This window comes from Argopecten irradians, chromosome 3 (assembly GCF_041381155.1).
Source record: "Argopecten irradians isolate NY chromosome 3, Ai_NY, whole genome shotgun sequence".
Lineage (NCBI taxonomy): Eukaryota > Metazoa > Mollusca > Bivalvia > Pectinida > Pectinidae > Argopecten > Argopecten irradians.
In genome coordinates, this window is record NC_091136.1 from 56,338,553 (window position 1) to 56,396,185 (window position 57,633).

Genomic DNA, 57,633 nt, shown 5'->3' on the forward strand with positions numbered 1-57,633 from the left:
AGATAAACTCTGTTTCCGTCTTTATTTGGTAAATCTGTGGATCTCCTAGTATTGGCTGATTCTATGAGATACGACTCTGTTTCCGTCTTTATTCGGTAAGTCTGGTGGATCTCCTAGTTAGGCTGATTCTATGAGATACGACTCTGTTTCCGTCTTTTATTTGGTAAGTCTGGTGGATCTCCTTGTTAGGCTGATTCTATGAGATACGACACTGTTTCCGTCTTTATTTGGTAAGTCTGGTGGATCTCCTAGTGTTAGGCTGATTCTATGAGATACGACTTTGTTTCCGTCTTTATTTGGTAAGTCTGGTGGATCTCCTAGTTGTGGCTGATTCTATGAGATACGACTTTGTTTCCGTCTTTATTTGGTAAGTCTGGTGGATCTCCTAGTATGGCTGATTCTATGAGATACGACACTGTTTCCGTCTTTAATTGGTAAGTCTTGTGGATCTCCTAGTGTGGCTGATTCTATGAGATACGACACTGTTTCCGTCTTTATATGGTAAGTCTTGGTGGATCTCCTTGTAGTATGGCTGATTCTATGAGATACGACTCTGTTTCCGTCTTTAATTGGTAATTTTCTTGTGATCTCCTAGTGTGGCTGATTCTATGAGATAACGACACTGTTTCCGTCTTTATTTGGTAAGTCTGGTGGATCTCCTAGTGTGGGCTGATTCTATGAGATACGACACTGTTTCCGTCTTATTTGGAAGTCGTCTTATTGGCTGATCTATGAGATACGAGTCTGTTTCCGTCTTTATTTGGTAATTGGTGGATCTCTGTGTTAGGGCTGATTCTATGAGATACGACACTGTTTCCGTCTTTATTTGGTAAGTCTGGTAGATCTCCTAGTGTGGCTGATTCTATGAGATACGACACTGTTTCCGTCTTTATTTGGTAACGTCTGGTGGATCTCCTAGTGTGGCTGATTCTATGAGATATCGACTCTGTTTTCCGTCTTCTCTTTATTGGTAATTCTTGTGGATCTCCTAGTATTGCTGATTCTATGAGCTACGACACTGTTTTCGTCTTATTTGGTAAGTCTGGTAGATCTTCTTGTTAGGCTGATTCTATGAGATACGACACTGTTTCCGTCTTTATTTGGTAAGTCTTGTGGATCTCCTAGTGTGGCTGATTCTATGAGATACGACACTGTTTCCGTCTTTATTTGGTAAGTCTGGTGGATCTCCTAGTGTGGCTGATTCTATGAGATACGACACTGTTTCCGTCTTTATTTGGTAAGTCTGGCGGATCTCCTTGTTAGGCTGATTCTATGAGATACGACACTGTTTCCGTCTTTATTTGGTAAGTCTGGTGGATCTCCTAGTGTGGCTGATTCTATGAGATACGACACTGTTTCCGTCTTTATTTGGTAAGTCTGGTGGATCTCCTAGTGTGGCTGATTCTATGAGATACGACTCTGTTTCCGTCTTTATTTGGTAAGTCTGGTGGATCTCCTTGTTAGGCTGATTCTATGAGATACGACTCTGTTTCCGTCTTTATTTGGTAAGTCTGGTGGATCTCCTAGTATGGCTGATTCTATGAGATACGACTCTGTTTCCGTCTTTATTTGGTAAGTCTGGTGGATCTCCTAGTATGGCTGATTCTATGAGATACGACACTGTTTTCCGTCTTTATTTGGTAAGTCTGGTGGAATTATCCTAGTATGGCTGATTCTATATAGATACGACACTGTTTCCGTCTTTATTTGGTAAGTCTGGTGGATCTCCTAGTGTGGCTGATTCTATGAGATACGACACTGTTTCCGTCTTTATTTGGTAAGTCTGGTGGATCTCCTAGTATGGCTGATTCTATGAGATACGACACTGTTTCCGTCTTTATTTGGTAAGTCTTGTGGATCTCCTAGTGTGGCTGATTCTATGAGATACGACTCTGTTTCCGTCTTTATTTGGTAAGTCTGGTGGATCTCCTTGTTAGGCTGATTCTATGAGATACGACACTGTTTCCGTCTTTATGTGGTACGTCTGGTGGATCTCCTAGTATGGCTGATTCTATGAGATACGACACTGTTTCCGTCTTTATTTGGTAAGTCTGGTGGATCTCCTAGTGTAGGCTGATTATATGAGATACGACACTGTTTCCGTCTTTAATTTGGTAAGTCTGGTGGATCTCCTAGTGTGGCTGATTCTATGAGATACGACACTGTTTCCGTCTTTATTTGGTAAGTCTGGTGGATCTCCTTGTTAGGCTGATTATATGAGATACGACACTGTTTTCCGTCTTTATTTGGTAAGTCTTGTGGATCTCCTAGTGTGGCTGATTCTATGAGATACGACACTGTTTCCGTCTTTATTTGGTAAGTCTGGTGGATCTCCTAGTGTGGCTGATTCTATGAGATACGACACTGTTTCCGTCTTTATTTGGTAAGTCTGGTGGATCTCCTAGTTAGGCTGATTCTATGAGATACGACTCTGTTTCCGTCTTTATTTGGTAAGTCTGGTGGATCTCCTTGTTAGGCTGATTCTATGAGATACGACACTGTTTCCGTCTTTATTTGGTAAGTCTGGTAGATCTCCTAGTGTGGCTGATTCTATGAGATACGACACTGTTTCCGTCTTTATTTGGTAAGTCTGGTGGATCTCCTAGTGTGGCTGATTCTATGAGATACGACTCTGTTTCCGTCTTTATTTGGTAAGTCTGGTGGATCTCCTTGTTAGGCTGATTCTATGAGATACGACACTGTTTCCGTCTTTATTTGGTAAGTCTTGTGGATCTCCTAGTGAGGCTGATTCTATGAGATAAGACACTGTTTCCGTCTTTATTTGGTAAGTCTGGTGGATCTCCTAGTGTGGCTGATGAGATACGACACTGTTTTCCGTCTTTATTTGGTAAGTCTGGTGGATCTCCTAGTGTGGCTGATTCTATGAGATACGACACTGTTTCCGTCTTTATTTGGTAAGTCTGGTGGATCTCCTAGTGTGGCTGATTCTATGAGATACGACTCTGTTTCCGTCTTTATTTGGTAAGTCTGGTGGATCTCCTAGTGTGGCTGATTCTATGAGATACGACACTGTTTTCGTCTTTATTTGGTAAGTCTTGTAGATCTCCTAGTGTGGCTGATTCTATGAGATAAGACACTGTTTCCGTCTTTATTTGGTAAGTCTGGTGGATCTCCTAGTGTGGCTGATACTATGAGATTGGACACTGTTTCCGTCTTTATTTGGTAAGTCTTGTCTGGTGGATCTCCTAGTGTGGCTGATTCTATGAGATACGACACTGTTTTTCCGTCTTTATTTGGTAAGTCTGGTGGATCTCCTAGTATTGCTGATTCTATGAGATACGACACTGTTTCCGCCTTTATTTGGTAAGTCTGGTGGATCTCCTTGTTAGGCTGATTCTATGAGATACGACACTGTTTCCGTCTTTATTTGGTAAGTCTGGTGGATCTCCTTGTGTAGGCTGATTCTATGAGATACGACACTGTTTCCGTCTTTATTTGTAAGTCTGGTGGATCTCCTAGTGTGGCTGATTCTATGAGATACGACACTGTTTTTCCGTCTTTATTTGGTAAGTCTGGTGGATCTCCTAGTGTGGCTGATTCTATGAGATACGACACTGTTTCCGTCTTTATTTGGTAAGTCTGGTGGATCTCCTAGTATGGCTGATTCTATGAGATACGACTCTGTTTCCGTCTTTATTTGGTAAGTCTGGTGTTTCTCCTTGTTAGGCTGATTCTATGAGATACGACACTGTTTCCGTCTTTATGTGTTACGTCTGGTGGATCTCCTAGTTTTGGCTGATTCTATGAGATACGACACTGTTTCCGTCTTTATTTGGTAAGTCTGGTGGATCTCCTAGTGTGGCTGATTCTATGAGATACGACACTGTTTCCGTCTTTATTTTGGTAAGTCTGGTGGATCTCCTAGTGTGGCTGATTCTATGAGATACGACACTGTTTCCGTCTTTATTTGGTAAGTCTGGTGGATCTCCTAGTTAGGCTGATTCTATGAGATACGACTCTGTTTCCGTCTTTATTTGGTAAGTCTGGTGGATCTCCTAGTGTGGCTGATTCTATGAGATACGACACTGTTTCCGTCTTTATTTGTAAGTCTGGTAGATCTCCTAGTTAGGCTGATTCTATGAGATGACACTGTTTCCGTCTTTATTTGGTAAGTCTGGTGGATCTCCTAGTGTGGCTGATTCTATGAGATACGACACTGTTTCCGTCTTTATTTGGTAAGTCTGGTGGATCTCCTAGTGTGGCTGATTCTATGAGATACGACACTGTTTCCGTGTCTTTATTTGGTAAGTCTGGTGGATCTCCTAGTGTGGCTGATTCTATGAGATACGACACTGTTTTCCGTCTTTATTTGGTAAGTCTGGTAGATCTCCTAGTGTGGCTGATTCTATGAGATACGACACTGTTTCCGTCTTTATTTGGTAAGTCTGGTGGATCTCCTAGTGTGGCTGATTCTATGAGATACGACACTCTGTTTCCGTCTTTATTTGGTAAGTCTGGTGGATCTCCTAGTGTGGCTGATTCTATGAGATACGACACTGTTTCCGTCTTTATTTGGTAAGTCTGGTGGATCTCCTTGTGTGGCTGATTCTATGAGATACGACACTGTTTCCGTCTTTATTTGGTAAGTCTGGTGGATCTCCTTGTGTGGCTGATTCTATGAGATACGACTCTGTTTCCGTCTTTATTCTGTAAGTCTGGTAGATCTCCTTGTTAGGCTGATTCTATGAGATACGACACTGTTTCCGTCTTTATTTGGTAAGTCTGGTGGATCTCCTAGTATGGCTGATTCTATGAGATACGACACTGTTTCCGTTTATATTTGGTTTGTCTGATTGATCTCCTAGTGTGGCTGATTCTATGAGATACGACACTGTTTCCGTCTTTATTTGGTAAGTCTGGTGGATCTCCTAGTATGGCTGATTCTATGAGATACGACACTGTTTCCGTCTTTATTTGGTAAGTCTGGTGGATCTCCTAGTGTGGCTGATTCTATGAGATACGACTCTGTTTCCGTCTTTATTTGGTAAGTCTGGTGGATCTCCTAGTGTGGCTGATTCTATGAGATACGACACTGTTTCCGTCTTTATTTGGTAAGTCTGGTGGATCTCCTTGTTAGGCTGATTCTATGAGATACGACTCTGTTTCCGTCTTTATTTGGTAAGTCTGGTGGATCTCCTAGTGTGGCTGATTCTATGAGATACGACACTGTTTCCGTCTTTATTTGGTAAGTCTGGTGGATCTCCTTGTTAGGCTGATTCTATGAGATACGACACTGTTTCCGTCTTTATTTGGTAAGTCTGGTGGATCTCCTAGTATGGCTGATTCTATGAGATACGACTCTGTTTCCGTCTTTATTTGGTAAGTCTGGTGGATCTCCTAGTATGGCTGATTCTATGAGATACGACTCTGTTTCCGTCTTTATTTGGTAAGTCTGGTGGATCTCCTAGTAGGCTGATTCTATGAGATACGACACTGTTTCCGTCTTTATTTGGTAAGTCTGGTGGATCTCCTAGTGTGGCTGATTCTATGAGATACGACACTGTTTCCGTCTTTATTTGGTAAGTCTGGTGGATCTCCTAGTGTGGCTGATTCTATGAGATACGACACTGTTTCCGTCTTTATTTGGTAAGTCTGGTGGATCTCCTAAAGAATTCTATGAGATACGACTCTGTAGTCCTGTCTTATTTGGTAAGTCTCTGTGGATCTCCTAGTATGGCTGATTCTATGAGATACGACACTGTTTCCGTCTTTATTTGGTAAGTCTGGTGGATCTCCTTGTGTGGCTGATTCTATGAGATACGACACTGTTTCCGTCTTTATTTGGTAAGTCTGGTGGATCTCCTTGTGTGGCTGATTCTATGAGATACGACACTGTTTCCGTCTTTATTTGGTAAGTCTGGTGGATCTCCTTGTTAGGCTGATTCTATGAGATACGACACTGTTTCCGTCTTTATTTGGTAAGTCTGGTGGATCTCCTAGTGTGGCTGATTCTATGAGATACGACACTGTTTCCGTCTTTATTTGGTAAGTCTGGTGGATCTCCTAGTGTGGCTGATTCTATGAGATACGACACTGTTTCCGTCTTTATTTGGTAAGTCTGGTGGATCTCCTAGTGTGGCTGATTCTATGAGATACGACTCTGTTTCCGTCTTTATTTGGTAAGTCTGGTGGATCTCCTAGTGTGGCTGATTCTATGAGATACGACACTGTTTCCGTCTTTATTTGGTAAGTCTGGTGGATCTCCTAGTGTGGCTGATTCTATGAGATACGACACTGTTTCCGTCTTTATTTGGTAAGTCTGGTGGATCTCCTAGTGTGGCTGATTCTATGAGATACGACACTGTTTCCGTCTTTATTTGGTAAGTCTGGTAGATCTCCTAGTGTGGCTGATTCTATGAGATACGACACTGTTTCCGTCTTTATTTGGTAAGTCTGGTGGATCTCCTAGTGTGGCTGATTCTATGAGATACGACACTGTTTCCGTCTTTATTTGGTAAGTCTTGCGGATCTCCTAGTTAGGCTGATTCTATGAGATACGACACTGTTTCCGTCTTTATTTGGTAAGTCTGGTGGATCTCCTAGTGTGGCTGATTCTATGAGATACGACTCTGTTTCCGTCTTTATTTGGTAAGTCTTGTGGATCTCCTAGTGTGGCTGATTCTATGAGATACGACACTGTTTCCGTCTTTATTTGGTAAGTCTGGTGGATCTCCTAGTATGGCTGATTCTATGAGATACGACTCTGTTTCCGTCTTTATTTGGTAAGTCTGGTGGATCTCCTTGTGTGGCTGATTCTATGAGATACGACTCTGTTTCCGTCTTTATTTGGTAAGTCTGGTGGATCTCCTAGTGTGGCTGATTCTATGAGATACGACACTGTTTCCGTCTTTATTTGGTAAGTCTGGTGGATCTCCTAGTGTGGCTGATTCTATGAGATACGACTCTGTTTCCGTCTTTATTTGGTAAGTCTGGTAGATCTCCTAGTATGGCTGATTCTATGAGATACGACACTGTTTCCGTCTTTATTTGGTAAGTCTGGTGGATCTCCTAGTGTGGCTGATTCTATGAGATACGACACTGTTTCCGTCTTTATTTGGTAAGTCTGGTGGATCTCCTAGTGTGGCTGATTCTATGAGATACGACACTGTTTCCGTCTTTATTTGGTAAGTCTGGTGGATCTCCTTGTTGGCTGATTCTATGAGATACGACACTGTTTCCGTCTTTATTTGGTAAGTCTGGTGGATCTCCTAGTGTGGCTGATTCTATGAGATACGACACTGTTTCCGTCTTTATTTGGTAAGTCTGGTGGATCTCCTAGTGTGGCTGATTCTATGAGATACGACACTGTTTCCGTCTTTATTTGGTAAGTCTGGTGGATCTCCTAGTGTGGCTGATTCTATGAGATACGACTCTGTTTCCGTCTTTATTTGGTAAGTCTGGTGAATCTCCTTGTATGGCTGATTCCATGAGATACGACTCTGTTTCCGTCTTTATTTGGTAAGTTTTGTGGATCTCCTAGTATGGCTGATTCTATGAGATACGACTCTGTTTCCGTCTTTATTTGGTAAGTCTGGTGGATCTCCTAGTGTGGCTGATTCTATGAGATACGACACTGTTTCCGTCTTTATTTGGTAAGTCTGGTGGATCTCCTAGTGTGGCTGATTCTATGAGATACGACTCTGTTTCCGTCTTTTATTTGGTAAGTCTGGTGGATCTCCTAGTATTGGCTGATTCTATGAGATACGACACTGTTTCCGTCTTTATTTGGTAAGTCTGGTGGATCTCCTAGTGTGGCTGATTCTACGAGATATACACTGTTTCCGTCTTTATTTTGTAAGTCTGGTGGATCTCCTTGTGTGGCTGATTCTATGAGATACGACACTGTTTCCGTCTTTATTTGGTAAGTCTGGTGGATCTCCTAGTGTGGCTGATTCTATGAGATACGACTCTGTTTCCGTCTTTATTTGGTAAGTCTGGTAGATCCTATGTATTGGCTGATTCTATGAGATACGACACTGTTTCCGTCTTTATTTGGTAAGTCTGGTATGATCTCCTAGTGTGGCTGATTCTATGAGATACGACACTGTTTCCGTCTTTATTTGGTAAGTCTGGTAGATCTCCTTGTTAGGCTGATTCTATGAGATACGACACTGTTTCCGTCTTTATTTGGTAAGTCTGGTGGATCTCCTAGTGTGGCTGATTCTATGAGATACGACTCTGTTTCCGTCTAGCGTCTTTATTTGGTAAGTCTGGTTGATCTCTAGTGTGGCTGATTCTATGAGATACGACACTGTTTCCGTCTTTATTTGGTAAGTCTGGTGGATCTCCTAGTGTGGCTGATTCTATGAGATACGACACTGTTTCCGTCTTTATTTGGTAAGTCTGGTGGATCTCCTCGTATAGGCTGATTCTATGAGATACGACACTGTTTCCGTCTTTATTTGGTAAGTCTGGTGGATCTCCTAGTATGGCTGATTCTATGAGATACGACACTGTTCCCGTTTTTATTTGGTTAGTCTGGTAGATCTCCTAGTGTGGCTGATTATAAAAGATACGACATTGTTAGCGTCTTTATTTGGTAAGTCAGGTGGATCTCCTAGTGTGGCTGATTCTATGAGATACGACACTGTTTCCGTCTTTATTTGGTAAGTCTGGTAGATTTTCTTGTTAGGCTGATTCTATGAGATACGACACTGTTTCCGTCTTTATTTGGTAAGTCTGGTAGATCTCCTAGTGTGGCTGATTCTATGAGATACGACTCTGTTTCCGTCTTTATTTGGTAAGTCTGGTGGATCTCCTAGTGTGGCTGATTCTATGAGATACGACACTGTTTCCGTCTTTATTTGGTAAGTCTGGTGGATCTCCTTGTGTGGCTGATTCTATGAGATACGACACTGTTTCCGTCTTTATTTGGTAAGTCTGGTGGATCTCCTAGTGTGGCTGATTCTATGAGAGTACGACACTGTTTCCGTCTTTATTTGGTAAGTCTGGGGATCTCCTAGTAGGCTGATTCTATGAGATACGACACTGTTTCCGTCTTTATTTGGTAAGTCTGGTGGATCTCCTTGTATGGCTGATTCTATGAGATACGACTCTGTTTCCGTCTTTATTTGGTAAGTCTGGTGTTTCTCCTTGTTAGGCTGATTCTATGAGATACGACTCTGTTTCCGTCTTTATTTGGTAAGTCTGGTGGATCTCCTTGTTAGGCTGATTCTATGAGATACGACTCTGTTTCCGTCTTTATTTTGTAAGTCTGGTGGATCTCCTTGTTAGGCTGATTCTATGAGATACGACACTGTTTCCGTCTTTAATTGGTAAGTCTGGTGGGTCTCCTTGTGTGGCTGTTTCTATGAGATTCGACACTGTTTCCGTCTTTATATGGTAAGTCTGGTGGATCTCCTTGTTAGGCTCATTCTATGAGATACGACTCTGTTTCCGTCTTTATTCTGTAAGTATGGTAGATTTTCTTGTTTGGCTGATTCTATGAGATACGACACTGTTTCCGTCTTTATTTGGTAAGTCTGGTGGATCTCCTAGTGTGGCTGATTCTATGAGATACGACACTGTTTCCGTCTTTATTTGGTAAGTCTGGTGGATCTCCTAGTGTGGCTGATTCTATGAGATACGACACTGTTTCCGTCTTTATTTGGTAAGTCTGGTGGATCTCCTAGTTGGCTGATTCTATGAGATACGACACTGTTTCCGTCTTTATTTGGTAAGTCTGGTGGATCTCCTAGTGTGGCTGATTCTATGAGATACGACACTGTTTCCGTCTTTATTTGGTACGTCTGGTAGATCTCCTAGTGTGGCTGATTCTATGAGATACGACTCTGTTTCCGTCTTTATTTGGTAAGTCTGGTGGATCTCCTAGTGTGGCTGATTCTATGAGATACGACACTGTTTCCGTCTTTATTTGGTAAGTCTGGTGGATCTCCTAGTGTGGCTGATTCTATGAGATACGACACTGTTTCCGTCTTTATTTGGTAAGTCTGGTGGATCTCCTAGTGTGGCTGATTCTATGAGATACGACTCTGTTTCCGTCTTTATTTGGTAAGTCTGGTAGATCTCCTAGTGTGGCTGATTCTATGAGATACGACACTGTTTCCGTCTTTATTTGGTAAGTCTGGTGGATCTCCTAGTGTGGCTGATTCTATGAGATACGACTCTGTTTCCGTCTTTATTTGGTAAGTCTGGTAGATCTCCTAGTATGGCTGATTCTATGAGATACGACACTGTTTCCGTCTTTATTTGGTAAGTCTGGTGGATCTCCTAGTGTGGCTGATTCTATGAGATACGACACTGTTTCCGTCTTTATTTGGTAAGTCTGGTGGATCTCCTAGTATGGCTGATTCTATGAGATACGACACTGTTTCCGTCTTTATTTGGTAAGTCTGGTGGATCTCCTTGTATGGCTGATTCTATGAGATACGACTCTGTTTCCGTCTTTATTCTGTAAGTCTGGTAGATATCCCTGTTAGGGCTGATTCTATGAGATACGACTCTGTTTCCGTCTTTATTTGGTAAGTCTGGTAGATAATCTTGTGTGGGCTGATTCTATGAGATACGACTCTGTTTCCGTCTTTATTTGGTAAGTCTGGTGGATCTCCTAGTGTGGCTGATTCTATATGAGATACGACACTGTTTCCGTCTTTATTTGGTAAGTCTGGTGGATCTCCTTGTTAGGCTGATTCTATGAGATACGACTCTGTTTCTGTCTATATTTGGTAAGTCTGGTGGATCTCCTAGTATGGCTGATTCTATGAGATACGACTCTGTTTCCGTCTTTATTCTGTAAGTCTGGTAGATATCCTTGTTAGGCTGATTCTATGAGATACGACACTGTTTCCGTCTTTATTTGGTAAGTCTGGTGGATATCCTTGTGTGGCTGATTCTATGAGATACGACTCTGTTTCCGTCTTTATTTTGTAAGTCTGGTGGATCTCCTAGTATGGCTGATTCTATGAGATACGACTCTGTTTCCGTCTTTATTTGGTAAGTCTGGTGGATCTCCTTGTTAGGCTGATTCTATGAGATACGACACTGTTTCCGTCTTTATTTGGTAAGTCTGGTGGATCTCCTTGTTAGGCTGATTCTATGAGATACGACTCTGTTTCCGTCTTTATTTGGTAAGTCTGGTGGATCTCCTAGTGTGGCTGATTCTATGAGATACGACACTGTTTCCGTCTTTATTTGGTAAGTCTGGTGGATCTCCTAGTGTGGCTGATTCTATGAGATACGACACTGTTTCCGTCTTTATTTGGTAAGTCTGGTGGATCTCCTAGTATGGCTGATTCTATGAGATACGACTCTGTTTCCGTCTTTATTTGGTAAGTCTGGTAGATATCCTTGTGTGGCTGATTCTATGAGATACGACTCTGTTTCCGTCTTTATTTGGTAAGTCTGGTGGATCTCCTTGTGTGGCTGATTCTATGAGATACGACTCTGTTTCCGTCTTTATTTGGTAAGTCTGGTGGATCTCCTTGTTAGGCTGATTCTATGAGATACGACTCTGTTTCTGTCTATATTTGGTAAGTCTGGTGGATCTCCTAGTATGGCTGATTCTATGAGATACGACTCTGTTTCCGTCTTTATTTGGTAAGTCTGGTGGATATCCTTGTGTGGCTGATTCTATGAGATACGACTCTGTTTCCGTCTTTATTTTGTAAGTCTGATGGATCTCCTAGTGTTAGGCTGATTCTATGAGATACGACTCTGTTTCCGTCTTTATTTGGTAAGTCTGGTGGATCTCCTAGTGTGGCTGATTCTATGAGATACGACTCTGTTTCCGTCTTTATTTTGTAAGTCTGGTGGATCTCCTAGTGTGGCTGATTCTATGAGATACGACACTGTTTCCGTCTTTATTTTGGTAAGTCTGGTGGATCTCCTAGTGTGGCTGATTCTATGAGATACGACACTGTTTCCGTCTTTATTTGGTAAGTCTGGTGGATCTCCTAGTGTGGCTGATTCTATGAGATACGACTCTGTTTCCATCTACATTTGGTAAGTCTGGTGGATCTCCTAGTGTGGCTGAGATGCCCAACTGTACTCGTAAATTACTTTTATACACAAGAAAAGTTTGATAGTTTGCTGACCTTTGTAAACATGTTTGTTGTAGCAACCATCGGTAGACATCTAAAGAATATGCCGTTTTAATTGTGTTTTAGTAAGAAATTTACCTTGTTGTACTGAAACGTACACTGAATATCTTCATCTAAGGATTGGTGTAGACTGTTCTATAACATGGTTAGCATAACAATTTTTGTACTGTTTTCCCTTTACTAACAACATAGTTCTGTATCCTCGTCATACAGTATAGTAACGCTAGCCTTTCTGTTTTTCGTTACGGTTAATCTTTTGGCCCTCACAATGCTGCACTACATCAGCCCTCTTCTAAATACGAGTCCTTCTCTAGAACAGCACAATTTGTTCTTCTCTAGAACTGCACGATGTTTCCTTCTTTATGACTGCACAGTGTGTCATTCTCTAGAACTGCAAAATGTGTCCTTCTGTAGGACTGCACAATGTGTCCTTCTGTGGGACTGCACAACGTGTCCTTCTGTAGGACTGCACAACGTGTCCTTCTCTAGGACTGCACAATGTGTCCTTCTGTAGGACTGCACAACGTGTCCTTCTCTAGAACTGCACGATTTGTCCTTTTCTAGGACTGCACAACGTGTCATTCTCTAGAACTGCAAAATGTGTCCTTCTGTAGGATTGCACAATGTGTCCTTCTGTGGGACTGCACAATGTGTCCTTCTGTGGGACTGAACAATGTGTTATTCTGTGGGACTGCACAATGTGTCCTTCTCTAGAACTGCACGATTTGTCCTTTTCTAGGACGGTACAATGTGTCATTCTCTAAAACTGCACAATGTGTCCTTCTCTAGGACTGCACAATGTGTCCTTCTGTAGGACTGCACAATGTGTCCTTCTCTAGGACTGCACAATGTGTCCTTCTGTAGGACTGCACAATGTGTCCTTCTCTAGGACTGCACAATGTGTCCTTCTCTAGGACTGCACAACATGTCCTTCTCTAGAACTGCACGATTTGTCCTTTTCTAGGACCGCACAATGTGTCATTCTCTAGAACTGCAAAATGTGTCCTTCTGTAGGATTGCACAATGTGTCCTTCTGTGGGACTGCACAACGTGTCCTTCTGTGGGACTGCACAACGTGTCCTTCTGTGGGACTGCACAATGTGTCTTTCTGTGGGACTGAACAATGTGGTATTCTGTGGGACTGCACAATGTGCCCTTCTATGGAACTGCACAATGTGTCCTTCTGTGGGACTGCACAACGTGTCCTTATGTGGGACTGCACAACGTGTCCTGTAGGACTGCACAACGTGTCCTTCTGTGGGACTGCACAATATGTCTTTCTGTGGGACTGAACAATGTGGTATTCTGTGGGACTGCACAATGTGCCCTTCTATGGAACTGCACAATGTGTCCTTCTGTGGGACTGCACAACGTGTCCTTATGTAGGACTGCACAACGTGTCCTTCTGTAGGACTGCACAATGTGTCCTTCTGTAGGACTGCACGACGTGTCCTTCCCTAGAACTGCACGATTTGTCCTTTTCTAGGACTGCACAATGTGTCCTTTTCTAGGACTGCACAATGTGTCCTTCTGTAGGACTACACATCGTGTCCTTGCTAGGACTGCACAATGTGTCTTCTAGACTGCACATAGGACTGCACAATGTGTCCTTCTGCTAGGACTGCACTATGTGTCCTTTCTTAGACTGCACATGTGTCCTTCTCTAGAACTGCACGATGTGTCCTTCTGTAGACGCATGTGTCTTCTAGACTGCAATGTGTCCTTCTCTGAACTGCACAATGTGTCCTTCTCTAGACTGCACATGTGTCTCTAGAACTGCACAATGTGTCCTTCTCTAGTCATCTCTGAACTGCACATGTGTCCTTCTCGATGAAAGTGTCTTTCTAGACTGCACAATGTGTGTAACTCACTTCTGTAGAACTGCACATGTGTTTCTCTAGACTGCACATGTCACATGTGTCCTCTATGAACTCACATCATGTGTCCTTCTCTAGAACTGCACGATGTGTCCATTCTATAGAACTGCACAACGTGTCCTGTAGGACATGTGTCTCAATGTGTACTTCTGTAGGACTGCACAATGTGTCCTTCTCTAGAACTGCACAATGTGTCCTTCTCTAGAACTGCGCAATATGTCCTTCTGTAGGACTACACATCGTGTTCTTTCTCTAGAACGGCACGATGTGTCATTCTATAGAACTGCACAACGTGTCCTGTAGGACTATACAATGTGTACTTCTGTAGGACTGTACAATGTGACCTTCTCTAGAACTGCAAAATGTGTCCTTCTTTAGCTAGGACTGCAAAATGTGCTCAGTAGGAGTAGTCCCCAGATGAACTACAGAATACATGATATATCAGGCTATCACAGTAATACACAATATACTCTATCCCACATTTTATGTACTACCCGTTTACAGAATGAACTATTAAAAACAACAAAAAGAAAAAACATAATTTTTCTTTGTTTATTATGTATATTCCAAGGTTAATATAAATTTACACACATTTACATACAATACACATTCAACAGTGATAATATAACACAAGGGATTCAGATATTGCACCAACAAGCTTCCAAAAGTCACTAATGTTTGATTTAATGCAAGAAAGAATATCAATTAACATCATGTACCTTCTGATAAAAGGTTACCATGACTATAATCAAAACCTTTGTTCAGACCTGATTTCTTTTAGAAGGAATGATAGGATATGTAAATTTAGATGATCTTCCACAAACTTATGTAGCCATACGGGAATAAATAAAACAGACAAATTTAGTGTAAGGCTGAAAATTGTACCAAGTATGGAATACATGTATATTTCTATCATACATGTTTCAACTAAAATGAAATATTACATTTCATCCGTAATCTTCAAATCTGTTTATAAACAAATATATGTATTAAAATAAAATAATTTTCATTTGTTTCAATACACCTGACCAAATTTTTTTTTAAAATAGATATTTGTCTACAATCAAATTTTCCTCTCCAAACATCAGATTAAAGAATATTTTGTAATATCTCAACAATTCTTAAAACCTGAGAAAGTGATAAAGTACCTGATGGAAAAACTTCAAATAATTTCTTTATATGTAACAGTATTTCATTTCACACACAATATGAATATATTAATTCTTGTATAATAAATGAGTTAATACACAGTCTAAATACATGTTTATAGACCATGTTTATGAATCTTTCATCAACTCAAAACCTATCCTACTATAATGGCACCTTAAAATGTCCTTCTCTACATATATAACTCCATTTTTAAAAGGTGTCACTTTAATACTCTTATCTAGTAAACATATTTCAGCAATGGTCTCCATCTCTAAAAATTACCATAAACATAAAATTATTTGATTTGTTGCCTAAGCACCTTTTTATTATTATATCTTCTATATTTCAGCAGAACTAAATAAGGTAAGATATCTGATCAATGGGGAAGTATCTACTGTACATACCTGTATCTGTAAAAAATGATACCTTAGTACACCTTGCTTTTATCATTAAGGCCTAGTCACACTTGCAGTCTTATTGAAGTTAACCGTAGACCTTGGACTGTAGCAGATCGTAGATGTTAATTGTACTAACCCGTACTAGACCTTAGTAGGCCGTAGTAGGCCGCAGTACGCTGTACTTCTTACCTTGGATTACCGTGGAAAAATTGTAAGGAATACCAGAAATTTTGAACATATTCGCTAATGTATTTCGACAGTGAGAGACCTTGGGTATACCCTACTTAATCGTAATAGACTGTACGGTATGCCATAGTAGGTCACAGAAGGCCGGAGTAGGTTGCAGTAGACCGTAGTAGGCCGTAGAAGGCTGCAGTAGACTGTATATTGACCATACTGTATGCCGTAGTAGGCCGTAGTAGATCGTAGTAGATCATAGTAGATCGTAGTGGGCCGTAGTAGGCCGTAGTAGATCGTAGTAGATCGTAGTGGGCCGTAGTAGATCGTAGTGGGCCGTAGTAGGCCGTAGTAGATCGTCGTAGATCGTAGTGGGCCGTAGTACCTTAGTTAGCTGCAGTTAACCGTAGTTAGCTGTACCTTACACTATGGTTTACTACGGTTTACAATGGTGTTTTTGAACAACGGTCTATTACGGCAAGACCGCAAGTGTGACCAGGCCTTTTGTCTATTTACTGTCACCATCTCACAGAGAGAAACCAAGGAAGGTAACTTAGGTAGGATTATAATAATCCTGAATGACTGTCACAGATATATATGTAATATATACAAATATATAAAGAAGTTTCCATCTCATTAAACACATCCATTAGTTTTCAGTTGAACTTTTTCTTAGTAGCTGTGTATCGTTCCATATACTAGAAAGGAGAAAATGAACAAATAATAACATTAGAAATTTCCAAAATATATACCTGGTAGCAAAGATTTATATTGCTTAATCTTTGTTTACAACTATATGGATACTCAAGAGGATCGAAATGATAAAAAGTATAACTTATAGTGAAATATTTAATCATTTAATTTTGTGTCAACACTCGCTGCAGTAAGTAATGTTGATAGAAAAGAACATACAATGACATATGTACTGGTACTGATAAATATTGATATTTAAACATTTATTTGTTTACCATGTAGATCATAAATCATTCAAATGTAGTAGAAGATGTTAATTTTCACTACTTCATGTAGGTCTGTATAATGTACAAGTATGTAGGCTAAGTAAGAGGAGAAAATCTAACATCAAAATCATGACCTTACCTCATCGTATCCATCCAGATTATTAAAGGCCTTCATATCAAACACATTGCCTTCCACAGCTAACAGTGCAATATTGGACTCCTTCATTATTCGTGGAGAAAAGGCAGAGATTTCCAAACAATTTTCTTCAACTCTTAATACTTTCAATCTTGGACATAATGTCAAGCTTTCTGGAAGGCCAGAAATCTACAGTATTTCAAAAGAAAGCATTCAATAAGGAGTATATCATATGATTCAATTCCTAATAAAATCATACTCATACAGTTTAAATGTAGTTCTGGAAACATGAACTAGTTAAAAGTGCTAAATTTACCTAAATCAAGTACCAGTATATATATGATACTTTACAAAAAGTTTGGTCATCAGATGTCAATAAAGGTCAATACATGTATATTCATAAAAAGAAATTAAATACATATGTATGAACGTTGAATAACAATTATTACATGTACATGTATATATATTTTCATGTATTTGATGTTTGCTGTTGTTTGTGTATTCAAAATTTGGAAATAAATGTATTCAAGTACACAGGTACTAGTTAACTGAAATCATCATTTTTTCGTGTACTGTGCATAATTGGTTTTTAAAGCTTACAAATGACATAAGGGTGATAATTCAAACACCATCCATGTTTACATGATTTAGGTTCTAATTGTTGTAACTCAATTAAGCTGACGTCCTCTAAATCATCAGAAACTGAACGCATGTCTCGAGAATAAACTTACCTGGTTTTGGTTGAGATTTAGCTCTATAGCTTGACACTGTTCTAAGTCATCTGGCAAAACTGTGATTTTGTTTTTTGAAAGGTCTAAAGCATCTAACTGTCTTAGAGCACACACTTGTTTAGGGAACAATTTCAATCGATTGTCTGATAGATTAAGTGTTCGTAAACCAGTAAGTTTTGATAGCGATTCAGGTAACGATGTCAAGCAATTATTTTCCAAGGACAAAGATTCTAGCTTTTTCAAATTTCCAAACTCTGCTGGTAATGACTCTGAAATAAAACAAAAAATATTACTTGATATGCCAAAAATGGAAAATAAATACAAATTAATTTAGAATTGTGAGTGTTATATTATAGATATTGTATAGCATATATATCAAGTATAATTATGAAATCACAAAAGTTTACATAGATTGTTGTACATCATGCGCAATCACAACTCACAACATTTTTAACTCTTCGTTCTTGAGCATCTGTATCAAATTAAAAATTCTTGATATAAAATTGGATTCTATATTAAATCATTATACTGGACTGTTCACTTATTTATATTCAGCAATTGTTTTCAATTTACTTTAGATCATTTTACCCTCAATTACAATATATGTCCCCTATCATGTTTTTTTTCTGTTTTTAGTTTTTTATTTATTATTTATTAACAATGTATTAATTTTTTTTTCCAAAAGAAGAGGCACACTTGCACTTACCCAGTCTATTTTTGCTGAGGTTGATATTTTTCAAAACAGAGAAAGTTCCAATAACTGGCGGTATGAATGGTATTTTGTTTTCAGACAAGTCCAGAGTTCTTAGGTTTTTGGTCAGCTTTTGTAAATCTTCTGGAAACTACAAATGAAACAAGAGGCCCATGGGCCTTAACGGTCACCTGAGTTAGAATATATAATGAAACAACTAATGAAACAAATTAAAGACATATAAACACTATATGCTGGGCCTTGAAGTTGGTCAGTGATTTATAAATTTGATCTTTTTAGACTATGAAGAGTATTTGCTTCCATCAAACCTGTGAACTTAGAGGTATTTTTGAAATTTTAATCAATTTGACACTGTTTGGTCCTGCCCCTCTGGTCCCCCAGGGGGTCATCGAGGACGGATATGGATGTTAAAATGCTATATCTTCGGCTAATAATTCTAAGCAAGTTTGACTAATTTCCTACGAAAATTGGGCAAATAATGTTCACAAATATGTTTTTCCTATATAAACTAAAGTAAACTTGACCCCTCCCCAGGGGGTAACGTGAGACCCCAAGATCATATAATTCACAGAAGACCTTTCCATCTATAATTATTTGATTCTACTATATCCAGAATTTTAGAAGATTTTTGAAGTTTAAGCCTATTTGACCCTTTTTTTAGCCCCCCCTCCTGCCCCCAGGGGGTCGGCCAGGAACAATGTGGATATGATATTAAAATGTTATCTCAAGCTAATAATTCTAACCAAGTTTGACTCATTTCCTATGAAAATTGAGCAAAAAATGCTCATTAATGTGTTTATCCTATATAAACTATAGTAAACTTGACCCCCTCCCCAAGGGGAAACAGGAGACCCCAGGGTCATATAATTCACAATTTTTGTAAAGGACCTTAAGATCTTTCTATTTATGAAAAGTATTTGTTTCTACCATTTCCAGAATTTCAGAAAAAGATTTTTGAAGTTTTAGCCTATTTGACCCTTTTTTAGCCCCGCCCCTCTGCCCCTAGGGGGTCGGCCAGAACCAATGTGGATATGATATTAAAATGCTATCTCAGGCTAATAATTCTAAGCAAGTTTGACTCGTTTCCAATGAAAATTGAGCAAAAAATGCTCATAAATGTGTTTTCCCTATATAAACTATAGTAAACTTGACCCCCCTCCCCAGGGGGAAACGTGAGACCCCAGGGGCATATAATTCACAATTTTTGTAAAGGACCTTAAGACCTTTCTATTTATGAAAAGTATTTGATTCTACCATATCCAGAATTTCAGAAGAAGATTTTTGAAGTTTTAGCCTATTTGACCCCTTTTGACCCTGCCTCTAAGGCCCCTGGGGGTCAGTTATAGAAAATTTGTTAATAGGATTAAATGGCCATCTCATACTGATAATTCTGACAACATTTGACTCATTTCCTATTACAAATGACCAAATAATGCGCAAAAATGTGTTTTCTCAATATAAAGTATAGTAAACTTAACCCCCTCCCCAGGAGGAAACTAGAGACCCCAGGGTCATATAATTCACAATTTTTGTAAAGGACCTTAAGACCTTTCTATCTATGAAGAGTATTTGATTCTACCACATCTGTGAGTAGAGAAGAAGATTTTTGAAATTTTACTCAATTTTACCCCTTTTGGCCCCTCCCACAGCCCCCTGGGGGGTGGGGACCATATAATTCACAATTGTGATTGGCCTTATGCCTTAGAAGGTTTGCGCAAAATTTCATTGAAATTGCTTCAGCAGTTTTGGAGAAGAAGTCGAAAATGTAAATTGTTTACGGACATACGACGGACGACGCACGACGACGGACAAAAGGCGATTAGAATAGGTCACTTGAGACTTCTTCTCAGGTGACCTAAAAAATCACAAAAGTTAAAGAACACAATTATACTTTTACACTCAGGCTTAGAATGTATTCAACAAATTGTAAACAGAATAATATACTGGTATATTAATTGATATACAGTGCTACAGACCAGGAGAATTATATTTTATAACCATAACAATGCAGCTACATGGGTTTACTGTACATGGGGTAAAGTTATTACAAGGACATAGTCATTCAGATCCCCCGCCAATGGAGATATCAAAGCTGAAGTAAGTTTGATTGTGGAGACTTATGTGTATGAAAAAAAAAAAAACAGGAAAAAGCAAGTTGAGCTAAAGAAAGATGGAGTATAATTCAAGTAGAGCGGGGCTGCAATTGTTGAATCAGGTATACAGCCTTGACATTTATATTAGACTATATACACAAAGATGGGTGGAATTTTGCCAAGTAACATTTACCATTTTCCATGATATTTTCAGCAATGTTTCCATGGTAACGGAAAAAGTGCAAAAAAAATGAAAACCTAAAAATAGCAAAAGGTACTACTAGACCATAAAAAGAATGTGTCTATGAAGTTTCGTGGAAATATCTCTGCTGGTTTTAGAGTTATGCTCCGGAAATGAACCTGCTACAAAAATATGATATTTTCAGCAATGTTTCTATGGTTACAGAAAAAAGCACAAAAATTGAAAACCTAAAAATAGCAAAAGGCACTACTAGACCATAAGAACAATGTGTCTATGAAGTTTCATGGAAATATCTCTGCTGGTTTTAGAGTTGTGCTCCGGAAACGATTCTTTACACAAAAATCTGCCAATTTCAGCAATGTTTCCATGGTAACCGAAAAAGTGCAAAAAAAATGAAAACCTAAAAATAGCAAAAGGTACTACTAGACCATAAAAAGAATGTGTCTATGAAGTTTCGTGGAAATATCTTTGCTGGTTTTAGAGTTATGCTCCGGAAATGAACCTGCTACAAAAATATGATATTTTCAGCAATGTTTCTATGGTTACAGAAAAAAGCACAAAAATTGAAAACCTAAAAATAGCAAAAGGCACTACTAGACCATAAGACCAATATGTGTATGAAGTTTCGTGGAAATATCTCTACCGGTTTTAGAGTTATGCTCCGGAAACCATTCGTACGGACGGACAGACGGACGGACAAACGGACGGATGGAACCCATTTGTATATCCCCCGCCAACTTCGTTGGGCGGGGGATAAAAAGTGGTGGAGTGTACATGTATAATGTCTGTTTGTAAAACTACTGTAAAGTGGACTGAAAACCTTACGCTTGTTAACAGGTTGGGAAAAACCACTATACCAAAATAGATGAAATTGCTTTAAACTTTGATTTCACTTAATGCTTCCGTTGAAATTTTAGCAAATTGTCTAAAAACCTGATTTATTTCACATCGTTTGAGAAACAAGTTATATGTACAACTTCAGTAAATCACTCTCGATGGCCCAGATATAAGCGCGCGAGGGGTCATAGTGTGGAGGAAACCAGAGTGCCCCACGAAAACCCACGTGATTGGGCAGATGACCCCTATAGTGCCTTTTCATGTCCGAAGTTGGCATACACATGTGTACAATGTAGAGCGCATGTATTTTAAAACATCAATCTATAAAATGACATAGAAATTATTATATATGAAGAATGAGTTTAAACACAGCAACATATAAATGTATATGTTTACTAACATGTACAATATTTGCACCCTGTTGCTGCAGGATTTATAATGAATTATCACTGTTTCTGCCAGAGATCAAACTCAGAACCTCTGGATTTATAGTCTGACGCTCAACCAATCAAGTGAAAGAAAAGTTCTCTTTTGCCGAGCAGTTCCTTGCGACTAGATCTAGTATCGACCAGGGTCACATATCCCTCCAGGCATTGTAGTTGGACGAGCAATATTAATTTTTGGTTGTTGTGATGCTGCTGTACATGGTGAAACAACATTGAACCATTTCAGAATTGCAAAGTATTATGATATATGATTAACTGTTATCATGTAACAGTAAGTTAATAACAGGTCAACGATCAACTTATGATGGGACACACACATCAACATCATAACTATAAATCCATACTCAGACCCAAATTGAAAAAACCACAATGCAGAGCAGTACGCTACACAACAAGCAGATACCACAACACAAGTTCTGTACAAGACATGATGGAAAACCTCAACTGGACCTCACCACAAACATGCAGAACAAGAACATGTTTAATATTTTTTTTATAAAATCATACACCATCATATGGCAGTCTTACAGACTACAGGACCAGACAATCACACCCATTCACATATAGACACATGCACATGTAGCTGCCACCAAGACATATTAAAACATTCATTTTTCCTACACACAATTAAACAATAGAACATCCTCCTGGTGGCTACAGTACAAAGCACTACACATGTACAAGAGGTCTTCAAGTCACATATCCAAAAAACAGGACTGGAAGACCCAAACCCCACTCCCTAATCTCTATCATATTTTTATCTTATAACATGATAACTACGTGTATAAACTAAAAAAAAAAAAGAAATAACCTACAGTACACTTCACAATCACTGTAAATAACTTTTATATTCTTCCTTTTTTCACAATCAATGCACGCTCATGCCAATCCACACAATATAATCTACATCTATATTATATTGACCACATTCATCAAGCTGAAGTTTATGTCAAATTGAAGTGAGTGAAAAAAAAAAAAGTTTAATAGGCAGAAAGGATTGCTGATTTTAATGCCGTAGTTGAAGGGTTTGAGAGAATTTGTGGTTGTAAGGAATTCCAGTCTGTTATGGTTCTAGGAAAAAATGAATATTTACGTGTTTGTGTTCTGCATGAGGTAGTCTGATATGTGTACGGATGTGAATGTCTTGTGTTGCGTACTGGAGGAACGAGTAAGTCTTTTCTGATGTTTATTTTATTATGTGTTATTTTATGAAGCATGGTTAGTCGCATGTCTTTCCTACAGTGTTCTAGAGAGCGCCAGTTTAGATGTTGTATCATGTCACCAACACTGGAGATGTTTCTTTGTTTGTTGGTGACAAATCTTGCTGCTCTTCTTCGTACCATTTCAATTTTACTGATGTCAGATTTATTATAAGGGTCCCATACTGAGCAGGCGTACTCTAATGATGGTCTAACAAGGGTCTTATAGGCCTGTTCTTTAAGGTTCATGTATAGGCTTTAACCAGTGATATTTTGCAAGCCTACAACTCATTACTGTGCTGCAATTGAACAAAACTAACTTCATTAATTGTTGGTATGTACCCTGGCTAACTGTCAGTCTTCAAACTGTGGATATGTAATTTGTGAAGCTGCTTGTAAATTTCAGTAAAATAAGACAAAAATGTATATTTCTGGAGAAGAAATAGAACTCGTGTAAATTGCATTGATGACACCAAATAAACATGCTATCGTGTTCAGTAGTGACTATGCCAGGTACTCCAACAGTTTGTTTGGCAAAATCGGACCAGCGAATAGCGCAGGAGCCTATTGTTGTAAATGCAAATGGCTGCTTTAAATGGCGGATCACAAATATAGCATATAAGAAGCCATCTTAATTGATACAAGTGCTCCTATATACACTATAAGGTACTCTGAACATGTCAAGAAGACTATTTACGAAAAAAATAGTTAAAATGTGGACTTTGAGGCTCTTTCCGGAAATTTGCATTTTTTGCCCCAAATAGGTTGGTTGAACTATTTTTTTCGTGAAGAGTCTTCTTGTCATGTTCAGAGTACCTTATGGTGTCTATAAGAACATTTGTATCAATTGAGATGGCTTCTTATATGCTATATTTGTGATCTGCCATTCATAGCAGCCATTTGCATTTACTACAATAGGCTCCTGCGCTATTCACAGGTCCGATTTTGCCAAACAAACTGTTGGAGTACCTGGCATAGTCACTACTGAACACGATAGCATGTTTATTTGGTGTCATCAATGCAATTTACACGAGTTCTATTTCTTCTCCAGAAATATACATTTTTCTCTTATTTTACTGAAATTTACAAGCAGCTTCACAAATTACATATCCACAGTAAGACTGACAGTTAGCCAGGGTACATACCAACAATTAATGAAGTTAGTTTTGTTCAATTGCAGCACAGTAATGAGTTGTAGGCTTGCAAAATATCACTGGTTAAAGCCTATACACGAACCTTAATAGAGGTAGAACCGATCTTGAGGTTTCTACGGAGAAAGCCCAGGGTGGAGTTGGCTTTTCCACAGATGTTGGATATATGGGATTCCCATTTCAGGTTTGATTGGATTGTAATGCCTAGGTATTTGGCTTTGTCTACATGTTGTAATTCTTTCAATAATCATCGTCATCGATTGATTTGTGGTAGACTACCAAAAAGAAGAGAAGAAGAACTGTTAGTTTGTCGGAGATGAAAACACTTTCGAGGAACTTAAGGAGGCAAGAAAGAAATATAGAAAGAACGTTATCATATCATATCTGAACATTAACTCATTAAAAACTAAATTCTGTGAGATATCTGATATTCTATATGATAATCTGACAGACATTCTTTTTATAGCAGAGACAAAGCTTGATGACACCTATAGCCAACACAGCCTGGACGTGCCCGGGTACAAAGCCTTCAGGAGAGACAGGACATCCCGAGGCGGAGGTATCCTAGCCTATACCAGAACCAATCTACCGGTAAGGCGCAGGGCTGAACTAGAACTTAAATGCCCCATTGAATCAATACTTCTAGATGTTACATTAAATGAAAGAAAGTGGGCTGTAATAGGGGCATACAGACCACCATCTATGGAAAACGAACATTTTAGAAATTTAGCAACTGTTGGATTAGATAAACTTAGTACCAAATTCGATAACATTTTACTTTTAGGAGATTTAAACTATGACATGCTGGATACCAGCAAAAGTGGTGTATTGCAAGACATATGTGATGTCTTTGATTTTAAAAATCTAATCACTCAGGCAACATGTCATGTTAAAAACTGTGTATCATCCCTTGTCGATGTAATTCTTACAAACCAGCCACAATTTTGCATAAATCCCTTTATCTGTAAATGTGGCATCAGTGATTGGCATGACATGATAAATATTGTCATAAAAGGAAACACTCCACGTTTCGAGAAATCTAGCTGTAAATATAGAAGTTTTAAACATTTTGATGAAGAAAATTTTAACAATGATGTAAATAAAATACCTTTTTCTGTCTGTTATATTTTTGATGACCCAAATGATGTGTATTGGGCTCATGAGAAACTTTTTAAGGATGTCATTGATGATCATGCTCCTATTAAAGAGAGGCGTAACAGACCAAATAAATTACCTTACATGAATGGAAACCTCAGACGAGCTATTTACAAAAAACGTATGAGCTTTAATAAATATCGAAATTCTAAAACTACCAAAAACTGGGAATGCTACCGGAAACAGAGAAATTTTGTGAATAAATTAAAAAAGCAATCCATTTCAGAATACTTCAAAGCTCGATGTGGGGAAGGTCCACAGTGTAAAGATTTTTGGCCTACCATCAAACCTTTTTTATCGAAGAAAGTTGTCAAGGGGGACAACAATATTATACTATGTGATGGAGATCAAGTTTTAAGCGAACAAACCAAAGTTTGTGAAATTTTTAACTCATATTTTAGCACTGTGGCTGAGAACATAGGACAAAACATGGTAGACAGAAATTTTGATACTCATGAAAGTATTGTTAACATTGAAGATCACGTAAACCCTACCAGTACCTCCAATTTTACTTTCTCTCGAGTGGAAAATAAAGATGTGTCAAAGGTTATTACGAAACTGAAAAAGAAGAAAGCCACAGGGGTTGACGGCATATCATGCAGAATTCTGAAGTCGTGTAATGATTCTATTAGCCCAATTCTTTCGGATCTCCTAAATTTTTCTATATCCCACTGTACCTTTCCGGATCAATTAAAATATGCTCAAGTAACACCAGTATTAAAAAAAAACGACCCTTTAGACAAAAGTAATTATAGACCAGTGAGCATACTTCCTAGCATCTCTAAAATCTTTGAAAGAATTCTGCATGATCAGCTGTCATCCTTTTTTAAAGATATCTTCCATCCTTTTTTAGCTGCTTACAGATCGGGCTTTGGGTGCCAGACCACTCTGCTGCGCATGCTGGAGGACTGGAGACAGGCCTTGGATTGCCGCAACCAGGTTGGGGCTATTTTGATGGATCTCTCCAAGGCCTTCGACTGTCTTCCGCATGACCTGTTCCTCAGGAAGCTGCAAACTTATGGGGCATCGGGTGATGCTGTTCGTCTGATGGGTAGCTACCTGGGGAACAGGAAGCAGAGGGTTGGTTTGGGGGGCATCACCAGCGAGTGGGTGTCCCTCATTAAAGTGTCCCCCAGGGCTCGATACTGGGGCCTTTGATTTTTAACATTTTTATCAATGATATATTTTATTTCATCAAAGAAGCCACATTATATAACTATGCCGACGACAATACCCTAGGTTATTTTAGTCAAAATATAAACAATCTTAAGAAAGTTTTAGAAGATGAAGCCAGTGTTTTAATTAAGTGGTTTGACATAAATGGAATGAAGGCAAATCCAGAGAAATTTCAGGCTATCTCTCTGGGTAAGAACACTGTGAAACATTTTAATATATCTAACACTGAAATTGTTTGTGAAGATAGTGTTAAACTTTTAGGTATCGAAATCGACCATCTTTTAAAATTTGATAAACATATTTCAGATATATGCAGGAAAGCATCTAAGCAACTAGCAGTTCTGAAAAGGATCGGGACATTTTTTACCTAAAGCAACAAAAATTTTAATTTACAAATGTTTTGTTTTATCAAACTTTGACTATTGTCCCCTTATTTGGCATTTCTGCAGTATTTCTGCAACTAGAAAAATCGAACGAGTGCAAGAGAGGGGCTTGCGATTCATTCATAATGACCACACCTCTAACCTTAAAGAACTGCTAGCCGGATCAAATTTGTCTTTTTTACATGTCCACAGGATGAAAATGATGGCCTGTGAGGTTTTTAAAATTTTTAACAATATTGCTCCTGACTACATACGTAACCTTATTAAAAAAACAAGAAAACACTTATAATTTCAGATCTGAAAACAAAGCAAACCTACCCAGAGTTAACACCACCAGGTATGGTAAGAAATCATTCAGGTACGAGGCGTCCCGCATATGGAACAGCCTCCCAAATGACCTGCGTAAGGTTGAAAACTATGCAGAGTTTCGGAGGCTGCTACGTAAGTGGGACGGCCCGGACTGTAAGTGTAAACTTTGTTCTTAATGTCTCCCTGCATCCTGTGGTGTAACACATGTCTTTATGTCTTTATTTTATTTTTATTTTGGTTTGCTTTGTTGCTTGTTTTGTCACCCCTTTTAATATAAATTTGTAAAAAATTCTGTGATAGCTTATGTAGTGCCTGTACTTATAATTACTGACAACTGTGATGCTTTAGTTTTAATTTCTGTTATATATACAATATACTTTGTTTTGTCGAAATACAAGCTCGAACGAGCTTATGTTACCATGTTTTATATATTCGACACTAAATAAAGTTTCTTGTATCTTGTATCTTGTATCTTGTACAGGGACATGACGTCACGTGAATGTCATGGAAAAATCAGGGAAATCTTGTGAAATTCCGCCGTGAAATTCTACCAACATCTTATATACAGTACAATATTCAAGATACATCAGTGATTACCTCCTTTAGACCGAGTTTACATAGTTGGCAAGCTCCAGTTTTCTGTGCTGTATCAATATGCTGTTTTATATTAGAATTCCCCATTTTGACATTTTTTCTATTGTTGTCTTAGTTGGTAAAGCGCTTTAAAGTTATCCATGAAGAGATATCTGAAACTAAACGCACTAAAGACGCTTGTTATCTTAGGCGCGTTCGATTACAGCTCTATATTTACATCCTTTAGGTACTTCAACTGGTATTATTTTCGTAATGGAATAAATACAACTATGTATATCATGTCAATCCATAATGTGTATTAACGTATGTTAAAAATTACGTACTTTTGATATTTTCCAGAATGTAAGCTAGCTTGGGAATAATGATGGCTACTGGACAGGTGGCAAGACATATCATCCTCACAGGTCCCCCAGGTACAGTATACAGTTATTACCTAGTGTTCCAAGGTCCTCCAGATAAATACAGTACATTACTGTATACTATGCCTGAGAACCCAATTGGTATATGTATATGTATAACTATGTAACAGGAGAGGAAAAAATGTAGCGGCCAGACCAGATTCGAACCCAGAACCCGCCTAACACTAGCCGAGTGTTCTACCGACTGAGCTGCATTGTCACAGATGTTTGGCCCAGTCCAATCCCGCTACACTCCTCCCTCCTTTCTCAAAGTCTTCACCCTTGAAGATACATGAGACCCTTCCAAACACCACCACCGTGGGATATTTAGTTGAGCGCCAATTCGTTAATAGTGTAATAGGAGATTAGAAAATGTAGCGGCCAGACCAGGATTCGAACCTGGGACCCTCCGAACACTAGCCGAGTGCTCTACCGACTGAGCTACCTGGTCACCGATGATCGATCCAGTCCAATTCTGCTACACTCCTCTCTCCTTTCTCGAAGTCTTCACCCTCAAAGACATACGAGACCCTTCCAAACAACACCACCGTGGGATATTTATTTGGGAGCCAATTCTGTAACAGAAGAGGAGAAAATGTAGCTGCCAGACCAGATTCGAACCCAGGACCCTCCTAACACTAGCCGAATGCTCTACAGACTGAGCTACATTGTCACAGATGTTTGGCCCAGTCCAATCCCGCTACACTCCTCCCTCCTTTCTCAAAGTCTTCACCCTTGAAGACACATGAGACCCTTCCAAATACCACCACCGTGGGTTATTTGGTTGAGTGCCAATTCGTTAATAGTGTAACAGGAAAGGAGAAAATGTAGCGGCCAGACCAGGATTGGAAACCCATGACCCTCCAAACACTAGCTGAGTGCTCTATCGACTGAGCTACCTGGTCACTGATGATCGATCCAGTCCAATCGCGCTACACTCCTCTCTCCTTTCTCGAAGTCTTCACCCTCGAAGACATACGAGACCCTTCCAAACAACACCACAGTGGGTTATTTAGTTGGACGCCAATTCTGTAACAGGAGAGGAGAAAATGTAGGGGCCAGACCGGGATTCGAACCCGGGACCCTCCGAACATTAGCTGAGTGCTCTACCGACTGATCTACCTGGTCACCGATGATCGATCCAGTCCAATCCCGCTGCAATAGCTAGGAAAGGAGAAAATGTAGTGGCCAAACTGGGATTGGAACGCAGGACCCTCTGATCACTAGCCAAGTTCTACCTGGTCACTGATGAATAACCCAGTCTAGTCCTGCTACAACTATATACATTTATGTGTATATGTATATAGTACTGTATCTGGTCATTGGTACACCACTGTGCTATGATAGTTACATATAATATGACTGAAGGCAAGGCCTTAAAGGGCGCAGCCAGATATTTCAGTAACCATTAATTATGCAATGTTAATACATTCAATTTATGGAAATAACGGAGCCAAATTTTCTGTTTATTTTTTATTCATATATTTACACATCAAACCCTTATTTGGTAAAGGAAATCCACATAAGAAAACGAAGAAATTTTTATTTCTGTAACAGATATTCCGTTTTTTGGCCAGCTGATTATATTGGAAGGTGGTCTATCACTTGAACGCTTTCAAATAAAGAGCAATAGCACTGAGCTTTTGCCAGATGAAGATTACGTTTGTCGGATCATAAAAGCGTTTGAACTGCTTGATTATATAATGAGCTGACTTCAAAGCACTGCATTCACGCTGATGTGATTTTTTACAGTGGGGAATAATGGCGACCGCAAACTGAAATTGTCAGTGTGTAGGATTGAATTTGAAAGATTGTGTTTTTTCTTATATTTTCATGTATGTGTTACCTTAGAAGTACTTCACACTTTGTGCCCGAATGCGCCCTTATTATACAGGTACTAAGGTCCCCAGGTAAAATATATGGTTATAAGTCACATGTGTAGAAGAACTGAGAAAAATACACATTAACACATATGATCCCTCTCAAGTGCCCTGACAGGAATTGAACCCAGGTCTCCGATGTAAAAACTATGCCTCTACAGATTGACTGCCCAAATAAGCTTGCTCTGTCAGCTGGAGTGAAAGAGACCGTATTTAACACTATGTACAAATCACACCAATCCGCTCCTTTTACACTACCCTGTCTGTCTTTCCTAAATATTAACCGGAGACTTTCACACCACCTTCTATGAGTTATTTAGTTGGGAGCCGAGACTTTCACACCACCTTCTATGAGTTATTTAGTTGGGAGCCGAGACTTTCACACCACCTTCTAGGAGTTATTTAGTTGGGAGCCGAGACTTTCACACCACCTTCTAGGAGTTATTTAGTTGGGAGCAGAAGGACAGGGAATGCACATATGAGTCTTGTTGAGTGCCACGACCAGGAATCAAACCCAGATCTCCCGCTCGCTACAAACCACACAAACCTGCTTACACTTGTACCAATTAAGGTCCATGTACCAATGCCCCAGGTAGAACATATATAGTTACACATGTACCAAGTCATCACAGTAGACACATCCACATCACAGTAGACACGTCCACATCACAGTAGACATGTCCACATCACAGTAGACACGTCCACTTCACAGTAGACAGAACTCATCACAGTAGATACACCCTGATTATAGTAGACACATCCTCATTACAGTAGACATGTCCACTTCACAGTAGACATGTCCACATCACAGTAGACACGTCCACATCACAGTAGACATGTCCACATCACAGTAGACATGTCCACATCACAGTAGACTCGTCCACATCACAGTAGACATGTCCACATCACAGTAGACATGTCCACATCACAGTAGACAGTCCACATCACAGTAGACACGTACACACTTCACAGTAGACAGAACTCATCACAGTAGATACACTCACGTGATTATAGTAGACACGTCCTCATCACAGTAGACATGTCCACATCACAGTAGACATGTCCACATCACAGTAGACTCGTCCACATCACAGTAGACATGTCCACATCACAGTAGACATGTCCACATCACAGTAGACACGTCCACATCACAGTAGACACGTCCACATCACAGTAGACACGTCCACATCACAGTAGACTCGTCCACATCACAGTAGACACGTCCACATCACAGTAGACATGTCCACATCACAGTAGACACGTCCACATCACAGTAGACATCGTCCACATCACACTGTCACATACAGTAGACACGTCCACATCACAGTAGACATGTCACTTCACATAGAAGAACTCACACAGTAGATACACTGATTATAGTAGACACATCCTCATCACAGTAGACACATGTCACAGAAGACATGTCCTCATCACAGTAGACTCGTCCACATCACAGTAGACATGTCCACATCACAGTAGAGTCCACATCACAGTAGACACATCCACATCACAGTAGACATGTCCACATCACAGTAGACACGTCCACATCACAGTAGACAGACTCGTCCACATCACAGTAGACACGTCCACATCACAGTAGACATGTCCACTTCACAGTAGACAGAACTCATCACAGTAGATACACTCTGATTATAGTAGACACATCCTCATCACAGTAGACACATCCTCATCACAGAAGACATGTCCTCATCACAGTATAAACAACCTCATTACAGTAGACACATCATCATCACAGTAGACACATCCTCATCACAGAAGACATGTCCTCATCACAGTAGACACATCCTCATTAAAGTAGACATGTCCTCATAGCAGTATAAACAACCTCATTATAGTAGACACATCATCATCACAGTAGACACATCCTTATCACAGTTATCATGTCCACATCACAGTAGACATGTCCACATCAAAGTAGACACATTCTCATTACAGTCGACACATCTTCATAACAGTAGACACATCCTGTTCATATAAGACACATCATCATCACAGTAGACATGTCCTCATCACAGTAAACATGTCCACATCACAGTAGACACATCCTCATCACAGTAGACACATCCTCATCACTGTAGACATGTCCTCATCACAGTAGACACATCCTCATCACAGTAGACACATCCTGTTCATATAAGACACATCATCATCACAGTAGACATGTCCTCATCACAGTAAACATGTCCACATCACAGTAGACACATCCTCATCACAGTAGACACATCCTCATCACTGTAGACATGTCCTCATCACAGTAGACACATCCTCATCACAGTAGACATGTCCTCATCATAGTAGACACATCCTCATTACAGAAGACACATATCCTCACCATGACCCGTATCTAGGCAAACTAAAGTAATCATAGTCCCTCCTTCCTGTTCATTCTCATTAGTATCCAGGTAGACTCAAATAATGTCCACTGGTAACCAACTGAAAAAGACACATTCCCTCTTCATATCCAATTTCCAATTCCTATATTTTAACAAAGTAAATTTTCTATTTGTTCTGTTATTATAAAGTTGTTGAGCGATATGCTCATGGAATGTGATTTGTATGTTTTTGTATGGTGAACGATAAGGCCCTCTGGGCCTCTTGTTTATGTATTGTTTTACACTAAGATATTACACATTATATATTACATCATTATGAATTAGCTTTTACTTCTTAGTACATATAACAAAGATCTTTGCAACATTAGTGTTATATGAGTGCAAAGGACCCAACATATTCAGTTGACTATTCAATGAAGATTGGGGAATACTTTTGATTATAGAATGGACTGCTCATATTTCTACAGGTATAGGAAAGACAACATTAATACAAAAGGTGTATGATCACCTGAAGAAATCAGGCGTTGAATGTAACGGCTTTTACACAGAGGAGAGAAGAGAAGGCCGACAGAGAGTGGGCTTTGACATTGTCACATTGTCAGGACAAAGAGCTCCATTGGCTTTAGTCAACACTAACAGGTAAAGCTATATTAGCTAAAGTGAGGCGTTGACCTTAACACATTGAATAACAGTATCATCTTTTTCATAACTAAAAATGCATTTAGAAAGAAGAGAAGGCCGACAGAGAGTGGGCTTTGACATTGTCACATTGTCAGGACAAAGAGCTCCATTGGCTTTAGTCAACACTAACAGGTAAAGCTATATTAGCTAAAGTGAGGCGTTGACCTTAACACATTGAATAACAGTATCATCTTTTTCATAACTAAAAATGCATTTAGAAAGAAGAGAAGGCCGACAGAGAGTGGGCTTTGACATTGTCACATTGTCAGGACAAAGAGCTCCATTGGCTTTAGTCAACACTAACAGGTAAAGCTATATTAGCTAAAGTGAGGCGTTGACCTTAACACATTGAATAACAGTATCATCTTTTTCATAACCAAAAATGCATTTATTTTCAAAACTTACTTTAGTAATGTTTTTTTTTATCAGTGATGTGCCCCAGGGTAGGCAGTACACTGTGGGGAAGTACATAGTCCAGCTACAGACCTTTGAGACAGCAGCACTACCCACAATGAGAAAACAGGTAAATGGTTTCTTCAATTCTCAATGTATCAGAGAAAAACTGTAGTGGCCATGATAGCAACATTGCAATATTGAGATATTAAACAAAGTTTAAAACTGTGGCTAAATTTTGATTGTGGAGTAACAATAACAGTTAACTTTATTGCACACAAAGTGCTTACAAAATAAATGGTGGCAAGACATTTGAGTTCTTTGAAATTATGAAGGCATTTCTTCCCACCTCTTGGCTTCAAATTTGAATCCATAAGAGTTTAAAATTACTGATTGTAGCTTTGTGATTTTTATAATCAAAAGTAATTTTGGGCGTCTTTATTTACAGTAACATTTATTAAATCTAAACAAGATTGTACCATAGAGGAAAGCAGTTACATACATTTAGATCTCTGTCATCAATTTTGGGAAAGAATTATTATTTTTTCGTCTCAGGTGACCTATTCTAATCGCCTTTTGTCTGTCGCCGTGCGTCGTCCGTCGTCCGTCATCCGTCGTCCGTCGTGCGTTGTCCGTCGTATGTCCGTAAACAATTTACATTTTCGACTTCTTCTCCAAAACTGCTGAAGCAATTTCAATGAAATTTTGCACAAACCTTCTAAGGCATAAGGCCAATCAAAATTGTGAATTATATGGTCCCCACCCCCCAGGGGGCTGTGGGAGGGGCCAAAAGGGGTAAAATTGAGTAAAATTTCAAAAATCTTCTTCTCTACTCACAGATGTGGTAGAATTAAATACTCTTCATAGATAGAAAGGTCTTAAGGTCCTTTACAAAAATTGTGAATTATATGACCCTGGGGTCTCACGTTTCCCCCTGGGGAGGGGGTTAAGTTTACTATACTTTATATTGAGAAAACACATTTTTGCGCATTATTTGGTCATTTGTAATAGGAAATGAGTCAAATGTTGTCAGAATTACCAGTATGAGATGGCCATTTAATCCTATTAACAATTTTTCTATGACTGACCCCCAGGGGCCTTAGGGGCGGGGCTAAAAAAGGGTCAAATAGGCTAAAACTTCAAAAATCTTCTTCTGAAATTTTGGAAATGGTAGAGAAACAAATACTTTTCATAAATAGAAAGGTCTTTAGGTCCTTTACAAAAATTGTGAATTATATGACCCTGGGGTCTCACGTTTCCCCCTGGGGAGGGGGTCAAATTTACTATAGTTTTATAGAGGGAAAACATATTTATGAGCATTTTTTGCTCAATTTTCATTGGAAACGAGTCAAACTTGGTAAGAATTATTAGCCTGAGATAGCATTTTTTAATATCATATCCATATTGGTCCAGGCTGACCCCCTGGGGGCAGAGGGGCGGGGCCAAAAAAGGTCAAATAGGCTAAAACTACAAAAATATTCTTTTAAAATTCTGGAAATGGTATAATCAAATACACTTTTTAGATGAAAAGGTCTTAAAGTTTGTTTATAAAAATTGTAAATTATATGACCCTGGGATCTCCTGTTTCCCCTTGGGGAGGGGGTCAAGTTTACTATAGTTTATATAGGAAAAACACATTAATGAGCATTTTTTGCTCAATTTTCATAGGAAATGAGTCAAACTTGATTAGAATTATTAGCCTGAGATAGCATTTTAATATCATATCCACATTGGTCCTGGCCGACCCCCTGGGGGCAGAGGGGCGGGGCTAAAAAAGGGTCAAATAGGCTAAAACTTTAAAAATCTTCTAAAATTCTGGATATAGTAGAATCAAATAATTATAGATGGAAAGGTCTTCAGGGGTTTTATAAAAACTGTGAATTATATGACCTTGGGGTCTCACGTTACCCCCTGTGGAGGGGTCAAGTTTACTTTAGTTTATATAGGAAAAACATATTTGTGAACATTATTTGCCCAATTTTCGTAGGAAATTAGTCAAACTTGATTAGAATTATTAGCCTAAGATATAGCATTTTAACATCCATATCCTTCCTCGATGACCCCCTGGGGGACCAGAGGGGCAGGACCAAACAGGGTCAAATTGATTAGAATTTCAAAAAATACCTAAGTTCACAGGTTTGATGGAAGCAAATACTCTTCATAGTCTAAAAAGGTCAAATTTATAAACCACTGACCAACTTCAAGGCCCAGCATAAAGTGTTTATATGTCTTTAATTTGTTTCATTATTTGTTTCATTATATATTCTAACTCAGGTGACCGTTAAGGCCCATGGGCCTCTTGTTTCTATAAGAAATGTGTCTTTTTTGTTAAATCTGTGACAATAATAAAAAGGTTAAGAAAAGCAAGCTATCTATTATCATGGTGTCTTGCCTGTGCATACATATACATGCATGCCTTTTAATTGATATTCCAGGAAGGCAAGCACAACATATTTGTGATAGACGAGATTGGTAAGATGGAACTTTTTAGTCATACATTTGTGAGGGTTATTAAGGATTTACTGAACTCAAAAAATACCACGGTGATTACAACCATCCCTATAGCCAAAGGGAGACCTATACCAGTGGTAGAGGAAGTCAGGACACGATCAGACGCTGTAATCTTTACTGTGAGTACATTTCCTTAATGTACTTTATCAAATCAGCCAATGTCAGTAGGGAGTAAAGGGACTTATAAAACTGTAGTAAATAAAGGTCGTTATAGGTCTCTCCCACACTCTGTTATTTATATTACATAATAAATGCAACATTGGACAACAAAAAATACTCAAAGTGAAAAATCTTCAAAATATTGATTGATATCTGTATCATTTGTAAAATAGACATGGTACCAAGAGAGTTATTACAAAAATATAATTCTTTATTTCTCTATATAATTCTAGATTATTTTTGTACACCCTTAATATCAGAACATATGTAGCAATATTACCCAGATTTACACAGGTATTTTGTTTAATTTACACCTAGATTTACACAGGTGTTTTGTTTAATTTACACCTAGATTTACACAGGTGTTTTGTTTGATTTACATCTAGATTTATTTACACATGTGTTTTGTTTGATTTACACCTAGATTTACACAGGTGTTTTGTTTGATTTATATCTAGATTTACACAGGTGTTTTATTTGATTTATATCTAGATTTACACAGGTGTTTTGTTTGATTTACATCTAGATTTACACAGGTGTTTTGTTTGATTTACATCTAGATTTACACAGGTGTTTTATTTGATTTACACCTAGATTTACACAGGTGTTTTGTTTGATTTATGCCTAGATTTACACAGGTGTTTTGTTTGATTTACACCTAGATTTACACAGGTGTTTTGTTTGATTTATATCTAGATTTACACAGGTGTTTTGTTTGATTTACACCTAGATTTACACAGGTGTTTTGTTTGATTTATGCCTAGATTTACACAGGTGTTTTGTTTGATTTACACCTAGATTTACACAGGTGTTTTGTTTGATTTACATCTAGATTTACACAGGTGTTTTGTTTGATTTACAACTAGATTTACACAGGTGTTTTATTTGATTTGTATCTAGATTTACACAGGTGTTTTGTTTGATTTATATCTAGATTTGCACAGGTGTTTTATTTGATTTGTATCTAGATTTACACAGGTGTTTTGTTTGATTTATATCTAGATTTACACAGGTGTTTTGTTTGATTTATATCTAGATTTACACAGGTGTTTTGTTTGATTTACACCTAGATTTACACAGGTGTTTTGTTTGATTTACACCTAGATTTACACAGGTGTTTTGTTTGATTTATACCTAGATTTACACAGGTGTTTTGTTTAATTTACATCTAGATTTATTTACACAGGTGTTTTGTTTGATTTATGCCTAGATTTACACAGGTGTTTTGTTTGATTTACACCTAGATTTACACAGGTGTTTTGTTTGATTTACATCTAGATTAATACAGGTGTTTTGTTTAATTTACACCTAGATTTACACAGGTGTTTTGTTTAATTTACATCTAGATTTATTTACACAGATGTTTTGTTTGATTTATACCTAGATTTACACAGGTGTTTTGTTTAATTTACATCTAGATTTATTTACACAGGTGTTTTGTTTGATTTACACCTAGATTTACACAGGTGTTTTGTTTAATTTACATCTAGATTTATTTACACAGGTGTTTTGTTTGATTTATGCCTAGATTTACACAGGTGTTTTATTTGATTTACACCTAGATTTACACAGGTGTTTTGTTTAATTTACATCTAGATTAATACAGGTGTTTTGTTTGATTTACACCTAAATTAATACAGGTGTTTCGTTTGATTTACATCTAGATTTACACAGGTGTTTTGTTTAATTTACATCTAGATTAATACAGGTGTTTTGTTTGATTTACACCTAAATTAATACAGGTGTTTCGTTTGATTTACATCTAGATTTACACAGGTGTTTTGTTTAATTTACACCTAGATTTATTTACACAGGTGTTTTGTTTGATTTATGCCTAGATTTACACAGGTGTTTTGTTTGATTTACACCTAGATTTACACAGGTGTTTCGTTTGATTTACACCTAGATTTACACAGGTGTTTTATTTGATTTACACCTAAATTAATACAGGTGTTTCGTTTCATTTACACCCAGATTTACACAAGTGTTTCTTTTAATTTACACCTAGATTTACACAGGTGTTTCGTTTCATTTACACCCAGATTTACACAAGTGTTTCTTTTAATTTACACCTAGATTTACACAGGTGTTTCGTTTCATTTACACCCAGATTTACACAGGTGTTTTGTTTAATTTACACCTAGATTTACACAGGTGTTTTGTTTAATTTTCACATAGATTTATACAGGTGTTTTGTTTGATTTACACCTAGATTTACACAGGTGTTTCGTTTGATTTACACCTAGATTTACACAGGTGTTTTATTTGATTTACACCTAAATTAATACAGGTGTTTCGTTTCATTTACACCCAGATTTACACAAGTGTTTCTTTTAATTTACACCTAGATTTACACAGGTGTTTCGTTTCATTTACACCCAGATTTACACAAGTGTTTCTTTTAATTTACACCTAGATTTACACAGGTGTTTTGTTTAATTTACACATAGATTTACACAGGTGTTTTGTTTAATTTACACCTAGATTTACACAGGTGTTTTGTTTAATTTTCACATAGATTTATACAGGTGTTTTGTTTAATTTACACCTAGATTTATACAGATTTTTTATTTAAGTTTATATCTAGATTTATACAGGTGTTTTGTTTAATTTACACCTAGATTTATACAGATTTTTTATTTAAGTTATATCTAGATTTATACAGGTGTTTTGTTTAATTTACACCTAGATTTACACAGGTGTTTTGTTTGATTTACACCTAAATTAATACAGGTGTGTCGTTTGATTTACACCTAGATTTACATAAGTTTTTTTTTTATTTACACCTAGATTTACACAGGTGTTTTGTTTGATTTACACCTAGATTTACACAGGTGTTTTGTTTGCAGGTGTCCCAGTCAAACAGAGATGCCTTATTGGAAGATGTTATAAGAGCAGTAATGAATTCAATAAAATATCACGGAGCCTAATCTTTGTTTTATTCATTTTATACAATCATTGACAGTGCAAGTGAAAGTGATAAAGATTATCAAACAAAAACAAAAGGTCCCAGAGTGATCCTGGCTCCCAACAGAAAATGATGTATGTCTGGCAATGAAAAGATATGTCTTTTTCCTACTGTTCTCTTCTTTACTATCCCTTTCAAATATTGAATGTTCATTTAGTTCACTCACATTAAGTTGCTTAACAGTGACATTCATGATCCAATTTAATACGGTCAGTGTCTGTCATGTTGTATTCGGATTTGGCCAAGAAGACCACATCCTCCTCCTATTTTCCTTTCCACACTTCTTCCTTCTCTATATTCAATGGACAAAACCGTTTATTTGATGACCACAATATGAATGATTAAGTATTTTTCACAAGAGATTATTTACCTTGTTTGACGTTATTGTTTGGTATATAAATAATACATATCCTCATTGGTCCTTGTTTGCTGGTATCTCAAACTAACACCTGACCTTATTGGTCCCTGTTTGCTGATATCTCACACTAATACCTGTCCTTATTGGTCCTTGTGTGCTGATATCTCAAACTAACACCTGTCCTTATTGGTCCTTGTTTGCTGATATCTCACACTAACACCTGTCCTTATTGGTCCTTGTTTGCTGATATCTCACACTAACACCTGTCCTTATTGGTCCTTGTTTGCTGATATCTCACACTAACACCTGTCCTTATTGGTCCTTGTTTGCTGATATCTCACACTAACACCTGTCCTTATTGGTCCTTGTTTGCTGATATCTCACACTAACACCTGTCCTTATTGGTCCTTGTTTGCTGATATCTCACACTAACACCTGTCCTTATTGGTCCTTGTTTGCTGATATCTCACACTAACACCTGTCCTTATTGGTCCTTGTTTGCTGATATCTCACACTAACACCTGTCCTTATTGGTCCTTGTTTGCTGATATCTCACACTAACACCTGTCCTTATTGGTCCTTGTTTGCTGATATCTCACACTAACACCTGTCCTTATTGGTCCTTGTTTGCTGATATCTCACACTAACACCTGTCCTTATTGGTCCTTGTTTGCTGATATCACACACTAACACCTGTCCTTATTGGTCCTTGTTTGCTGATATCACACACTAACACCTGTCCTTATTGGTCCTTGTTTGCTGATATCTCACACTAACACCTGTCCTTATTGGTCCTTGTTTGCTGATATCTCACACTAACACCTGTCCTTATTGGTCCTTGTTTGCTGATATCTCACACTAACACCTGTCCTTATTGGTCCTTGTTTGCTGATATCTCACACTAACACCTGTCCTTATTGGTCCTTGTTTGCTGATATCTCACACTAACACCTGTCCTTATTGGTCCTTGTTTGCTGATATCTCACACTAACACCTGTCCTTATTGGTCCTTGTTTGCTGATATCTCACACTAACACCTGTCCTTATTGGTCCTTGTTTGCTGATATCTCACACTAACACCTGTCCTTATTGGTCCTTGTTTGCTGATATCTCACACTAACACCTGTCCTTATTGGTCCTTGTTTACTGATATCTCACACTAACACCTGTCCTTATTGGTCCTTGTTTGCTGATATCTCACACTAACACCTGTCCTTATTGGTCCATGTTTGCTCATATCTCACACTAACACCTGTCCTTATTGGTCCTTGTTTGCTGATATCTCACACTAACACCTGTCCTTATTGGTCCTTGTTTGCTGATATCTCACACTAACACCTGTCCTTATTGGTCCTTGTTTGCTGATATCTCACACTAACACCTGTCCTTATTGGTCCTTGTTTGCTGATATCTCACACTAACACCTGTCCTTATTGGTCCTTGTTTGATATCTCACACTAACACCTGTCCTTATTGGTCCTTGTTTGCTGATATCACACACTAACACCTGTCCTTATTGGTCCTTGTTTGCTGATATCTCACACTAACACCTGTCCTTATTGGTCCTTGTTTGCTGATATCTCACACTAACACCTGTCCTGTCCTTATTGGTCCTTGTTTACTGATATCTCACACTAACACCTGTCCTTATTGGTCCTTGTTTACTGATATCTCACACTAACACCTGTCCTTATTGGTCCTTGTTTGCTGATATCTCACACTAACACCTGTCCTTATTGGTCCTTGTTTGCTGATATCTCACACTAACACCTGTCCTTATTGGTCCTTGTTTACTGATATCTCACACTAACACCTGTCCTTATTGGTCCTTGTTTGCTGATATCTCACATATCTCACACTCAACTAACACCTGTCCTTATTGGTCCTTGTTTGCTGATATCTCACACTAACACCTGTCCTTATTGGTCCTTGTTTGCTGATATCTCACACTAACACCTGTCCTTATTGGTCCTTGTTTGCTGATATCTCACACTAACACCTGTCCTTATTGGTCCTTGTTTGCTGATATCTCACACTAACACCTGTCCTTATTGGTCCTTGTTTGCTGATATCTCACACTAACACCTGTCCTTATTGGTCCTTGTTTGCTGATATCTCACACTAACACCTGTCCTTATTGGTCCTTGTTTACTGATATCTCACACTAACACCTGTCCTTATTGGTCCTTGTTTACTGATATCTCACACTAACACCTGTCCTTATTGGTCCTTGTTTGCTGATATCTCACACTAACACCTGTCCTTATTGGTCCTTGTTTACTGATATCTCACACTAACACCTGTCCTTATTGGTCCTTGTTTGCTGATATCTCACACTAACACCTGTCCTTATTGGTCCTTGTTTGCTGATATCTCACACTAACACCTGTCCTTATTGGTCCTTGTTTACTGATATCTCACACTAACACCTGTCCTTATTGGTCCTTGTTTGCTGATATCTCACACTAACACCTGTCCTTATTGGTCCTTGTTTGCTGATATCTCACACTAACACCTGTCCTTATTGGTCCTTGTTTACTGATATCTCACACTAACACCTGTCCTTATTGGTCCTTGTTTGCTGATATCTCACACTAACACCTGTCCTTATTGGTCCTTGTTTGCTGATATCTCACACTAACACCTGTCCTTATTGGTCCTTGTTTGCTGATATCTCACACTAACACCTGTCCTTATTGGTCCTTGTTTACTGATATCTCACACTAACACCTGTCCTTATTGGTCCTTGTTTACTGATATCTCACACTAACACCTGTCCTTATTGGTCCTTGTTTGCTGATATCTCACACTACAACACCTGTCCTTATTGGTCCTTGTTTGCTGATATCTCACACTAACACCTGTCCTTATTGGTCCTTGTTTGCTGATATCTCACACTAACACCTGTCCTTATTGGTCCTTGTTTGCTGATATCTCACACTAACACCTGTCCTTATTGGTCCTTGTTTGCTGATATCTCACACTAACACCTGTCCTTATTGGTCCTTGTTTGCTGATATCTCACACTAACACCTGTCCTTATTGGTCCTTGTTTGCTGATATCTCACACTAACACCTGTCCTTATTGGTCCTTGTTTACTGATATCTCACACTAACACCTGTCCTTATTGGTCCTTGTTTGCTGATATCTCACACTAACACCTGTCCTTATTGGTCCTTGTTTGCTGATATCTCACACTAACACCTGTCCTTATTGGTCCTTGTTTGCTGATATCTCACACTAACACCTGTCCTTATTGGTCCTTGTTTGCTGATATCTCACACTAACACCTGTCCTTATTGGTCCTTGTTTACTGATATCTCACACTAACACCTGTCCTTATTGGTCCTTGTTTGCTGATATCACACACTAACACCTGTCCTTATTGGTCCTTGTTTGCTGATATCTCACACACTAACACCTGTCCTTATTGGTCCTTGTTTGCTGATATCTCACACTAACACCTGTCCTTATTGGTCCTTGTTTACTGATATCTCACACTAACACCTGTCCTTATTGGTCCTTGTTTACTGATATCTCACACTAAACACCTGTCCTTATTGGTCCTTGTTTGCTGATATCTCACACTAACACCTGTCCTTATTGGTCCTTGTTTGCTGATATCTCACACTAACACCTGTCCTTATTGGTCCTTGTTTGCTGATATCTCACACTAACACCTGTCCTTATTGGTCCTTGTTTGCTGATATCTCACACTAACACCTGTCCTTATTGGTCCTTGTTTGCTGATATCACACACTAACACCTGTCCTTATTGGTCCTTGTTTGCTGATATCTCACACTAACACCTGTCCTTATTGGTCCTTGTTTGCTGATATCTCACACTAACACCTGTCCTTATTGGTCCTTGTTTGCTGATATCTCACACTAACTAACTCCTGCCCTTATTGGTCCTTGTTTGCTGATATCTCACACTAACACCTGTCCTTATTGGTCCTTGTTTGCTGATATCTCACACTAACACCTGTCCTTATTGGTCCTTGTTTGCTGATATCTCACACTAACACCTGTCCTTATTGGTCCTTGTTTGCTGATATCTCACACTAACACCTGTCCTTATTGGTCCTTGCTGATATGCTCACACTAACACTGTCCTTATGGTCCTTGTTTCTCACACTAACACCTGTCCTTATTGGTCCTTGTTTGCTGATATCTCACACTAACACCTGTCCTTATTGGTCCTTGTTTGCTGATATCTCACACTAACACCTGTCCTTATTGGTCCTTGTTTACTGATATCTCACACTAACACCTGTCCTTATTGGTCCTTGTTTACTGATATCTCACACTAACTCCTGCCTTTATTGGTCCTTGTTTACTGATATCTCACACTAACACCTGTCCTTATTGGTCCTTGTTTGCTGATATCTCACACTAACACCTGTCCTTATTGGTCCTTGTTTGCTGATATCTCACACTAACACCTGTCCTTATTGGTCCTTGTTTGCTGATATCTCACACTAACACCTGTCCTTATTGGTCCTTGTTTACTGATATCTCACACTAACACCTGTCCTTATTGGTCCTTGTTTGCTGATATCTCACACTAACACCTGTCCTTATTGGTCCTTGTTTACTGATATCTCACACTAACACCTGTCCTTATTGGTCCTTGTTTACTGATATCTCACACTAACACCTGTCCTTATTGGTCCTTGTTTGCTGATATCTCACACTAACACCTGTCCTTATTGGTCCTTGTTTGCTGATATCTCACACTAACACCTGTCCTTATTGGTCCTTGTTTGCTGATATCTCACACTAACACCTGTCCTTATTGGTCCTTGTTTGCTGATATCTCACACTAACACTACCTGTCCTTATTGGTCCTTGTTTGCTGATATCTCACACTAACACCTGTCCTTATTGGTCCTTGTTTGCTGATATCTCACACTAACACCTGTCCTTATTGGTCCTTGTTTGCTGATATCTCACACTAACACCTGTCCTTATTGGTCCTTGTTTGCTGATATCTCACACTAACACCTGTCCTTATTGGTCCTTGTTTGCTGATATCTATTGGTCCACATCTCACACTAACACCTGTCCTTATTGGTCCTTGTTTACTGATATCTCACACTAACACCTGTCCTTATTGGTCCTTGTTTACTGATATCTCACACTAACACCTGTCCTTATTGGTCCTTGTTTGCTGATATCTCACACTAACACCTGTCCTTATTGGTCCTTGTTTGCTGATATCTCACACACTGTCCTTATTGGTCCTGTTCTGATATCTCCACTAACCTGTCCTTATTGGTCCTTGTTTGCTGATATCTCACACTAACACCTGTCCTTATTGGTCCTTGTTGTACTGATATCTCACACTAACACCTGTCCTTATTGGTCCTTGTTTGCTGATATCTCACACTAACACCTGTCCTTATTGGTCCTTGTTTGCTGATATCTCACACTAACACCTGTCCTTATTGGTCCTTGTTTACTGATATCTCACACTAACACCTGTCCTTATTGGTCCTTGTTTGCTGATATCTCACACTAACACCTGTCCTTATTGGTCCTTGTTTGCTGATATCTCACACTAACACCTGTCCTTATTGGTCCTTGTTTGCTGATATCTCACACACTAACACCTGTCCTTATTGGTCCTTGTTTGCTGATATCTCACACTAACACCTGTCCTTATTGGTCCTTGTTTGCTGATATCTCACACTAACACCTGTCCTTATTGGTCCTTGTTTACTGATATCTCACACTAACACCTGTCCTTATTGGTCCTTGTTTGCTGATATCACACACTAACACCTGTCCTTATTGGTCCTTGTTTACTGATATCTCACACTAACACCTGTCCTTATTGGTCCTTGTTTACTGATATCTCACACTAACTCCTGCCCTTATTGGTCCTTGTTTACTGATATCTCACACTAACACCTGTCCTTATTGGTCCTTGTTTGCTGATATCACACACTAACACCTGTCCTTATTGGTCCTTGTTTGCTGATATCTCACACTAACACCTGTCCTTATTGGTCCTTGTTTACTGATATCTCACACTAACACCTGTCCTTATTGGTCCTTGTTTGCTGATATCTCACACTAACACCTGTCCTTATTGGTCCTTGTTTGCTGATATCTCACACTAACACCTGTCCTTATTGGTCCTTGTTTGCTGATATCTCACACTAACACTGTCCTTATTGGTCCTTGTTTGCTGATATCTCACACTAACACCTGTCCTTATTGGTCCTTGTTTACTGATATCTCACACTAACACCTGTCCTTATTGGTCCTTGTTTGCTGATATCTCACACTAACACCTGTCCTTATTGGTCCTTGTTTACTGATATCTCACACTAACACCTGTCCTTATTGGTCCTTGTTTGCTGATATCTCACACTAACACCTGTCCTTATTGGTCCTTGTTTGCTGATATCTCACACTAACACCTGTCCTTATTGGTCCTTGTTTGCTGATATCTCACACTAACACCTGTCCTTATTGGTCCATGTTTGCTCATATCTCACACTAACACCTGTCCTTATTGGTCCATGTTTGCTGATATCTCACACTAACACCTGTCCTTATTGGTCCTTGTTTGCTGATATCTCACACTAACACCTGTCCTTATTGGTCCATGTTTGCTGATATCTCACACTAACACCTGTCCTTATTGGTCCTTGTTTGCTGATATCTCACACTAACACCTGTCCTTATTGGTCCATGTTTGCTGATATCTCACACTAACACCTGTCCTTATTGGTCCTTGTTTGCTGATATCTCACACTAACACCTGTCCACCCTGTGTGATATCTCACACTGGTCACCTGTCCTTATGGTTTGTTCTGATATCTCACACTAAACCTGTCCTTATTGGTCCATGTTTGCTGATATCTCACACTAACACCTGTCCTTATTGGTCCATGTTTGCTCATATCTCACACTAACACCTGTCCTTATTGGTCCATGTTTGCTGATATCTCACACTAACACCTGTCCTTATTGGTCCATGTTTGCTCATATCTCACACTAACACCTGTCCTTATTGGTCCTTGTTTGCTGATATCTCACACTAACACCTGTCCTTATTGGTCCATGTTTGCTGATATCTCACACTAACACCTGTCCTTATTGGTCCATGTTTGCTGCTCATATCTCACACTAACACCTGTCCTTATTGGTCCATGTTTGCTGATATCTCACACTAACACCTGTCCTTATTGGTCCTTGTTTGCTGATATCTCACACTAACACCTGTCCTTATTGGTCCTTGTTTACTGATATCTCACACTAACACCTGTCCTTATTGGTCCTTGTTTGCTGATATCTCACACTAACACCTGTCCTTATTGGTCCTTGTTTGCTGATATCTCACACTAACACCTGTCCTTATTGGTCCTTGTTTGCTGATATCTCACACTAACACCTGTCCTTATTGGTCCTTGTTTGCTGATATCTCACACTAACACCTGTCCTTATTGGTCCTTGTTTGCTGATATCTCACACTAACACCTGTCCTTATTGGTCCATGTTTGCTGATATCTCACACTAACACCTGTCCTTATTGGTCCATGTTTGCTCATATCTCACACTAACACCTGTCCTTATTGGTCCTTGTTTGCTGATATCTCACACTAACACCTGTCCTTATTGGTCCTTGTTTGCTGATATCTCACACTAACACCTGTCCTTATTGGTCCTTGTTTGCTGATATCTCACACTAACACCTGTCCTTATTGGTCCTTGTTTACTGATATCTCACACTAACACCTGTCCTTATTGGTCCTTGTTTGCTGATATCTCACACTAACACCTGTCCTTATTGGTCCTTGTTTGCTGATATCTCACACTAACACCTGTCCTTATTGGTCCTTGTTTGCTGATATCTCACACTAACACCTGTCCTTATTGGTCCTTGTTTGCTGATATCTCACACTAACACCTGTCCTTATTGGTCCTTGTTTGCTGATATCTCACACTAACACCTGTCCTTATTGGTCCTTGTTTGCTGATATCTCACACTAACACCTGTCCTTATTGGTCCTTGTTTGCTGATATCTCACACTAACACCTGTCCTTATTGGTCCTTGTTTGCTGATATCTCACACTAACACCTGTCCTTATTGGTCCTTGTTTGCTGCTATCTCACAATGTCATCAGGTGTGTCTGGTGATGTATGATACAACAACACCATGTCATCAGGTGTGTCTGGTGATGTATGATAAACACACCATGTCATCAGGTGTGTGATGGTGATGTATGTATATACAACACGTCATCAGGTGTGTCTGGTGATGTATGATAAACAAACTATGTTCATCAGTGTTCCTGGGTGATGTATGATAAACAACTATGTCCATCAAGGTGTGTCCTGGTGATGTATGATGATAAACAACCATGTCATCAGGTGTGTCCTGGTGGATGTATGTATATAACAACCATGTCATCAGGTGTGTCCTGGTGATGTATGATAAGACAACTATGTCATCAGGTGTGTCTGGTGATGTTATGATACCAACAACCATTGTCATCAGGTGAGTCTCGGTGATGTATGATAAACAACTGTATGTACTTATGTCTCAGGTGTGTCTGGTGATGTAATGATAAACAACCTGTCATCAGGGTGTTGTGTTGTGCTGTAATGACTAAACACCTATTTATCAGGTGTGTTGGTGAGTATGATACATGTAGTCAGGTGTTGTTGGTGATGTATGTAACGCTGTCATCGGTATGTCTGGAGATGAATGATAACCACTGTCCTAGGTGTTGGTCGATGTATGACCCCCAATATGACAGGATTGTTAGGTGATGTATGAAACTGTCCTCAGGTGTGTCTGTGATGTATGAATAACCATGTCATCAAAGCAGGTGTGTCCCGGTGATGTATTATAAACAAAACAGTTCCTCAGGTGTGTCCATGGTGATGTCTTGATAAACCATGTCACCAGGTGATCAACAGCGTGTGCTGGTGATCGAATGATATACAACATTTCATCAGGATGAGTCAGGTGATGTATGATAAACAACCATGTCAATCAGGTTGTGTCTGGTGATGTATGATAAACAACCAAGGTCATTCAAGGTTGGTGTCAGGTGGATGTAAGATAAACAACCGATGTCATCAGGTGTGTGTCTGGTGATTTGTATGATAAACAACTATGTCATCAGGTGTGTCATGGTCGTGTATGATAAAACAAGCAACCATGTCATCAGGTGTGTCTGGTGATTGTATGATAAACAACTATGTCATCAGGTGTGTCTGGTGATGTAAGATAAACAACAATGTCATCCAGTGTGTCCTGGTGATGTCTGGCTAAAAAACCCATGTCATCAGGTGTGTTGGTGATGTACTGATAAACAAACCATGTTATCAGGTGTTGTCTGTTGGTGATGTATGATAAACAACTATGTCATCAAGGTGTGTCTTGGTTGATGTTAATGATAAACAAACCTATGTCATCAGGTTGTGTCTGGTGATGTATGATACATTGTATAAGAGTGTCCACCATGTCATCAACAACTATGTATGTGTTCTGGTGATGTATGATAAACACAATGTCATTAGGTGAGAACTGGAGCAGTATGTAACACAACCATATCATCAGGTGTGGGTCAGGTGTTGTATGATAAACAACCATGTTCATAGGTGATGTCAGGTGATGTTATGATAAACAACAATGTCATCATGGTTGCGTCTTTGGTTGGTATGTATGATAAAACAAACCATGTATCAGTTGATTGTCCGGGTGGATGTTTGATAAACTTCCATGCTTCTAGGGTGTGTCGGTGAATGTAAGTATGATAAACACAACTATGATCATAAGGTAGGTATTCTGGTGATGTATGAATCCAACCCAGGACCAATGTCATCAGGTGATGTCTGGTCTCAGGTTGTGTTGGTGATGAATAAACAACCATGTCATAGGGTGTGTCTGGTGATGTATGATAAACCACTATTGTACATCAGTGTGTTTCTGGTGATGTAATGAGATATAGCAACAACCATGTCATCAGGTGTGTCTGGTGATGTATGATAAACAACTATGTCATCAGGTGTGTCCGGTGGTGATGATAAACAATATGTCATATCAGGGGTGTCTGGTGATCATGAAAAAAACAACTAATGTCATCAGGTGTGTCTGGTGATGTATGATTAAACAACCATGTCATCAGGTGTGGTCATGGGTGATGTATGATAAACAACCATGTCATCAGGTGTGTCTGGTGATGTATGATAAACAACATGTCATCAGGTGTGTCTGGTGATGTATGATATAAACAACCATGTCAAATCAGGTGTGTATGGTGATGTATGATAAACTCAATCCATGTCATCAGTGTGTGTCTGGGTGATGTATGATAAACATCAGGTGTGGTCTGGTGAATGTATGATAAACCATTTCATCAGGTTGTGTCTGGTGGTGTGATGTATGTATGATAAAAAACCATGTCATCAGGTGTGTCTGGTGATGTATGATGTCATCAGGTGTGTCTGGTGATGTATGATAAACAACCATGTCATCATGTGTCCATGGTGATGTATGATAAACAACCATGTCATCAGGTGTGTATGGTGATGATGTATGATAAACAACCATGTCATCAGGTGTGTCAGGTGTATGATAAACAACAAATGTCTGTGATGATGTCATCAGGTGTGTGCTGGTGTATGATAAACAACTATGTCATCATGTGTATGGTTCTGTGATGATATGTCATCAGGTGTGTCTGGTGATGTATGATAAACATACATGTCATCAGGTGTGTCTGGTGATGTATGATAAACAACCATGTCATCAGGTGTGTCTGGTGATGTATGATAAACAACCATGTCATCAGGTGTGTCTGGTGATGTATGATAAACAACCATGTCATCAGGTGTGTCTGGTGATGTATGATAAACAACCATGTCATCAGGTGTGTCTGGTGATGTATGATAAACAACCATCATCATCAGGTGTGTCTGGTGATGTATGATAAACAACCATGTCATCAGGTGTGTCTGGTGATGTATGATAAACAACCATGTCATCAGGTGTGTCTGGTGATGTATGATAAACAACCATGTCATCAGGTGTGTCAGGTGATGTATGATAAACAACCATGTCATCAGGTGTGTCTGGTGATGTATGATAAACAACCATGTCATCAGGTGTGTCTGGTGATGTATGATAAACAACCATGTCATCAGGTGTGTCTGGTGATGTATGATAAACAACCATGTCATCAGGTGTGTCTGGTGATGTATGATAAACAACCATGTCATCAGGTGTGTCTGGTGATGTATGATAAACAACCATGTCATCAGGTGTGTCTGGTGATGTATGATAAACAACCATGTCATCAGGTGTGTCTGGTGATGTATGATAAACAACATGTCATCAGGTGTGTCTGGTGATGTATGATAAACAACCATGTCATCAGGTGTGTCTGGTGATGTATGATAAACAACCATGTCATCAGGTGTGTCTGGTGATGTATGATAAACAACATGTCATCAGGTGTGTCTGGTGATGTATGATAAAACAACCATGTCATCAGGTGTGTCTGGTGATGTATGATAAACAACCATGTCATGTCAGGTGTGTCTGGTGATGTATGATAAACAACCATGTCATCAGGTGTGTCTGGTGATGTATGATAAACAACCATGTCATCAGGTGTGTCTGGTGATGTATGATAAACAACCATGTCATCAGGTGTGTCTGGTGATGTATGATAAACAACCATGTCATCAGGTGTGTCTGGTGATGTATGATAAACAACCATGTCATCAGGTGTGTCTGGTGATGTATGATAAACAACTATGTCATCAGGTGTGTCTGGTGATGTATGATAAACAACCATGTCATCAGGTGTGTCTGGTGATGTATGATAAACAACCATGTCATCAGGTGTGTCTGGTGATGTATGATAAACAACTATGTCATCAGGTGTGTCTGGTGATGTATGATAAACAACTATGTCATCAGGTGTGTCTGGTGATGTATGATAAACAACTATGTCATCAGGTGTGTCTGGTGATGTATGATAAACAACCATGTCATCAGGTGTGTCTGGTGATGTATGATAAACAACATGTCATCAGGTGTGTCTGGTGATGTATGATAACACCATGTCATCAGGTGTGTCTGGTGATGTATGATAAACAACCATGTCATCAGGTGTGTCTGGTGATGTATGATAAACAACCATGTCATCAGGTGTGTCTGGTGATGTATGATAAACAACCATGTCATCAGGTGTGTCTGGTGATGTATGATAAACAACTATGTCATCAGGTGTGTCTGGTGATGTATGATAAACAACATGTCATCAGGTGTGTCTGGTGATGTATGATAAACAACTATGTCATCAGGTGTGTCTGGTGATGTATGATAAACAACTATGTCATCAGGTGTGTCTGGTGATGTATGATAAACAACCATGTCATCAGGTGTGTCTGGTGATGTATGATAAACAACCATGTCATCAGGTGTGTCTGGTGATGTATGATAAACAACCATGTCATCAGGTGTGTCTGGTGATGTATGATAAACAACCATGTCATCAGGTGTGTCTGGTGATGTATGATAAACAACCATGTCATCAGGTGTGTCTGGTGATGTATGATAAACAACTATGTCATCAGGTGTGTCTGGTGATGTATGATAAACAACATGTCATCAGGTGTGTCTGGTGATGTATGATAAACAACCATGTCATCAGGTGTGTCTGGTGATGTATGATAAACAACATGTCATCAGGTGTGTCTGGTGATGTATGATAAACAACCATGTCATCAGGTGTGTCTGGTGATGTATGATAAACAACCATGTCATCAGGTGTGTCTGGTGATGTATGATAAACAACCATGTCATCAGGTGTGTCTGGTGATGTATGATAAACAACATGTCATCAGGTGTGTCTGGTGATGTATGATAAACAACTATGTCATCAGGTGTGTCTGGTGATGTATGATAAACAAACAAGTTCGGTGTTGTCATGTGTCATCAGGTGTGTCTGGTGATGTATGATAAACAACTATGTCATCAGGTGTGTCTGGTGATGTATGATAAACAACTATGTCATCAGGTGTGTCTGTGTCATCAGTGTGTATGATGATAAACAACTATGTCATCAGGTGTGTCTGGTGATGTATGATAAACAACTATGTCATCAGGTGTGTCTGGTGATGTATGATAAACAACTATGTCATCAGGTGTGTCTGGTGATGTATGATAAACAACTATGTCATCAGGTGTGTCTGGTGATGTATGATAAACAACTATGTCATCAGGTGTGTCTGGTGATGTATGATAAACAACTATGTCATCAGGTGTGTCTGGTGATGTATGATAAACAACTATGTCATCAGGTGTGTCTGGTGATGTATGATAAACAACTATGTCATCAGGTGTGTCTGGTGATGTATGATAAACAACCATGTCATCAGGTGTGTCTGGTGATGTATGATAAACAACTATGTCATCAGGTGTGTCTGGTGATGTATGATAAACAACTATGTCATCAGGTGTGTCTGGTGATGTATGATAAACAACTATGTCATCAGGTGTGTTGGTGATGTATGATAAACAACTATGTCATCAGGTGTGTCTGGTGTGATGTATGATAAACAACCATGTCATCAGGTGTGTCCGGTGATGTATGATAAACAACTATGTCATCAGGTGTGTCTGGTGATGTATGATAAACAACTATGTCATCAGGTGTGTCTGGTGATGTATGATAAACAACTATGTCATCAGGTGTGTCTGGTGATGTATATGATAAACAACTATGTCATCAGGTGTGTCTGGTGATGTATGATAAACAACTATGTCATCAGGTGTGTCTGGTGATGTATGATAAACAACTATGTCATCAGGTGTGTCTGGTGATGTATGATAAACAACTATGTCATCAGGTGTGTCTGGTGATGTATGATAAACAACTATGTCATCAGGTGTGTCTGGTGATGTATGATAAACATGTCATCAGGTGTGTCTGGTGATGTATGATAAACAACCATGTCATCAGGTGTGTCTGGTGATGTATGATAAACAACTATGTCATCAGGTGTGTCTGGTGATGTATGATAAACAACTATGTCATCAGGTGTGTCTGGTGATGTATGATAAACAACTATGTCATCAGGTGTGTCTGGTGATGTATGATAAACAACTATGTCATCAGGTGTGTCTGGTGATGTATGATAAACAACTATGTCATCAGGTGTGTCTGGTGATGTATGATAAACAACTATGTCATCAGGTGTGTCTGGTGATGTATGATAAACAACTATGTCATCAGGTGTGTCTGGTGATGTATGATAAACAACTATGTCATCAGGTGTGTCTGGTGATGTATGATAAACAACTATGTCATCAGGTGTGTCTGGTGATGTATGATAAACAACTATGTCATCAGGTGTGTCTGGTGATGTATGATAAACAACTATGTCATCAGGTGTGTCTGGTGATGTATGATAAACAACTATGTCATCAGGTGTGTCTGGTGATGTATGATAAACAACTATGTCATCAGGTGTGTCTGGTGATGTATGATAAACAACATGTCATCAGGTGTGTCTGGTGATGTATGATAAACAACTATGTCATCAGGTGTGTCTGGTGATGTATGATAAACAACTATGTCATCAGGTGTGTCTGGTGATGTATGATAAACAACTATGTCATCAGGTGTGTCTGGTGATGTATGATAAACAACTATGTCATCAGGTGTGTCTGGTGATGTATGATAAACAACTATGTCATCAGGTGTGTCTGGTGATGTATGATAAACAACATGTCATCAGGTGTGTCTGGTGATGTGATCATGTCATCAGGTGTGTCTGGTGATGTATGATAAACAACCATGTCATCAGGTGTGTCTGGTGATGTATGATAAACAACCATGTCATCAGGTGTGTCTGGTGATGTATGATAAACAACTATGTCATCAGGTGTGTCTGGTGATGTATGATAAAACAACTATGTCATCAGGTGTGTCTGGTGATGTATGATAAACAACTATGTCATCAGGTGTGTCTGGTGATGTATGATAAACAACTATGTCATCAGGTGTGTCTGGTGATGTATGATAAACAACCTATGTCATCAGGTGTGTCTGGTGATGTATGATAAACAACCATGTCATCAGGTGTGTCTGGTGATGTATGATAAACAACCATGTCATCAGGTGTGTCTTGGTGATGTATGATAAACAACCATGTCATCAGGTGTGTCTGGTGATGTATGATAAACAACCATGTCATCAGGTGTGTCTGGTGATGTATGATAAACAACCATGTCATCAGGTGTGTCTGGTGATGTATGATAAACAACCATGTCATCAGGTGTGTCTGGTGATGTATGATAAACAACTATGTCATCAGGTGTGTCTGGTGATGTATGATAAACAACTATGTCATCAGGTGTGTCTGGTGATGTATGATAAACAACTATGTCATCAGGTGTGTCTGGTGATGTATGATAAACAACCATGTCATCAGGTGTGTCTGGTGATGTATGATAAACAACCATGTCATCAGGTGTGTCTGGTGATGTATGATAAACAACCATGTCATCAGGTGTGTCTGGTGATGTATGATAAACAACCATGTCATCAGGTGTGTCTGGTGATGTATGATAAACAACATGCATCAGGTGTGTCGTGATGTATGATCAGTCAGGTGTGTCTGGTGATGTATGATAAACAACTATGTCATCAGGTGTGTCTGGTGATGTATGATAAACAACTATGTCATCAGGTGTGTCTGGTGATGTATGATAAACAACTATGTCATCAGGTGTGTCTGGTGATGTATGATAAACAACCATGTCATCAGGTGTGTCTGGTGATGTATGATAAACAACTATGTCATCAGGTGTGTCTGGTGATGTATGATAAACAACCATGTCATCAGGTGTGTCTGGTGATGTATGATAAACAACTATGTCATCAGGTGTGTCTGGTGATGTATGATAAACAACTATGTCATCAGGTGGTGTGTCTGGTGATGTATGATGATAAACAACTATGTCATCAGGTGTGTCTGGTGATGTATGATAAACAACTATGTCATCAGGTGTGTCTGGTGATGTATGATAAACAACTATGTCATCAGGTGTGTCTGGTGATGTATGATAAACAACTATGTCATCAGGTGTGTCTGGTGATGTATGATAAACAACACTATGTCATCAGGTGTGTCTGGTGATGTATGATAAACAACCATGTCATCAGGTGTGTCTGGTGATGTATGATAAACAACCATGTCATCAGGTGTGTCTGGTGATGTATGATAAACAACCATGTCATCAGGTGTGTCTGGTGATGTATGATAAACAACCATGTCATCAGGTGTGTCTGGTGATGTATGATAAACAACCATGTCATCAGGTGTGTCTGGTGATGTATGATAAACAACCATGTCATCAGGTGTGTGTCTGGTGATGTATGATAAACAACTCATGTCATGTATGATAACAACTGTCATGTGTGTCTGGTGATGTATGATAAACAACTATGTCATCAGGTGTGTCTGGTGATGTATGATAAACAACTATGTCATCAGGTGTGTCTGGTGATGTATGATAAACAACCATGTCATCAGGTGTGTCTGGTGATGTATGATAAACAACTATGTCATCAGGTGTGTCTGGTGATGTATGATAAACAACTATGTCATCAGGTGTGTCTGGTGATGTATGATAAACAACTATGTCATCAGGTGTGTCTGGTGATGTATGATAAACAACTATGTCATCAGGTGTGTCTGGTGATGTATGATAAACAACTATGTCATCAGGTGTGTCTGGTGATGTATGATAAACAACCATGTCATCAGGTGTGTCTGGTGATGTATGATAAACAACTATGTCATCAGGTGTGTCAGGTGATGTATGATAAACAACCATGTCATCAGGTGTGTCTGGTGATGTATGATAAACAACCATGTCATCAGGTGTGTCTGGTGATGTATGATAAACAACTATGTCATCAGGTGTGTCTGGTGATGTATGATAAACAATATGTCATCAGGTGTGTCTGGTGATGTATGATAAACAACTATGTCATCAGGTGTGTCTGGTGATGTATGATAAACAACCATGTCATCAGGTGTGTCTGGTGATGTATGATAAACAACTATGTCATCAGGTGTGTCTGGTGATGTATGATAAACAACTATGTCATCAGGTGTGTCTGGTGATGTATGATAAACAACTATGTCATCAGGTGTGTCTGGTGATGTATGATAAACAACTATGTCATCAGGTGTGTCTGGTGATGTATGATAAACAACCATGTCATCAGGTGTGTCTGGTGATGTATGATAAACAACTATGTCATCAGGTGTGTCTGGTGATGTATGATAAACCATGTCATCAGGTGTGTCTGGTGATGTATGATAAACAACCATGTCATCAGGTGTGTCTGGTGATGTATGATAAACAACCATGTCATCAGGTGTGTCTGGTGATGTATGATAAACAACCATGTCATCAGGTGTGTCTGGTGATGTATGATAAACAACCATGTCATCAGGTGTGTCTGGTGATGTATGATAAACAACCATGTCATCAGGTGTGTCTGGTGATGTATGATAAACAACTATGTCATCAGGTGTGTCTGGTGATGTATGATAAACAACTATGTCATCAGGTGTGTCTGGTGATGTATGATAAACAACTATGTCATCAGGTGTGTCTGGTGATGTATGATAAACAACTATGTCATCAGGTGTGTCTGGTGATGTATGATAAACAACCATGTCATCAGGTGTGTCTGGTGATGTATGATAAACAACCATGTCATCAGGTGTGTCTGGTGATGTATGATAAACAACCATGTCATCAGGTGTGTCTGGTGATGTATGATAAACAACCATGTCATCAGGTGTGTCTGGTGATGTATGATAAACAACCATGTCATCAGGTGTGTCTGGTGATGTATGATAAACAACTATGTCATCAGGTGTTTGGTGATGTATGATAAACAACTATGTCATCAGGTGTGTCTGGTGATGTATGATAAACAACTATGTCATCAGGTGTGTCTGGTGATGTATGATAAACAACTATGTCATCAGGTGTGTCTGGTGATGTATGATAAACAACCATGTCATCAGGTGTGTCTGGTGATGTATGATAAACAACCATGTCATCAGGTGTGTCTGGTGATGTATGATAAACAACCATGT

At 39.0% G+C, this 57,633-nt stretch overlaps 2 protein-coding genes and 1 long non-coding RNA gene across 3 annotated transcripts; 2 read left to right on the top strand and 1 right to left on the bottom strand.

The window, feature by feature from the left end:
• Positions 1-14,495: 14,495 nt before the first annotated feature.
• On the bottom strand, positions 14,496-27,902 carry LOC138319162 (leucine-rich repeat-containing protein 57-like). The gene is made up of 5 exons (XM_069262105.1): positions 27,768-27,902; positions 18,214-18,349; positions 17,508-17,776; positions 16,780-16,965; positions 14,496-16,379 (listed from the first exon to the last, which is right to left on the bottom strand). The coding sequence occupies exons 1-5, from the start codon at positions 27,849-27,851 to the stop codon at positions 16,338-16,340; spliced, it is 717 nt and encodes a 238-aa protein (XP_069118206.1). The 5' UTR covers positions 27,852-27,902; the 3' UTR covers positions 14,496-16,337.
• On the top strand, positions 24,458-27,653 carry LOC138319165 (uncharacterized). The gene is made up of 3 exons (XR_011207962.1): positions 24,458-24,492; positions 24,614-24,738; positions 27,157-27,653. It is a non-coding gene; the product is annotated as an uncharacterized lncRNA (long non-coding RNA).
• A 15-nt stretch (positions 27,903-27,917) lies between the features above and the next one.
• Positions 27,918-39,089, top strand: LOC138319163 (cancer-related nucleoside-triphosphatase homolog). Its single transcript, XM_069262106.1, has 6 exons — positions 27,918-27,990; positions 28,104-28,177; positions 32,864-33,035; positions 33,507-33,600; positions 35,906-36,100; positions 38,990-39,089. Exons 2-6 carry the CDS (start codon positions 28,126-28,128, stop codon positions 39,068-39,070), a joined length of 594 nt encoding a protein of 197 aa, XP_069118207.1. The 5' UTR covers positions 27,918-27,990; positions 28,104-28,125; the 3' UTR covers positions 39,071-39,089.
• Positions 39,090-57,633: the final 18,544 nt, after the last annotated feature.

Coding starts and splice junctions, on each gene's coding strand:
- LOC138319162 (XM_069262105.1), bottom strand. CDS start 27,851: ATGGGGAATTCTAATATAAAACAGCATATTGATACAGCACAGAAAACT. Junction 17,777..18,213: donor CCTCAGCAAAAATAGACTGG/GTAAGTGCAAGT, acceptor GTTTTATTTCAG/AGTCATTACCAGCAGAGTTT. Junction 16,380..16,779: donor ATCTGGATGGATACGATGAG/GTAAGGTCATGA, acceptor TCTCCTTTCTAG/TATATGGAACGATACACAGC.
- LOC138319163 (XM_069262106.1), top strand. CDS start 28,126: ATGATGGCTACTGGACAGGTGGCAAGACATATCATCCTCACAGGTCCC. Junction 28,178..32,863: donor CATCCTCACAGGTCCCCCAG/GTACAGTATACA, acceptor ATATTTCTACAG/GTATAGGAAAGACAACATTA. Junction 33,601..35,905: donor TACCCACAATGAGAAAACAG/GTAAATGGTTTC, acceptor TTGATATTCCAG/GAAGGCAAGCACAACATATT.